Source organism: Engystomops pustulosus, chromosome 10 (assembly GCF_040894005.1).
Source record: "Engystomops pustulosus chromosome 10, aEngPut4.maternal, whole genome shotgun sequence".
In the NCBI taxonomy this organism is placed as follows: Eukaryota; Metazoa; Chordata; class Amphibia; order Anura; family Leptodactylidae; genus Engystomops; species Engystomops pustulosus.
In genome coordinates, this window is record NC_092420.1 from 73,103,261 (window position 1) to 73,175,349 (window position 72,089).

At 43.4% G+C, this 72,089-nt stretch overlaps 2 protein-coding genes across 6 annotated transcripts; one reads left to right on the plus strand and one right to left on the minus strand.

The window, feature by feature from the left end:
* Positions 1–708: 708 nt before the first annotated feature.
* LOC140103885 (uncharacterized) lies at positions 709–59,376 on the minus strand. Of its 5 annotated transcripts, none has more exons than XM_072127182.1 (14): positions 59,284–59,376; positions 59,095–59,156; positions 57,021–57,077; positions 56,856–56,912; positions 55,678–55,734; positions 52,203–52,265; positions 39,822–39,869; positions 39,150–39,194; positions 37,877–37,924; positions 35,566–35,610; positions 33,354–33,404; positions 24,905–24,973; positions 4,171–4,235; positions 709–832 (listed from the first exon to the last, which is right to left on the minus strand). In XM_072127182.1, the coding sequence occupies exons 1-13, from the start codon at positions 59,330–59,332 to the stop codon at positions 4,188–4,190; spliced, it is 699 nt and encodes a 232-aa protein (XP_071983283.1). In that variant the 5' UTR covers positions 59,333–59,376; the 3' UTR covers positions 709–832; positions 4,171–4,187. The 5 variants fall into 5 exon arrangements, with proteins under 5 accessions (XP_071983283.1, XP_071983282.1, XP_071983285.1 ...); XM_072127181.1 differs by having other exon boundaries at positions 52,203–52,268; XM_072127184.1 differs by lacking the exon at positions 52,203–52,265.
* LOC140104610 (uncharacterized) lies at positions 26,807–28,581 on the plus strand. Its single transcript, XM_072128229.1, has 3 exons — positions 26,807–26,965; positions 27,037–27,183; positions 27,562–28,581. The coding sequence occupies exons 2-3, from the start codon at positions 27,145–27,147 to the stop codon at positions 28,579–28,581; spliced, it is 1,059 nt and encodes a 352-aa protein (XP_071984330.1). The 5' UTR covers positions 26,807–26,965; positions 27,037–27,144.
* Positions 59,377–72,089: the final 12,713 nt, after the last annotated feature.

Consider the following 72,089-nt stretch of genomic DNA (forward strand, 5'->3'; position numbering starts at 1 on the left):
AATGGGGCCAGGTTTACATTTTTTTCCAGGGCCACTTTAAATTCCCAGTCCGCCCCTGCAGGAATCCCATGGACTCCTGACTCCTTTTGGGTCAGTTGTGACGTGGTCTCATTGTACACGTCTATTCCACATCAGGTCCCTATACAAGCCTTATATTTTCATTTAAATAAATATTGTTGCTTTAGTGGTAATCTCCAATTATTCATTAAGGATCTCACATGGTATCTGATTGCTCATAACTTTTTCTCTTTTGACCAAGTGCACTACTTGCAAATTGGAGAAAGGAAAATAGTTTCCCACACCAAGTGTGGATTAAAGCTTTTGCTAATTCATAACACTTCTGTATATTTTGCTACAAATTATGTTGTATTCTTATATTTAGAAACAACTACGGTATACTTCCAATGACATTATCTTGCAAGACTCCAGCAATGACCCTATTATTTATCATATTCCCTCCATAACCTCTTACCTAGTACTAGGGGTCTTATAAATGTTCTGTTTTTCAAGTGAAAACTCCTATAACATATCCACATGATAAATCCCACATATGCTCTGAACCATCCCTTTAGCTCGCTAGTTGTAAATACATAGTTGGGACTTATTAAAGATATATTGTGCATCAATTGCTAAAGAATAAACCACAGAATTATTCCTCTGGTGGCGCCAAGAAATCTAAGGACAACTTAATTAAACAACACAAGTGGATTGATTTAAAGAATCATTTATTGATCAGATGAATAAAAAGGATAAATCTTGTGTATTTTTCTCCTTTTTATTGCTCGCTCTCATTTCTTCTAAGTCCATTTCTTCTTTTCTAAGTCTAATGCCACTAGAAAAAAAAATGTGGAATTCAAATGTTACATAATATAATATACACATAATTAACCTTTTTTGGAGTATAATATAGTTGTCCCTGGACTAATCAACTCTGGGTGTATTGCTCCTTCCATAGTGAAACATTTCGGAGGAGAGATGATGGAAGAGAAGGGATTGTGTAAAACACGGATATAAAGGATTGTGTTCTGCTTTCTAAATCTCTTAAATCTCAGGTATAGGTTCCCTGAACACAAACATGTGCTGATCACAGGCTGCAAACAAGGGATCTGTTATATGTTTTTGTGGTCCATGTCATCAGTGTGTAATCCATTAAAAAAAGTTTTGTACCTTGTTAGTCAGAAGAAATGCCTGTTGCTTTTGATAAATGTCAAATAAAGTAACTTTGTTGAGATTGTGAAACCTTTTAACCCCTTAAGGACGCAGGGTTTTTTCGCTCATTTCTCGCTCTCCACCTTCAAAAATCCTTTTTCATTTTTACGTGTACAGACCTGTGTGAGGGCTTATTTTGTGCGTAACAAATTTTACTTTCCTGTAATGTTATTTATTTTAACATGCCATGTACTGCGAAGCTGAAAAAAAAATCCAAATGTGGAAAAATTGAAAAAAAACCGTCACGTTCTTGTGGGCTCAGTTTTTACGACTTTATTCTTTGGTTCGGTGCGATCGCGGTGATACCAAATTTATACAGGTTTTATTATGTATTAATACATTTTCAAAAATTAAACGAATGTGTACAAAAAAGGAAAAAATAATGTTGTCCTTTTCTGAAGCTAATAACTTTTTCATACTTTGGCGCACGGAGCTGTGTGAGGTGTCATTTTTTGCGAAATGAGCTGATGTTTGAGTCAATAAACTGCCCAAGTCATCTTATTAACCCCTTAGCTCTCAGCGGAGGAGTTCCTAAATTCAACAATAGGGGATACCAACCCCAAAATGGTAACACTGGAAAAAGCATCTCATACCACAAAAAAATTGCCATCACATGGCCCCAATAACGAAAAACCAGAAATTTTATAGTCTGCAAAAGGGGCCAATGAGAAAACTAAACTCCTGCCAGCTGCAGGTCCCTCCTTCCCTTCTGCGCCTCACTGTGTCCCCATAAAACAAGTAACGGCCACATGAGGGAGGTCTCTGTACTCGGGAGAAATTGCAGAACAAATTGTCTTTTGGAAATGTGTAAATTTTAGGGCTAAATAAACGTATAACCGACAAAATTTGACCATTCTAAATTTCACCTCCAGTTTGATTCAATTACTATGAAGTAAAAATCTTCCTAAAAGCTGTTTCTAATAGTTTGACGGGTGCAGATTTGAAAATGGGTTGATTATATAAGGGGTTTTGATGTTAAATATGCCAAATTTCATTGAAAACTGTAATTATCCGAAAAATAGCATGTTCTGAAAATACTAACCATATAAAGCGATGCAAGTCAGAATACAAATAATGGGGCTGAGCCTTAAGCTACAAAATGGCTCCGTCCTTAAGGGGTTAAGGACCTTTTGTCTCAACTTTGTTATTGCTAATGTCCTTTTGTTTACATTTTGTTTGCATGTCTTTTCTGTCCATGGTGCATAAGATCTGTGTCACTTCAGAAAAACGGTTATACCATGCCTGATGAAGGGACCATAGCTGTCCTGAAAGCTTGATTGTAACATCTTATATTTCAGTTAGCCATTAAAGGTATCACAATCTCAAACAGTTTATTTTATTTGACCTATCAAAAGCAACAAGCCAAGGCACATGTCAGTAACAACGATTCTTGTGTTATCCATATCTTATCCTCTTGTCCTGTCACATCATTGTTTTATCTAACCAGTAATCCACAAATATAGGCCACGTCAAATTCCCCCTGTGTGTCATCCATGTGGCATCAGTATTTTTCACGTTCCCATAGACTTCTGTGGAAGGCTTAAAGAGGACCTGTCACCCATAATTTCGGCACTAGGAGCTGCTTACTGAAGTAAGCAGCTCCTAGCGCTTGAACAAACACTGCAGTGTTAGAAGGATAGCATTACCGGAAACCTCTGGCGGGGTACAATGTAATCGTCGGACCACTCACAAAGCGGTCCGATGTATTCATGAGGGGGCTGGGTTGGGGCGTAGTTAGGGGTGGTGACTGCTGCATGAAGTGTGGCAGTCACTGACAGCCTATGAAGCGAGCGGGGCGGTCCGGGGAAGAGGCAACGCCTCGTACCGCCCCCTCATGAATACATTGAATTACATTGTACCCCGCCGCAGTGTTAGATAGTGTTACCGGAAGTTTCCGGTAACGCTATCCTTCTAACACTGCGGCGTTTGTTCAAGCACTAGGAGCTGCTTACTTTAGTAAGCAGCACCTAGTGCTGAAATTATGGGTGACAGCTCCTCTTTAAGCCGCAAACACAGACAGGAATAGGCCCTGTCCCGAGTCTTCTAAAGCCTCCACACAAATCTGTGACAAAAACTGTTGTGTGCATGAGCCTATTAAAATAATGTGTCATTGGATCATCCATAATAGAAAACATATAGTATGTGGACAAAATAAACATTCATGTAAATAAGAGTGGATACTTCCCTATCATATGTTAATGACTTTGTTCCAAATCCATTGGTGTAAATAGGGAGAATTATAGAAATTGTTTTACTAGCCAAGTGGTTCCATAAATTGTCGATTTATTTATTGAACGTATTATTTGCTATGTCCCATCTGCTAAAAACTGTATATCTACATAATTTATGCTACAGCTGTTATTTTGGACCTATGTTCAGGTTACTATTACCTATGAAACATCAGTGTTAATGTAACATTAAAGAGGACCTGTCAACCAGGAAAAACACCCAACATATTAGCTCCCCCTCATCCTGTCCCAAGCCCCTTTATATTTAATGAATTTTTATTAAAATTTGTGTTTTTATACTTATTTAGAGGGGCTTATTCACAGTGCTGGTTGAATGTTCGGCCTGTGCTGTGAATAAGCCCCTCTGTGGCCGCTGTCAGCACGCCGCATCGTATAGAGCCGGCAGCAATTGCACAATACATGCGCTGCTGCTGGCGCGTCTTATAGGGGACTGACAGGGGCGTGAAGGGGGTGTGTCGGCCGCCCCCCTCATGAATACGGCCGACTGCTAGGAGACTTGTACGGCGATCCGACCTCTTATTTTTATAAGAGGTTGGATCGTTTAAAACTAAGTATAAAAACACAAATTTTAATACAAATTCTATAAATATAAAGGGGCTGAGGACAGGATGAGGGGGAGCTAATTTGTTGGGGGTATTTTTCCCGGGTGACAGGTTCTCTTTAAGTTATAATAAAGAAATCATAATGTTAAATGAAGTTTTGCACAGTTTACCTGGATTAATTTTTCTATTAAACAGATCCACTACAAATTAAACCATCGACATCTTGAAATTTTATCTAAATAAAAAATAATAATATGGTAGTTATAGCTGAGCAAAATATATGCTAAAAAAACATATAAACAGAAAACTAGAGTCTTGTTAAAGCATTTGGCTTCAATACCAGTGACACAATCTTTAAAACTTTCATCTTCACAAAGCATACTGCAGCGACGTTTCCGATTCTCCACCTTCTTCTTCAGGCATTTGCAGTGCACACTTAAGTATGTTTGTGTATATATAAACATCATAAAATCATTGCAAAAAACATCTGTGAAATTCCAATGAAACATGTAATACATTAAAACTAGAGATGAAGAGCTTGATGCTCGTTCGAGTATTAAGGTACTCGAAACGGCTCGTTGCTTGGACAAGTATTTCCCCTGCTCGAGATCGAGCATTTAATTAAAAAAAACACAGTGAAGAACAATGAGTAGAATAAAAACATTGAACAAAGTGAACACAGGATCATTTAAGTGAAAAACACAGTGAAGAACAATGAAGAATAGAATAAAAACAGTGAACACAGGATCATTTAAGTGAAAAACACAGTGAAAAACACAGTGAAGAATAGATTACAGATGTTCGGCACATCTGCTTACTTGTCGGAAGAAACACGCGAAACGGTGCGAACAAAATAGTATGTGAAGAACAATATATATGTGTGAAGAACACATTGAAGAACACGGTGAGCAGGACAGAGACATCGGGGAACAGGACAGAGACATCGGGGAGCAGGACAGAGACATCGGAGAACAGGACAGAGACATCGGGGAGCAGGACAGAGACACCGGGGAGCAGGACAGAGACACCGGGGAGCAGGACAGAGACACTGGGGAGCAGGACAGAGACATCGGGGAGCAGGACAGAGACACCGGGGAGCAGAACAGAGACACCGGGGAGCAGGACAGAGACATCGGGGAGCAGCACAGAAACATCGGGGAGCAGCGCAGAGGCATCGGGGAGCAGCGCAAAGGCATCGGGGAGCAGCGCAAAGGCATCGGGGAGCAGCGCAGAGGCAATGGGGAGCAGCGCAGAGGCATCGGGGAGCAGCGCAGAGGCATCTGCAATCTATTCTTCACTATGTTTTTCACAGCGTTTTTCACTTAAATGATCCTGTGTTCACTGTTTTTATTCTATTCTTCATCTGCTAACTTGTCGGGAGATAATATACGCGCGGAACAGTGAAGAATAGATTGCAGATGTTTGCATACATCTGATCACTTATCAGAAGACATTCTTTTTCAATTAAATAATATTCCCGAACCATGATCCCTTTGAAAAATGCTCGGGTCTCCCATTGACTTCAATGGGGCTCGTTATTCGAGACGAGCACTCGAGCATCAGGAAAAGTTTGTCTCGAACAACGAGCACTCGAGCATTTTAGTGCTCGCTCATCTCTAATTAAAACCAATATGTGAACACAAAGCAAAGCACAACAAGACTTATATTAGAGAAACACACCAAAATTACACTGTTCATTTAACCCAAAACGATTGTTATCTGGAAATACAATAGACTTCTCTCTGTAACAACCTATTATGAGTCGAATCCTTATCAAAACATGTCACTTATTCAAAAATTAACCACCTTAACCCCTTAACGACCTGGCCCTTTTGTTTTTTCATTTCCATTTTTCACTGCCTACCTTCAAAAATCTATAACTTTTGTATTATTATTATTATTATTATTATTATTATTATTATTATTATATGTAAAGAGCTGTGTGATGGCTTGTTTTCTGTGTAACAAATTGCACTTTATATTGATGGTATTAAATATTCCATGCCATCTACTGGAAAGCGGGAAAAAAATCCAAATGCAGTGAAAATGGTGAAAAAAACACATTTGCACAGTTTTCTTTTGGGCTTGGATTTTACAGCTTTTACTGTGCACCCAAAATAACAGGTCCTCCTGTACCAAAAAAATGTTTTTGATTTTGCCATATTCTGGCGCTAATAAGTTTTTCATACTTCAGTGTACGGAGCTGTGGGTGGTGTAATTCTGTGCAACTTTTGATGACGGTTTCACTGCTACCATTTTTAGGACTGTACAAACTTGCACACCCCTAGGAAGAAGCAACAGCGAAATGTGCGTCGGGGTGCTGTGGTGGTGGTCAAGTCTCTCTCCTGCAGTTTTGCATGATGTCACGCCCGGGTGGGTAATATGAATTTGCAAAACTTGGTCTTGCATATTAGGTCAGTACATTGGAGATGTATATATACTGATTTACCTTGGACCACCACCGCATCCCTTTGTGTTTTGTGGAATTTTTAATGTAGTTTTTTAATACTATTTGTCTTGATTGCTGTATCTTGTATTTAATAAAAATTGATGATATTTTATTCCCAATAGTAGTTTTGGTCTGTGACTATGGGTTGACTTTTGTTCTATATACCTTTATTGGTACTATTGTACAAACTTTTGATCAGTTTTTATAAAATTTTTTATATTTTTCAAAATGGCAAAAAAGTGCCATTTTCGACTTTGGGCGTTATTTTACGTTACAATGGCTAAACGCGGTGAAAAACTGTTATTAAATTTTGATAGATCTGGCGTTTTCAGATACAGCGATACTTAATGGGGCACATTTACTTACCCAGTCCAGTCGCGATCCAGCGGCGCGTTCTCTGCTCTGGATTCGGGTCCGGCCGGGATTTATGAATGTAGTTCTTCCGCCGTCCACCAGGTGGCGCTGCTGCGCTGAAAGTCATCTCATCGCGCCGGAATGCACCACCTCGGACCAGGTGAAGGTAAGCGCTCCCCAAGCGACACTTTTTCGGTTTTTAAATGCGGCGGTTTTTCCGAATACGTCGGGTTTTCGTTCGGCCACGCCCCCCGATTTCCGTCGCGCGCATGCCGGCGCCGATGCGCCACAATCCGATCGCGTGCGCCACAATCCCTGGGCAATTCAGGTACAATCGGCGCAAATCGGAAATATTCGGGTAACACGTCAGGAAAACGCGAATCGGGCCCTTAGTAAATGACCCCCAATGTGTTTATGATTTTTACTGTTTATTTATATTTATATCAGTTCTAGGGAAAGGGGGGTGATTTGAATTTTTAGTTTTTTTTATTATAATTTTTTTAATACTTTTTTTATTTTTACTATTTTTCAGACTCCCTAGGGTACTTAAACCCTAGGTTGTCTGATCGATCCTGCCATAAACTGCCATACTTCAGCATGGGGATTTTCCTCCTCATTCATTACAATGTGTTGATTGCACATTGTAATGAAAGGGTTAAAATGAAACAGCCTCGGGTCTTCGGAAGATCTTAGTGTGTCATGGCGAAGAATCGCCGCTCCCCCATGATGTCAGGGGAGCGATGATTCCCCTGACAGAGACAGTCCGTGACAGAGACAGTCAGTTACAGAGACAGTCAGTTACAGAGACAGTCGGTGACAGAGACAGTCGGTGACAGACTGACACAGATTGTCTGTGATAGAGACTAACAAAGACAGTCTGATACAGAGAATGACAAAGATTCAATGACAGAGACTGACAAAGACAGTCTGTGACAGAGACTGAGAGTCAGTGACAGTGAAAAAGACTGACAGAGACAGTTAGTGACAGAAACTGACAGACAGATGATCTGTTACAGAGGCTGACAGAGACTCTCTTTGTGACAATGCCTGACAGACAGTCAGTGACAGACACTGACAGAGATAGTCCGTGATAGAGAAAGTCAGTGACAGTCGGGACAGTCAGCAACCGGGACAGTCAGTGAGAGTGTATGAGAGTATGACAACTATTAATATATGTAATAAATGCATCAGATGACATCATCCACATACCTAGTAAATAACACAATGCAGTCAACTAATTCAGAATTAAAAATATACATGTTCAACTTGACATATATATATATATGTAACTTGGAGCTACAGGGGCCCCATAGAAGACCCTGTAGCTGGAAGTAGTACTCTTTGCCAAACCTAAATTTATTTGGAGGAAGAATCAAATAATGTAATAAAAAAAATTAATGAGGTGATTATTGAAGCTATTATCTAAACAAAGAGCTTCTCGTACAGCTTGGTTGCCATCCACATATGGAATATTAGTAAATAGACTCTTAATGGGAACCTGTCATCAGAAGCCTTTTTTGCCCCCCCCATGACCCTATAGAAAATAGTGTACACATTACCAAAGAATTTTTATAGTAAAACTGTCTTTTTCCCAAAAAATAGTACTTAGATCAAAGTTTACATTTCTGTATGCAGAGTGGTGTCCCTTAGTCCCATGGGAGTGGCCAGTGAGGACTGGTTACCCCCCCCCCCCCCCCCCCACACACACACACCTCTGCATACAGAAAAGTAAACTTTTTATAACAGGGTTATACATGTAGACATAAAAGTTAGTGTTAATACCTTTATTCTTAGCATAGATGGTGTTGTCGCTAAGCTATTACTGTTACTTACGGGCTAAGTTATCATAGAGGTATAACATTTAAGAAAACATTAAAACAACATTAAAGAAAACTGAGGCTCATAGAGATAGGATTGTGTTACAAGCTTGTGTTTTGGCATAAAATAATGATACGTAGATTATCATAGTATCATAGTATATAAGGCTGGAAGGAGACGCAAGTCCATCAAGTCCAACCTTCAAGAATTAAATAAATGTTTTATCCCCATAACCCGTGATATTTTTTCTCTCCAGAAAGTCATCCAGGCCTCTCTTGAACATGTACATAGAGTCCGCCATAACAACCTCCTGCGGCAGAGAGTTCCATAGTCTCACTGCTCTTACAGTAAAGAACCTTTGTCTATGGTGATGGTAGAATCGCCTCTCCTCTAGGCGTAGAGGATGCCCCCTTGTCCTGGCCACAGGCCAAGGTATAAAAAGATCTTTGGAGAGATCCTTGTACTGTCCGTTCAGGTATTTGTACATTGTAATGAGGTCTCCCCTCAGTCGTCTTTTTTCTAAACTGAATAATCCCAAATTTTGTAATCTGTCATTGTATTCTAGTTCCCCCATTCCCCTAATAATCCTGGTTGCTCTCCTCTGCACCCGTTCCAGCTCTACTATATCCTTTTTATACACTGGTGCCCAAAACTGTACACAATATTCCATGTGTGGTCTGACCAGGGATTTTGGTCTTTATCATGAGAATCTATTCCTCTCTTGATACATCCCATTATTTTATTTGCTTTAGCAGCAGCCGCCTGGCTCTGGTCACTAAAATTAAGTTTACCATCCACCAATACTCCCAAGTCCTTTTCAGCTTCAGTTTTACTAAGTAATTGACCGTTTAGAACATAATTATACTTTTTGTTTCCATGGCCCAAGTGCATAACTTTACATTTATCTACATTAAACCTCATCAACCATTTCTCTGCCCATCCCTCAAGCTTCCACAAATCCCTCTGTAATGCTAAACTATCGACCTCAGTATTTATTACTTTACACAGCTTAGTATCATCTGCAAATATTGAAACTTGACTGTGTAAACCCACTACAAGGTCATTAATAAAAATATTAAAAAGAAGTGGCCCCAATACTGACCCCTGTGGGACTCCACTGGTAACATCAACCCAATCTGAGAATGTGCCATTAATGACCACCCTCTGTTTTCTATCACTAAGCCAATTACTTACCCAGATACACAGATTTTCTCCTATTCCCAGCAGTCTCATTTTATATACCAACCTTTTATGTGGCACGGTGTCAAATGCCTTTGAAAAGTCCAGATATACAACATCCACAGCGTCCCCCAGATCCAGTCTTGAACTTACCTCCTCGTAGAAACTAATCAGATTAGTCTGATGTTTCCCTTAGTTAGGATTCTACTCTACTCATGGTATAATTGACTCTCCCAAGGTTAAGTATCAGCATTGGGTTAATCTAAGTCTGTGTGGATCTAATTTTAAGCCACGGAGAGCATATATCCTCAAAAGGCTGATGACGGAGAAAACCAAATGCTGGGCATTTTTCATATTTGTAGGAGGTGTTCACACTTGCAATAAATTCTGTGAAGGGTGGGCATGTAGGGGACTTCCAGGGTTTTGCTACTGTTATTCTAGCTATAGGTAATATTTTGCAAATCAGCAATCTTTGTTTCCAGGGAAGGTTGTGAAGGCCTAGGCCTAACAGTGCCATAGCTGGATTATTATCAAGTGGGTATCCCAATTTTGTGCGAAGGATTTCGTATATTTTTGTCCAGTATGGTTTTACTATTGGGCATTCCCAGAAGGTATGTAGAAGAGTACCTTTGGTCCCGCAATCCCTCCAACACATTGGTGGCGTATTTGGGTATGCTTGATGGATTCGGTCTGGGGTGTAGTACCATCTCATCATGAGTTTTATAGCATTTTCTATATGCGTTGTGCATTTGAGAGCTTTGTGGAATGTAGTAATTGCTTTCTCCCATTCCTCTATGGATATATTGCGTCCTAAGTCTCTTTCCCATAATCTATATGTGTAGCCATTGTGAAATTTCAAGTGAGAGGATAAGTTAGCATATAGCACTTGTAAGCCCCTCGTGGGTTGGTACACTAGAGATAATAGACAGGGATCATGACTAAGGGGCGATTATCCGGCTTTGTTAAGGAAGTGTTTGACTCTAAGGTATGTGAACAATGCATTATTAGGGAGGGCATATTGTTTTTGTAATTCATGAAAGGATTTGATACCATCATTTCCTTGTAGGTGTTTGACTGTCTGAACTCCTGCTTTTTTCCAATCCTGCAGATGGAGGTCAGGTAGGGCGTATTCTATTATTTCAACTGACATGTTGGAAAGTTGTAACCTGCTACGTTGGGCTGATGTTTTCTTATGTGTTCGGAGCCATGTATCTAAGAGATTATGAGTTAGAGGGAGTAATGATTTGACTTGAGGCAGCTTCCATAAGGATGCATTTAGTAACATGTCTATTTTCTTACCTGCTGCCATTGTCTCCTCTATCTGCATCCAAGGGGATGGTGATTTAGCTCTGAGCCATTGTGTTGCCTGTTGGAGTATTGTCGTCATAATAGCTTCTAATATCAGGTACCCCTAATCCTCCTACTAGTTTATGTTTTGATAAAATTTTATGTGTAATGCATGGTTTGTTTCCTTTCCATATATATGCTGACATGATATAGTGGGCTCTGGTGAAAAACTTCCCCGGGAGGGCCATGGGCAGAGTACGAAAAAGATAAAGTAATCAAGGTAGAAATAGCATCTTATAAGCTGCAATTCTACCTAGCCAAGATATTTCTTTATTAAGCATCATCTTAGTTTATTTTTCAAGCAAGGTTAGTAGGTTTTCAAAATTTTCTGAGTAGAGTTTTAGAATAATGGAAGGGCTTGGGTTTTTGTGGTATTAAGTGTAAGGCTTGCAGGTGTGGATCCTCTGGACCACTGCAGACGATGACTCAAGCCACTACCTGGGACCGGAGTCTAAGTGGTACCCGGTTTTCACCAGAGCCCGCCGCAAGGCGGGTTAGACAAGCTGCCGCGTGGTACCACCAGGTCGTTCCTCAGGCGTGACTTGTCTGCAGTGGCGGCCAAGGTTGAGGTACAGAGACAGCAGTAAAGCTCGAGGTCACAGTCCAAGCACAGAGTCAGGGCAGGCGGCAGAGATGCAACGTAAGAGTCCAATCGGGGGTCAGCAACAGGAGGTCCAAGCATAAGGGTACGGGAACACAGCACACATGACAGCAACACGGAGGAACACTGGTACATGGGAACACGGAGGAGGTCAGGTAACACAGGAACACGGAGGAAGTCAGGCACGCAGGAGAAACTGGAACGCAGGAGACACTGGAACGCAGGCAAATCGCAATCGCAATCTCTAAGGCTGTGAGGCACAAAGATCCAGCAAGAGTGTAAGGAAGGTGCAGGGTTTTTAAAGGGGAAGTGATCAGCCAGTGCACCAATTAGCGGTGCACAGGCCCTTTAAATTTTCTGAAGATGCCGCGCGCGCGCCCTAGGAGGCGGAGACGTGCACGGCCGGAACCTGGCAGCGATTCCGGAGCGGGGAGAGGTGAGTCGCGCCGGCACCGCGCCTGCGAGCCCCGGGGAGCACGGGTGAGCCGTGACATTAAGTTTTTAATATGAGATATTTCCAAAGGTCTGTATCACGGTCATTAATGACTCTACCGATAGGATAATGTCGTCTGCGTAAAGTGAAATGACATGTTTTGTGTCACCCACGCATACTCCTTGTATTAAAGGGGAGTGTTGAATGGCTTGTGCTAAGGGCTCTAGGGATAAGTCAAATATTAATGGGGACAGGGGACATCCCTGATGGGTGCCATTCGTTATGTCAAAGGAGTCTGATAGAATGCCATTAGTATAGACTCTTGCTGATGGGGCTGAGTATAAATTTCCTATTGCTGTCATGAATGTTCCCCCAAATCCAATGTGTGAGAGGGTCGAGTCTAAGGCCAGCAACATGGAGGGTAACCTCTTGAACTCTAAGTAGTTAACCAGGTCAACTATTTTTCTGGTGTTGTCTGAGACTTGTCTGTTTTTTATAAAGGCGGTTAGATTGTCACTTACTAATTCTGGGAGGAGTTTCATAAGACGCGAAGCTAGGATTTTTGTGTCAATTTTTTTGTCTATGTTCAGTAAGGAAATTGGTCTAAAATTTTGGGGGCAATCGGGGGATTTCCCAGGTTTTGGAATCATGACTATTAAGGCTTCTTGGTTTTCTTTTGGGAAGGAACCAGAGGATATCATTTTGTTAAAGGCTGTGGTCATATGTTGGGCTACTATCTCGGCATGTATTTTATAATATTCCCCAATAATTCCATCTGGGCCTGGGGCTTTATGGGATGGGGTCTCTTTTATAGCTTGTTTAACTTCCTCTAAAGAAATTGTTTGGTTCAATTGTTCTAGTTGAGGTTCGAATATGGTTTTTAGTTGGAGTTTGCTCAAGAAATCATCTATCTCCTGCTGGGATGGCTGGTAAGTAGAGATGAGCGAGCACTAAATTGCTTGAGTGCTCGTTACTCGAGTCAAACTTTTTCCGTTGCTCGAGTGCTCGTTTCGAATAATGAACCCCATTGAAGTCAATGGGAGACTCGAGCATTTTTCAAGGGGACCAAGGGTCTGCACAGGAAAGCTTGGTCAAACACCTGGAAACCTCAGAAAATGATGGAAACACCACGGAAATGGACAGGAAACAGCAGGGGCAGCATGCATGGATGCCTCTGAGGCTGCTTAATTGCACCATTATGCCAAAATTATGGGCAACAGCATGGCGGTGACAGAGTGACCGAATGAGGCTAGATAGCATCTAAAACATCCAATAATTGACCCTGACACTATAGGGGACGGCATGCAGAGGCAGCGGCAGCAGCGGCAGGCTAAAGAGTGTCATGGCGACATACCCTAAATGGACTCAGGATTCAAACCAATTTAAAAAATTCCTTTTGGTAAGGATAACGTGTAGCACTGTATGTATCAGTATTTTGCCTGGTTAACGCAGCAGAGAGGAACCAAAGGAGGTGAGCAAGAAGCGCTGAAATGATTTCCTATGTGAACAAAAGGTTGACGGTATATTTAGTCGATAACACAGCATGGTGGCGACATAGTGACCAAGTTCCATAACGTATCTGGTGAAACACCCGAAAAATTAGCCTGACACAGCTCGTTTGATAAGGGGACGACATGTGGAGGCAGCCATGGAGACGACTTCCATGATTAAGAGTGACAGTATGGGGCATCCATATTGCGCTGCTATGATTGAAACTTCAGGTCTCCAGCATGGCGGCGACAGATGGGCCGAGTTCCATTATGTATCTGGTGAAACACCCGAAAATTCTGATCGTTTGATAAGGGGATGATGTGCTGTATTTCCTCTCGCACTCCAGCGTCTGAGGTATAGACAATTGAAAGTTGCGCATGGAGACATTGGTGGATGCTGTGGAGGATCGTGGAGGCGAAATGGACAGGAAACAGCAGGGGCAGCATGCATGGATGCCTCTGAGACTGCCTAATCTTGGGATGGAGCTGGCGGTCCGCTGCCAGGCGAGCTTTCGCCTGTCCAAGCCACTGTCTCTTGGCTCCTCCCCACCCAAAATGGGCCTGGGGGCCAGAAGCGTTTACTTTGAAAAAATTATAATTTTCAAAGCAGACGGGGTCTTTTGAATATTTCATCAATAATGGAATAGCATAGCGGTTCTATTTTTAATTGTTTTTTCGGAAACGGTTCACTGATTAAGAGCGACAGAATCGGGCATCCATATTGCGCTGCTATGATTGCAACTTCAGGTCTCCAGCATGGCAGCGACAGATGGGTCGAGTTCCATTATGTATCTGGTGAAACACCCGAAAATTCTGCCTGACACAGCTCGTTTGATAAGGGGACGATGTATGGAGGCAGTAAGGTAGTAGTAGATTAAAGGTGCTGCAGTTATAACTATGTTAGTTGGATCTTGGGATGGAGCTGGCGGTCCGCTGCCAGGCGAGCTTTCGCCAGTCCAAGCCCCTGCCTCTCAGCTCCTCCCCACCCAAAATGGGCCTGGCGGCCAGAAGCGTTTACTTTGAAAAAATTATAATTTTCAAAGCAGGCGGGGGCTGCAAACAGCACTTCTAAGAACCTTTTGTACAAGATCAGGTGTAGTACTGTTCTTATAAGTAATTGGCCTGGTTATGGCGGGGGAGGGGAGCGTAAACAGATGCGCAAGTAGCGTTGAAATAATATCGGTAAATGATAAAAGATAACACAGCAGGGTGGCGACAAAGTTAACAAGTTTGATGTGGAAGCCGTGAAAACAACCCAAAACTCTGCCTGACACAGCTCTTTTGCTAAGAAGACGATGTATGGAGGAAGCTATGTGGACGACTTTTGGAGGCAGCTATGGAGACGACGTGTGGAGGTAGCAATGGAGACAACATGTGGAGGCTGCTATGGAGACAATTAACCCCTTAAGGACGCAGCCATTTTGTAGCTTAAGGCTCAGCCCGATTTTTTGGATTCGGACTTGCTTCGCTTTATATGGTTATAACTTTTGAACACTGTTACTTATCAAAACGATTCTGAGATTCTTTTTTCCCCACATGTTGCACTTCATTTTAGTGGTAAATTTTGGCAGATAAGTTTTGCGTTTATTTACAAAAAAAAAGAAAATATGATAAATTTTTTGAAAAATTTGCCATTTTCGAAATTCTAAATCATTGCGTTTTCAGGCAGATAGATTTACCACCTAAAAAACTTGCAGAATAACATTTCCCATTTGTCTACTTTACATTTTCATAATTTCTGAAATGTCTGGATAATTTATTTTGATGTCACGCGGCTTACAAATAGAATATCGCTTTTCCGGATTTTCAGAATTGACTATTTTGGGGATAAATACAGTTTTGAATGAATTTTTACATATTTAGCATCAAAACCCCCTATATAACCAACCCATTTTCAAATCTGCACCCCTCAAGCTATCAGAAACAGCTTTTACGAAGATTGTTAACCCCTTGAGATCTTCATAGTAATTGAATCAAAATGGGGGTGAAATTTAGAATGGTCAAATTGTTCCCTTATACGTTCATTTAGCACTAAAATTTACACATTTCCAAAATATAAAAAGAGAAAACCCACCATCCAATTTGTTCTGCAATTTCTCCTGAGTACAAAGACCCCCCACATGTGGCCGTTACTTGTTTTATGGGGGCACAGCGAGGTGCAGAAGGGAAGGAGGGCGCTGCAGCTGCCAGGATTTTAGTTTCCTCATTGGCCCCTTTTGAAGGCTATAAAATTTTCACTTTTTCGTTATTGGGGTCATGTGACGGCATTTTTTTTGCGGGATGAGATGCTTTTTCCATTGTTACCATTTTGGGGTTGGTATCACCTATTGTTGAAAATTTAGGAACTTTTTTTGAGGGCAGGAGTAGAAAAGCATCAATTCTGTACTGGATTTTTTACTTTTTTTTTTTTTTGGTGTTCACCGTATAGACTAATAATCATGATATCTTTATTCTATGGGTTTATACGATTACGGAGATACCAGACATGAATATATTTTCTTACGTTTTACTAAATTTGTCAAACAAAACCCTAATGTGGGGAAAAATCTATCATTTATGAATTGCCGTCTTCCAAGTGGCATAACATTGTTACTTTTTTGGCTAAGGAGAAGGTTGATGGCTTGTTTTTTGCGGGACATATTGTACTTTGCACCAGTATCATGTCTGAGTACATATGGTTTTTTGATCGCATTTTATAGCATTTTTTGTGGGATTGAAAAGGTAAAAATCATAATTTTTGGAGGGTTTATAACAGTTTTTTTTTACGGCGTTTATCGTGGGGGTTCAATAATGATTTACTTTTATTCTACGGGTTGTTACGGACGCGGTGATACTATATATGCGGGGTTTGTGTTATGATTTAGACTTTTTTTGAGTTATATGTCTCTTTATATGTTTTGGGAGTTTGGGGCATTTTTAGTGATTTATGACTTTATTTTTTTATTGAATAACTTTTTTTTTTTTACTTTTTCACTTTTATACCATGGGACATGAACAAGCAATCTTCTGATTGCTTCTTCATGATAATATTCTGCAATACTGATGTATTGCAGAGTATTATCAGTGTCAGCCTATACACTTGCATAGGCTGGCACTGTGCCAGTAAGATGACGTCACAGACGCCATCTTACTGGCAATTCTTGCAAGTAACTCTGGGGTCCAGATCGGACCCCAGAGTTGCTATAGCAACGATCGGCGCCCCCCGAAAACGGTTCGGGGGGGCCGATCGTGGGGGAAAGACCCCCCAGATGCATGTTAGATGCCGCGGTCGCGCTGACCGCGGCATTTAACGGGTTAAGCACCCGCGATCGGAGACAAATCTGATCGCGGGTGTTACACTGGGGTGCCAGCTATTAGTTACAGCCGGCACCCCGTGTTTCCCGATGCCGGTTCGGCTCTGATCCAGAGCCGAGCCGGCATAAGCGCCAGGGCGGATATATCCGCCACTGAGCGCTAAGTCACTGCGCTCCGTGGCGGATATATCCGCCACGGAGCGTGAAGGGGTTAAATTTGGATAGTGCCTGTATGTGGCAGTCCAAAAAGGTTTTAAACCAAAGGAGCAGGTAGGTGGCCCTCCAGAAAAATTAAATAGATTGAGTGCCTGTATGTGGCAGTCCAAAATAGTTTTCAAACCAGAGGAGCGGGTAGGTGGCCCTACAGAAAAAATAAATACATAGAGTACCTATATGTGGCACTCCCAAAAATTGTTTAAAACAGAGGACCGGGTAGGTGGCCCTCCAGAAAAATTAAATACATAAAGTACTATAGCTAGAGCCAGTTGGCCCTGGCAAAAAATATCCAGTTTCTTCTGTTTTAGTGTACAAAGAGGTGGAGAAGGAGGAGAATGAGGAGGAGGAGTGCATACATTATTCAGGTTGAGCTGCTTTCACCTGGTGGAGAATGGAAATCCTGAGAAATCCAGGCTTTATTCATCTTGATAAGCGTCAGCCTGTCAGTGCTGTCAGGCGACAGGCATGTACGCTTATCGGTGATGATGCCACCAGCTGCACTGAAAACCTGCTCTGACAACACCCTAGCGGCAGGGCATGCAAGAACCTCCAAGGTGTACAGCGCCAGTTGGGGCCAGATGTCCAGCTTTGAAACCCAGTAGTTGTAGGGAGCTGTGTGATCATTTAGGACGATGGTATGGTCAGCTACGTACTCCCTCACCATCTTTCTGTAAAGATCAGCCCTACTCTGCCGAGACTGGGGACAGGTGAAAGTGTCTTGCTGGGGTGACAAAACTGGCAAAGGCCTTGTAAAGCGTACCCCTGCCAGTGCTGGACAAGCTGCCTGCTCGCCTATTCTCCCTCGCTACTTGTCCCGCAGAAGTACCCCCTCTGCCGCTAGTGGTGTCGGATGGGAAAGACTGTTTCAGCTAGTGCACCAGGGCCTGCTGGTATTCATGCACTCTCACAATCCTTTCCTCTACAGGGATGAGAGTGGAAAGATTTTGCTTGTACCGTGGGTCCAGGAGAGTGAATACCCAGTAATCGGTGCTGGAAAAAATTTGAACGCGAGGGTCATGGGATAGGCAGCCTAGCATGAAATCTGCCATATGCGCCAGAGTCCCAACGTGCAAGAATTCACTCCCCTCACTGGCCTGACTGTCCATTTCCTCCTCCTCTTCCAACTCCTCTTCTTCTGCCCATACACGCTGAACAGTTAAGAAGGACTGAGCAATGGTCCCTTCTTCTGTCTCGCCGACATTCTCCCCCTCATCCTCCTCCACCTCCTGATACGCTATCAACAAAGGAATGTTCTTCCCCCGTCTCTTGTGACGAGCGCAAAGCTTCCAACTTCATGCTGACCAGAGAGTTTTTCAACAGGCCAAGCAGCAGGATGGTAAGGCTGATGATGGCGGCATCGCCACTGACCATCTGTGTTGACTCCTCAAAGTTACTCAGCACCTGACAGATATCAGACATCCACGTCCACTCCTCATTTTTGACTTGAGGAAGCTGACTGACCTGACTACCAGTTCTGGTGGAAGTTGACATCTGGCAGTCTACAATCGCTCTGCGCTGCTGGTAAACTCTGGATAACATGGTTATTGAGGAATTCCATCTCGTGGGCACATTGCACAACAGTCATTGAGCGGGCAGTTGGAGGCGGCGCTGTGCTGCCCTGAGAGTGGCAGCATCTGTGGTCGACTTTCTGAAATGCGCACAGATGAGGCGCACCTTCGTGAGCAAATCAGACAGATTGGGGTATGTCTTGAGGAACCGCTGAACTATCAGATTGAACACATGGGCCAGGCATAGCACATGTGTCAGTATGCCGAGTTGCAGTGCCGCCACCGGGTTACGGCCATTGCCACACAAAACCATGCCTTGCTTATTGGTCTGCGCCGTGATGCCCTGTAATAGCTCTTGCACTGTGTGCCTTTTATTGTCTAGGCTCAGCAGTTTGAGCACCGCCTGCTGTCGCTTAGCTACCGTCTGATGGCGCCATGCCCACGGATGGTAATTCGGAGGAGGCGGTGGAGGAGGGGTGGGAGGAGGAAGAGGCATAGTAGGCCTGAGAAACCGTGACCGAGGTAGGCCCCGCAATCCTCGGCGTCGGCAGTATATGAGGGTCAGACTCGGTCCCAGCCTCCACCAAGTTAACCCAATGTGCCGTCAGTCGATCTATAGTCCCTGCCCGGCAGCACTTGTCCACGTGTCCGTGGTTAGGTGGACCTTGTCAGAAACGGCGTTGGTCAGGGCATGGATGATGTTGTCTGACACGTGGTGGTGCAGGGCTGGGATGGCACATTGGGAAATGTAGTGGCGGCTGGGGACCGAATACCGAGGGGCGTACACCACCATGAGGTTGCGAAAGGCCTCAGACTCTACCAGCCTATAGGGCAGCATTTCCAGGCCCAATAATTTGGAGATGTGGACGTTGAGGGCTTGGGAGTGTGGTTGGGTGGAACCGTATTTCCTCCTGCGCTCTTGCGCTGGGGTATAGACAGCTGAACGCTGCGCATGGAGACATTGTTGGACGCTGTGGAGGATCGTGGAGGTGAAGTTGTGGTTTTCGAACAGGAGGTGTGTGTGCCGGGGTCCTGGGCAGGGGGCTGACTAGAAGAGGCAGCAAATGGGAAAGAAGCAGAGGTGGGCCCGGCCTGGGGTGAACGGCCTTGGTTCCATTGAGTGGGGTGTTTAGCATTCATATGCCTGCGCATACTGGTGGTGGTTAAGCTATTAGTGGTGGAACTCCTGCTGGTCCTGGTGTGGCACAGGTTGCACACCACAGTACGTTGGTCATCCGCTGTTTCTTTAAAGAACCTCCAGACTTGAGAACATCTAGCTCTTGACAAGGGAGCTTCACTACGTGAAACATTTGGCGCTGATGCACCAGCTCTGGCCCTGCCTCTCCGTCTGGTCCCACCACTGCCTCTTCCAGCCTGTTCTGGTATAGAACTCGCCTCTGTCTCAGAAGCGCTGTCTTCACTCGGCCTATCAACCCAGTTTGGGTCTGTCACCTCATCATCCTCCGATCCCTCAGTCTGCTCCCCTCTCGGACTTCCTGGCCTGACAACAACTTCACCACTGTCTGACAACTGTGTCTCCTCATCGTCCGACACCTCTTTACACACTTCTTCCACCACGTCAAGATGGTCATCATCACCCACAGACTGCTACCGTTGGAAAACCTGGGCATCGGGAAGGAGCTCAGCAGCAACCGGACAAGTGGTTTGTGACTCTGGGAAGGGTCCAGAAAACAGGGTCCGGATCAAATTCCAAATTTTCCTGGGAGGGGGCAGACTGGGGGGTAGGAGGTTGAGGTGGAGGAGCTGGAGGAGTGCTGACTTGGGTAACATGGGTGGACTGCGTGGAAGACTGACTGGTGGACAAATGATTTGAAGCATTGTCCGCAATCCACAACATCACCTGTTCGCACTGTTGTGGCTTCAACAGTGCTTTACCACAAGTCCCAGTAAGTTGAGAAAAGAAGTTGGTGAGTGTAGCTCTGCTGCGTTCCCTTGCTCCCTCATCAGCAGGTAGTGTCTCACCCCGCCTAGGACCACGGCCTCTGACCCCTGCAGTAATTGGACGCCCACGCCCTCGTCCTTTACCCTTAACCCTCGGGTTCAACATTTTCCAAATGAAAGTCTATTTTATAGATAAAAGAGAAATATAAACTGTACATTTTTTTTTTGGTAATTTTTTTTTATGTTTGTTTTTTTTTTGGATTTATAGAAGATCAAAATGTGCAGAAGAAATCAGACAGCAACCTCAGTAGATGATTGCTATGGCTAGTTTCTAACCAACACAGACAATTTTTTTTAAATGTCCCGGTGTTGATGTGAACAAAAGACCGTATTTGATACGCCACACGTGACGTACAGTACGCTTCACCGGCAGAGAGAATGTGGATTGGGATTTCTGGAGACTAGCTTGCTAAACAGTAGCAGGCACAACCGTTCAACTACAGTAGACAAAATTTGATTGCTATAACGGAGATTTCCCACCCCCCCAAAAAATAAAAAGAGATAATTTTTTTTTTGTTTTTTTGTTTTTATAACTTTTTTTTAATTATTTCTTCATGAACGAAACACGCAGAAGAAATCAGAAAGCAGACTGAAATGCGGATTGCTTTTTATTTATAAATTCTCTTTTATTGAGTTTATAGTAGAAAAAAGTATAAAATCCAATTTGTTGTACATATACAGTAAAATAACATTTTCAACTGCAATTCACACTGTACGTGTCATACATATCACTCCCCAACCCCCCACCCCATTCCCAAATTTTTGCCGCGGGGAGAGGAGAGGCAGAGAAAAAAAAAAAAAGAAAAAAAAAAAAAAAGGAAAGGAAAAAAAAAAACCATCAGCGGACAGGGAGCCACTATATTGATTTTATTTGTTATAGCCAGGGCTTATCCCTATCTGAGTTCTTCTCCCTTCGGGCGTATTGTGTTTTCTCATACTGTTCCACTTTTCGCCATAGGGCCTCCCAGTGACTTATGTTAGGTGGAGTCATGTTTTTCCAGCTTTTAGCTATGACAACTTTTGCTATTAGGGAAAGTCTACAAATCGCTTCTATTTGGGGTTTCCTCAGAGCTGGATATAGTTTTCGGCTAATTACATTAAGCACTAATATCTCTACTGAGGCTTCTATAGAAATGTCAACTCGGTCTTCTATTTTTTGATGTACCGCTGCCCAAAAAGGGCCAATCTGCGGGCAACTCCATACCATATGATAGAACCCCGCATCAGCGGCGCCGCATCGCCAACAACGTGCGGTGCCTTGCTTCCCCATTTTAGCTATTTTCCGGGGTGTGTAATATAAACGATGGAGATAATTAAAATACACCATCCTGTGATTCATATTTATAGACGCGTGGTTAATATTATGAAAGGCACATTGCCATTGCTCATTAGTCATATCCCCCACTTCTGATTCCCAGTGCCCTTGTGCTTTGAATTTCATATTCCGTGTATTTTCACTATTTAACATGTTATATATTTTAGATATCGTATATTTACCCGTCCAATTAACCCAAATCTTATCTATCAACGTGTCTTCTTCAATTGTGAAAAAAACTTTACTCGTGGATCCCCTGTATGCATCCATGATTTGTATATAGTGTAAATAGTGTTTGTTATCAATCCCATAATCTCTTTGTAATTCTATATATGGTATCAACCTGCCATTTGTGAATATTTGTGCCACCTTAGTTATCCCCAAATTGCGCCAAAAATTCCCTGTGTCCTGTGTTTTCCAAAACTCTCTAATGTTTAAGTTATACCATAAGGGGGTAGATTCTATCGCTCCTTTTATTTGCCCTACTTTCCTTAGTGTTCTCCATGTTTCATTGAGCATATTACAAAAAGGATTTTTCCGAAATTCCCCGGTACCCCACTGGCCTGACTCTAATACTTCCATCCATTGTCCCAATCCACTGGCTTTACCTAATATTTCCTTCATCACGTCAGTGTCCTTCCATCTAGACAAGAAGCATATTTTGGATGCTAGGAAGTAAAGTCTGAAATTGGGGATAGACAGACCCCCTTCCTTATATTTTTTATATAAATAGTCCAACTTGATTCTTACATGCTTGCGTCCCCATATTAGTTCATTTATGAGTCTTTCTATTAGATGAAAAAACTTATCGTGGATCCATACCGGGGAGGCCGACAATACATACAACAGCTGTGGTAGCATAATCATTTTAAGAAGGCCCACCCTATCTGCTCTGGACAATGGCAGCTTGGTCCATATCGCTACTTTGCCCCTTAGTTTATTTATAACAGGCACGACGTTAAGCCTAGCATAATCCTCTATCTTGGTTGAGACCTTAAGGCCTAGGTATTCCATTTCTTGTTCAGGAGAAATGATAGTTATGGGTCCATGTCTTATTGGGGGGGTATGACCCAGGGGTAGGAGCATGGTCTTATCCCAGTTGATGGCCAGCCCAGATTTCCCACCGAATTCCTGGACCACTCGCATCACCTCAGGGATGGAGACTTCAAGATTCTTCAAACACAATAGTATGTCATCTGCATATAATATAATTTTGTCAGTGGGATCCCCACCCTCGAATCCTCGTATGTTCTTATCTTCCCTTATAAGTGACGCAAGTGGCTCCAAAAATAAATTAAACAGCATAGGAGAGAGGGGACACCCTTGTCTTGTGCCCCTCTCTAACCTAATCTGCTCGGACCATCTGCCATTGACATCAATTCTGGCGGTAGGTTTCCTATATAATAGCTTTGTCCAGGACAAGAAACTCTCACCAAAACCAAATCTACCCAACACCCCCCATAGAAACGACCACTCCACCCTGTCAAAGGCCTTTGAGGCGTCCAGTGACAGGATGGAGTGGTCGCCCCCGGGTTCGCATCGTTGAATATTTATAAACAACCTGTCAAAGTTGTTAACTGCCGACCTCCCCGGCATGAACCCACTCTGGTCTCGGTGTATCAAGCCACCAATCACTGAAATGCGGATTGCTGATTGTCCCGGTACTAATGTGAACAAAAAAATGGTATTAGATTGCGCCACACGTGACGTACAGTATGCTTCATCGGCAGAGAGAATGTAGATTGGGAATTATGGAGACTAGCTTGCTAAACAGTAGCAGGCACAACCGTTCAACTACAGTAGACACAATTTGATTGCTATAACAGAGATTTCCCAATCCCCCAAAAAATTAAAAGAGAAAATGTATTATTTTTTTTTTATTTTATTTTTTTTTTATAACTGAAATGCGGATTGCTGAATGTCCCGGTACTAATGTGAACAAAAAAAACTGTATTAGATTAGGCCACACGTGACGTACAGTACGCTTCACCGGCAGAGAGAATGTGGATTGGGATTTCTGGAGACTAGCTTGCTAAACAGTAGCAGGCAGACTAAGCTAGATGAAATTGCATTTGCACCACTGACAGCACACAAAAGGATTTTGTGCTGTGACTTTCACTTTAACTTTTGAAAAAAAAAAAAAATTGGCAGACTGTGCCTAATTCAATCAAACCCCCAATAAATTATCCCACTTAGTTGTTTGAAATGGATATGTGTGTCACTAAGAGCCAAAATGAACTTTTGCAAGTCTCCGTGCAAATTCGTCACAATATGGTAGTAGCTGCACTACTAGTGGCAGCAAGCCCAGCCACAAGCATATAAAAAAATAATAAAATAACTCTTTTGTAGCCCTAACAAGGGCTGTTGGGTTCTTGTAGAATCACTCCTGCCTAACACTAATCTAATAGAACACCCTAACGCTATCCCTGTCCAGCAGCAGCTCTATCCCTAACGGCATCCAGGCAGAGAATGATCCGAGCACCGCGGGCAGTGGCTAGTATATTCCAGGGTCACCTGATCAGGCCAGCCAACCAGTGCTATCGACATGTAAGTGTACGAAGTGAGGTTGGGTGTACTGCAGAGTCTCCTGGCTTGTGATTGGCTCTGTTTCTGGCCGCCAAAAATCAAAACGGCGGGAGATCCCATTTTCTCGAGCTGGCGAAATATTCGTCCGAGCAACTAGCAGTTGCGAGTACGCTAATGCTCGAACGAGCATCAAGCTCGGACGAGTATGTTCGCTCATCTCTAAAGCATAAATATAATCTACATCCTATTTACCTCACAGAGAAATGAATGAATAAATACATGTACTATAATACACTATAAATGTTGTAGATTTGTGACCAGTATTTGACAGATGAATGTTCTAATTTTGTCTTATTAGACTATAACAAAATGGTAATTACACAAATGTTTTTAAAATGTAAAAAGAAACTTACCTGAAGTAAATCAAGGACCTTCTGCAGTAAACCTTCTAGACCTTTTCCAAGATTTGTGGCTAATTCTTCCTGTAATAGATTTGTCATTCAACTGTTAGTTATACAAGTAATCTTACAATATTATTATTATGAGACTCTAGAAACCTTTCCAGTTGATCTAATTTAACCAAAGAAACTAGCACTTTGTGTAAATTTTGTTTCTGAAAATCCAATTTTGGGCGACCTTTATATCCCCTTTTGAGGATTCTGTTCTATTCTGCTTTAGTGTATAAAACTGACACACAGGGGGTCATTTACTAAGGGCCCGATTCGCGTTTTCCCGACGTGTTACCCGAATATTTCCGATTTGCGCCGATTGTACCTGAATTGCCCCGGGATTGTGGCGCACGCGATCGGATTGTGGCGCATCGGCGCCGGCATGCGCGCGACGGAAATCGGGGGGCGTGGCCGAACGAAAACCCGACGTATTCGGAAAAAACGCCGCATTTAAAAACCGAAAAAGTGTCGCTTGGGGAGCGCTTACCTTCACCTGGTCCGAGGTGGTGCATTCCGGCGCGATGAGATGACTTTCAGCGCAGCAGCGCCACCTGGTGGACGGCGGAAGAACTACATTCATAAATCCCGGCCGGACCCGAATCTAGAGCAGAGAACGCGCCGCTGGATCGCGACTGGACCGGGTAAGTAAATCTGCCCCACAGTATCACAAAGACTCAACTGAATGATTTGGACTGATGGAATGATTTTAAGATACTAATGAGGTGGCCTGACTGCCTAGCTGCATGGACGTGTAGAGGACCCGCTCTTACACCGATCTCCACAAAAACAACTTTTAACCGCAAAACACCCCTTATACCTGAGCAAAAAGCTACGCTATAGAAAACACACAGATTTTTACTTTGCGGCATCCCTGAGCCTCAGCCAAGCCTCAGCCCAGCCTCAGCCAAGATGGCGCTGAACAGTGGGAAATGGAACCTCAGATAGCAACTGAGAAAGGGGCAGTGAATCACCACGCTCCGGTAGGAGATCCACCTCGACTCCTGCTTTCCCCGCTTCGGAGCTATCCATGAAGGGGACTAGTGCAGCGCAAGACCTGGACCCAACTCGACTTACGCTAACATGTAATGTGGAAGGTAGGAGATGCAGCAATTCAGCCACTTTTTATCATCGGACATGAGCGACCCAGAAGGAGACCCAGGCACTGGAGAACAGACATCCAACACTCGAAAAAGAGGGTTAAGGAACAGATGGTCCCCGAGTTACAAACGAGGGCGGCAGAGATACAACACCAAGAAAAGCAACTAGATCCACAAGATAAACAGGGTGAGCAGGATTTACGGATTATTAATTTGTCTGATTATGTTTTGACGAATGTAGAACACGATGTTTTGAGTCGGGGTCTTAGCTTCTCCCCTATGTCAAGACTAGATAAATTCATTCTGGTCAAAGACATATACCTTTTTTGTCGACAGCTGTCCTTCAAATTGATGTACCACCAACCATCGCTTGCCGATTTCATGCCAGAGGCGGATCGACGAACCTTTACGGATCTACTTGATCTCCTACGAGAAAACGAACAAGAAGAACTACTAGGTAGGCCGAACTTTTCGTTGAGATCACCCTCACAAATCACACCTAACCTCCGTCTTTTTCCAGCCATACAGATCTTTTTTGAATGTATGATGACCGATGTCCATGAATTGAAGGCAGAACCATACAAACATGAAAATCTATCTAAAGCAGAACGACAAGCAATGTGTGAGTTACGATCTAACCCTAATTTTATCATCAAGGAAGCTGATAAGGGCGGGAACGTGGTCCTATGGCCCATGGATCAATATGTGGGTGAAGCTAAGAGGCAACTTAGCAATCAGAAATATTATTCTCCCCTGCCCTCAGACCCTACGGATGTCTTTAAATGCAAACTGGATCGCTTGATTAAAGGAGCAACAGATGCGGGGATCATTTCCCTGAAGGAGAAGAATTTTCTGTCAGTTAAGAAACCAGTCGTACCAACATTCTACATGTTGCCGAAAGTGCACAAGACGCTGGTTAATCCACCAGGTAGACCCATCGTGGCTGGCATAGGGGGACTGTGTGAGAGGGCGTGTACTTATATCGACTTCTTTTTACAGAATCGAGTGACCAAACTATCATCATATGTACGGGACTCCTCACATCTTATAGGACAGATTGAAAATCTGGATCCACATCTGATAGACGAAGAACTCTGGATAGTGGCAATGGACGTGGAATCATTATATACCAACATCATACACGAGGTGGGCATTAATGCTGTTGCCTATTTCCTTAGGAAGGACCTAGGGTGTGATTGCCGACACAACTCCTTTTTGGTCGAACTACTTGATTTTGTCCTTAGACACAATTATTTTGTTTTCGACCGGGTGTTTTACAGGCAGGTCTCGGGTACCGCGATGGGTGCACGCTGTGCTCCTTCCTATGCCAATCTCTTTTTGGGATGGTGGGAGGAGACCAGCGTGTACCCCTCGCGGGCCTTCCGTGAGCACGTCGTCGGGTGGCATCGCTACATCGACGATGTGCTGGTATTCTGGAGGGGGTCACTCGAGACCTGCCAAGAGTTTATCTCAGATCTTAATACCAACAATTTACAGATCCATCTTACACCTGTGTTTTCACAGACAGAGGTAGACTTCCTAGATCTTCGTATCACAACCCGGGACGGACATATTGAGACGACTCTCTACAGAAAGGAGACAGCGACCAACAACTTGCTACATTATTCGAGCTTTCACCCACAACATCTTAGGGATGGGATCCCAATTGGTCAGTTTCTACGCCTGAGGAGAAATTGCAGCAGCCAGGAGGAATTCCAACGACACTGCACGGATTTAACCAACAGATTCCGTAAACGTGCATACCCAAGGAAAGTAATATCTAGAGCCTATATGCGGGCCAAGCATACCAAGAGGGAAGATACATTCACACCCAGCACGAGAAAGAGTGATGGAAAACCTTGCCTGACAACACCTTACCACAATCAATGGTCAGATATTTACAAGTTACTGCAAAAAAACTGGGGTATTTTGAGGAGTGATCCACGGCTACATCCACACATTACAGCCAAACCCAGGATGATTGCAAAGAGAGCCAGGAATTTGCGAGACTCATTGGTTCAGAGCCACTTTCAGAGACCTAGCCAAGCACTAGGCAGAGGTATACAACTAACGGGTTCCTATCCTTGTGGAGATTGTACGGTTTGTCCCATGATCCTGAGAGGTGACTCCTTTCAGAATCCGACCAATCAAGAAAAGATCACACTACGTTCCTACATAAACTGTCGCTCCCGGGGTGTAATATATGGCTTGATCTGCTCGTGCCCGAAAATTTATGTCGGTCAAACGACTCAAGAACTTCGCAAAAGAGTTCAAAAACATGTCTCTACAATAAATAACGCTGCACAGGACTTGGCCAACGGCAGACAACTTTCTACAGTAGCCAAGCACTTCTATGCTGTTCATGGTAACAATCCGAGTAAACTCAAAGTGGTAGGCCTGGAAAAGATCCAGTCCAATATTCGGGGCGGTGATCCAGTACCAGCACTTTTACGGCAAGAGGCAAGATGGATATTCCGGTTGGGCTCACTGTCCCCAAAGGGGATAAATGAAGATATGTTGTTTTCAGGATTCTATAAGCAATAAGGTACAGTATATATTCTCCATATTCTTCACTTTCACCTCACAGCATTTTCCCCTTTTCTCCGCCACTTGTACACCTAACCATTGGTCCTGATTTCTTTCCACTCCCAGATTTTCCATCTCTCATCCTTTATTTTGGTTTTGTCACATTCTCGAGCCACGCTTTACACGACAGCCCTATGATACTTCTGCTCTCGTGGTGTGACTCCTTACATTGTACACGCTTCACCTTGCTCACCCTCGCGGTCGTGTCTCACTTTGCACTTTATTTGTAGTTTTTGTCACTCCTCATTGTGCGCACCCAATTATCTTTCCTCCTTTCCAATTCTTGGTCTCCCTCCCTCCACATCCTCACCCCCTCTACTCACCTCTCCGGTTTATATTCCTCACACTACACTTTACACCACTTACCTGGCGGTTTTTCTTTTCTTTTCTTTTCTTTCCACAACCTTGTTATTTATTCTTGTATGTGGAACTGTACAATTTACAGTACATTTGTTATATTTCTTCTCTCATCTGGTACCCAGCAGGTCTCTGTGCTTTGCCTCATATGCATTCCGTCTTCTTCACTTCCCTCACTCTGGCTCGTCCGACCTTTGGTCGCCCCATCCTCCGGCAGAAACAACTCTTCAAATATTTGGGTCTCCTTTCCAGCGGACCCGGGACTCGCCTGTCATCCTTATCCCCCTTTTTTTTTTTTTTGTCTGCAGTTCAATTTCCGTGACCAGCATAGATATTGGGAGATACTCGCATTTTTTGCTCTCCCGTTTTGATGTCTTTATTTAAGGTGGTTTTTCAGGTGTGTGTACTCTGTGTATGTGTGTGTGTGCGTGTGTACATGGGCCCATGTATGTGTCTGTTATTATATGTGTAGTAGTCCTCTTTGTTTTATGTTTCATCCATGATGCATGTTTATGTATATATATATATTGTTGCTGCTATATGTCCTGCATGTTTGATTTAATTATGCGCACTACACAAGAATCTTTATTCATTTTTATATAAAAAGAATGCATATACTATTGCACATTAACCAATTACCTATTTATGTACTCACTTATTCACTTGGGGATTCATCGATACTAACATTTGTGCACTTCTCGAGGTATTTTTATATTTTTATCTTTTTATAGTATTTCCCTTCTCTGCCTCTTGGAGTAACAACCATATAGGACACATACAATCATCTTGGGCGCTCTGCGCACAGAAGCATCGCTTTTGATCAATGCGGCGCTGGACGCCGTTATATTTGGTCACATGACACCTGATCATGTGACCAATGACATTTGAACATGTGTCGCATGAGCCAAAAAATAGGCGCATGCGCGCCATAAAATAGGCGCATGCGCACTAAAAAACAGGCGCATGCGCATCACATCAAGCAGCACGCCGAGCGCCCATCTTTCCATCATGGCGCTCCACACCTGCCACCACTAATTTTATCCATATAGGTATTTATACTGGGTCATCCATCACACCAGTTACCCCTGAGGAAGCCACTGGGTGTGGCGATACGCGTGGGGCCTCTTCCAGCCCCCATTTCCCCCCCTTTTTTCCCTGCCAGCTCAGCGCCTATTGGTAATTATCATTGTACATACTTTACCTTTTGTTATATTGGCTCCCCTGTTTTCGCAGGGCAGAACATTCCATTGGAACTTTTGACATATACTTATTTGGCTTGTCACTTGTTGTACTGATTTGCTGGACAGGTTTAAGGGTCGGGGGCTGTATAGGGAGGTTGGTCTTTTTGGGTATTTATCATATACCCTACCCTCCCTCTGGTTATGTATAGAGGACTGTGTTCCTTTTTAAATGTTTTTATTTTTCTTTCTTTGGTGTGTTTTTCTATGTATCAATAAAATTTGCATTTTGGTATAGCACATGGTTTTTTCTGATTTATTATATTAATGTTTCATGTGCCCATTTGGAGCTTTTGTTATATATATTGTTCCCCTTTGTGGTTTGCAATTCAGCCACTTGACCACAGTCATCATTGGCAACACAGAGCCCAACAGTGCGCCAGACTCTCCTCCAACCAGGAGGACAAAGATGAGGGTCTCGCAACTCCACGCACAGAAAAAGCACCAGTACAGGATACTTTTGAACTTTCCCTTCCACAACGTCCTAACTGAGAGCACTATGAAGAACACGATTGAGCAGACCATAAATTCCAATATGGACCCGCAAACACTTTTCATTGCAAGACTTTGGGATCTAATACGCGACAAGCCCATGCTCCCCTTAACACGAAATATGAATCACACATGGGAGCGAATGCATAGATTAAAACACAAAGGGGCTCATTTACTAAGGGGCCGAATCACCGGGTTTCCCGAATATTACCGTTTTGCACCGTTTGTCCCTGAATTGCCCCGGGTTTTTGGCGCACGCGGTCGGATTGTGTCGCATCGGCCCCGGCTTGCATGCGACTGAAATTTGGGGTGTGGCCGTCTGAAAACCCGATGGATTCGGAAAAGCTGCGTTTTAAGATCAGCACTTACATATACAGAGAAGAAGGTGAACTCCGGCGGATCTCGGCGCAGCAGCGATACCTGGTGGACATCGGGCGCACGACCTTAGTGAATCCCAGCATAACCTGAATCCTCGTCGGAGAACGCTCTGCTGGGTCGCGACTGGACCGGGTAAGTAAATTGTCACATGTGACCCCGCGATCCATGTCTCAGATCGCGGGGGAACCTGTGCTCTGCTGTCGCTGCCCCGCTCCCCCGGGTCAGTACTTACCTGTCTTGGCTCCTGATGGCTACATCACAGTCCCGTCTCCTGCTGTCAGGGCGCACGCGCCTACTCTCTGAGAATTTAAAGGGCCAGCGTCCTCCTTATTGGCGTGGCATTACTGGCTCTGCTATATAGCCTGGCTACTCCAAGCATCCCCTGCCGGATCTTCATGTCCTGAAGAGAAAGCCCTCCGTGTTCCCGAGCGTTTCCAGACGCCTCCGTGTATTCTGTGATTCCCGTGTTCCTGTGGTTGTCCTGGTGTCTTGTGGCTTTCCTGGTATCCTGTGGCGGTCCTGTTATCCTGTGGCAGTCATGGTATCCTGTGGCGGTCCGGTAATCCTGCCCGCCATCCGAGGTCCTGCTGACCATCCGAGGTCCTGCCGGCCATCCGAGGTCCTGCCGGCCATCCGAGGTCCTGCCGGCCATCCGATGTCCTGCCTTCCATCCGATGTCCTGTCTTCCCTTTTTCCTGCCTTCCCGTGGTCCCCGTGTCCCTACCTTGGCTGCCACCGCGGGCCTAGTCGCACCCACGGAGCGACCTGGTGACTCCCCGGCGAAGACCAGGATCCGCTCCCGGATTGCGGCTAGTATTGTTATCCCCTGCGGTGGTCCAGGGAGTCCACTGACTATTCCCCTGAGATTGTGACATAAATGAGCCCCAAAGAATCCATATCCCTCTCATTGTCTAACTTATCAATAGACACATTAGCATACTCCATCCAAGACATAGATCTTCAAAGTCGGGAAAAGGCGGGTATTAAGACGACAGACCAGCTAACCACAGAGCGAATAACTAAATTTTTTGGTGATCTCCAACAACAGTACCACCTCCTAAACACGGACCTCTTTTCCTTCCTTAGGGTAAAACAACTTTTAGACTCCACTACAAGGAAATCTCTGACATATGACAGCAAGCTACTTAGCATTGCCTCTCATAAGGGGAAAGGATTAAAGCCAATATACCAACATATAACGGATAACTCCCGGTTCTTCAACCACTATGCACCTTGACTGTGGGAAAAAGACCTAGTGCGTAATATATCCTCCGAACAGTGGAAAAAACATTCTCTATGATTTAAAGGGCTCTTAAATGCACAGCAGAAAATGCACTCAAAACCTTACTCGGGTGGTACTAAACAGCTGATCGCTTACACAAAGCATATCCCAGCTCATCCCCAATCTTTTGGAGAGGTTGTGGCATGCAAGGCACTTTACCGCAAACCCTGTGGGACTGCCCAATTATACAGCCTTATTGGACGGCGGTCTATGACCTCCTGGTACAATTAGCTGGCCCTTTCCCCAACAAACCCCTGCCTTGACACTGTTTGGGATAACCCTTCACACCTTCCCCCCAATATGCAGAACACTAATATATAAGATCCTGACACTAGCTAGAATTGTTGTGGCCAGCCACTGGAAATCCCCCCTTTGCCCACCAATAACCCCACTAATAGCTAAAATAGAAACAACATGGCTTTGAGAGGGCACTTACATATGGTTTCCTTAGAATCCAACCTATTGAATGCATATGGGTCCCATGGGTGAAACTCAGGGGCAAAACTTAACCCCATAGATACCTGGCAAATGACTTCTCCTGAAACAGGGAAAAGCATTGGTCTCCCTCCCCCTAAATATAGCCTTCAGTCCTTTTGAAATACTAGTACGAAAATGGCAATAGGCCCTATACAAGCACCTCTCTGGCAACAGACCTGAAAGTTGATGTTAAATGTTGTTAAAGTTCCTTTTAGAATATCATTCTAACATACAGCGGGATTAACCAGGAAAGCCCGCCAAGGCATCAGAAACACTCAGAATAGGTATGGAACAGTTGGTTACATATAATCTGAAAAACTGATATGAATATGTAAACTCATGTTCCATTGGTAATGTGTGAAATAACTGTAACCATTATGCTGTATGGAAATGTACTATGCTTTTATGTTTTAAAAAGCCCTGTCTATGGGAAAAATCTTAATAAAAACAATATTCCAAAAAAAAACAACAAAAAAAGATATACTAATGAGAGCGAGACACCTTACCACTGCTATATCAGTGCCAACTGCATCATCCACAAAGGAATCACCATTTTTCTAATGAGAAATAAAGAAAATAAAACTTGTGTTACCTTCTTGTATTACTAGAGATAGAAACAACTGAATATCACAGGTTATGGAGATAAAACATTTATTTAATTCTTAAAAGTTGGACTTGATGGACTTTTCCGTCTTTTTCCAGCCTTATATACTATGATGATAATATGTGAAGCAATAATCAGCCAGGGCACATCTAGAAATATAGGCCCAGGTTTACTAAAGGACATGCGCCAGTTTTCTGTCGGTTTTTGCACGTTCTTTTGTGTGCAAACTGCTTGCAGACGTAAATAAGAAGTGTCCGCACCACATATGTGTCACATGTGACCCTTTTGTGTTGTGGCTGCACCATTCTACACGTGAGAAAAATTTCTGCACTGAAAGGGGCTCAGTCCAACACATTTATCATGCTGATCTAGATATCCATGGCCCCTCCCCTATCCCAAAACTGGTAACAGCTACCTAGGTGAAGATTAAATAGAAGTGACATATAATACACTTATAGGAAAAGATGCTTCAGAATTGGTATATTATGGGGAATAACAGAAATGGCAGGAGAAGTGTCTGGTCCTCTGTGAAAGTTCACAGCATGTATAAGATATTGATAAGTGACTGTAGATGTGGAGATGCTGTACTTATATGGAATACATTTGCATTACATTTTTGATCTGGTGATTGCTATCCATAGCTTTCACTCTCTTATTGATTGGGGTAAATTCAAGATATCTAGATGGATTTTCATCCCAAAACAAAAAACAAAGTAGACTTCCACTGGAACTAAATCTATTGCAAAAATGTGAAATGAAATCCCATAGAATAACATTAGCTGAATTACCTGGATATTTCAAAATAGAAACCACAATTGGGCTCATACAGTCATCTGAAGATTTCATATTATAAAGGCTCATTTAGGGTAAAGCTTCTATAACGGCTTCCAAATATTGTATTAATGATTTAATTGACATTTATGTCAAAATGATCCATACAGCTGGTGAAACCTTCACTGTTGGAGGAGGAGTGTAATTGGTATCTAGTAATGTCTCTCACAATAACTGTGCATTATATAGCAGTTCTGTTCTATGATGTAAGTGTCATATCTGGAGAAATAAAGGATTGTTGTTGGCCGAGGTGCAGTAAGTAGAGATGAGCGAGCACTAAAATGCTTGGGTGCTCGTTATTCGGTCCGAACTTTTCCCGATGCTCGGGTGCTCGTACCGAATAACAAGCCCCATTAAAGTCAATGGCATTTTTTCACTGACAGAACACATTAAAACAACAGTGTTACAGAACACATTACACATGTTTCCGAATGTTTTACTTGCAAGAATACATTGAAAAAACACTATTCTTCACCTTGCAGGTGTGCGCGCGTGTCTCCCGCTAGGTTCGGAGATGTGCACGAACATCAGCAATGTGAAGAATAGAATAAAAACAGTGAATACAGGAGCATCTAAGTGCAGAACACATTGAAAGAACACTATTCTTCACATTCCAGATGTTCGTGCACATCTCCGAACTTAGCGGGAGACACGCGCAAACACCTGGAAAGTGAAGAATAGTGTTATTTCAATGTGTTCTTACAAGCAAAACATCTGTAAACATGTGTAATGTGTTATTCTTCACTGTAAACACTGTTCTTCACTGTCTTTTATTAATTTAATGCTCAAACTCGAGCCGGCGAGATACTCGTCCGAGTAACGAGCCGGTCCGAGTATGCTAATACTCGGACGAGTATACTCTCTCATCTCTAGCAGTAAGCATGAAGGCAGAACATGCAGCTGGCACGAGTGTGGTGAGAGAAGGCTGTCCAGGGAATAATATCATTCCCCATACCTCTCTACATCTTTTACATGTTTGAGTTCACCCAATGCTAGATATGAAGCACAGTGGTGGATGTAGCAGTCTGGTTTATCCTTCAGAGCTGCACACAGGAGATTTATTATTTCATTTTTTGCACCAAGTTTTTGGTGTACACTATGATGAGAACAATGAGATTTACTTTTATAAAGGCAGAGATGGTTCTTGTATGTGTAGAGATATGTGGCCAATGTATTTCCAATGAAATCAGTATCTAGATGAATTAGTGTCTGTATATAGACACATCCATTTTGTGTGACTAGGTCTCTACTCATTACAGTGAATTAGAAGTTTTAAAACTTACCAATAGCTGCACAACGTCTTTTGCAGTTACTGCATTTCGATCTCCCTAGAAAGAAAACGCAGCAAGTTACATGGGAATTTCCTATAATCTCTAATCAGTTAAAGGGATTTTCCTATCTTGTGTATTCATGACCTATCCTCAGGTGCCTTGACCCCCTTGTCATAGCGGGACCAAATGTAAAGTTTGCTGTGCATGAGCATTAAAAAAACAAGATTATTATTATTCCATTTTTTTGATGCTCCCATAGACCTGAATGGACAGTTTGCCATATATATGTGGCCATTCTCTATTAAAGTCTATGGGAGTAACAAAACAGCAGAGTTATTTCACTCCTCTCATGGGTGTAAATGGTGAGTGTCAGCAAATGTGCTGAAAACTTACCATTTAGCCCTGACACGGGAAGGGGGTCAGCAAACCCCTATCATGTGATTATGACATTTCCTGTGTATAAGGATGGAAAACTTGTAAAGCAGATAGTCTGGTGTCTGCGACAATTGGTTGTTCACGACAAACTGTTTATTTTGGCCTTAATATATATATAACCTTTTAACAAACCAATCCTGCCCTCATCACACATACTTTAAATTCATGTATAATATGATTTAATCCTTAACCCCTTAACGAACTGGTCCTTTTTAGTTTTTTCACTTCCATTTTTCACTCCCCATTTTTCAATCTATAACTTTTTTAAATTTTTCCATGTGCTCTGTGATGGCTTGTTTTCTGCGTAACAAATTGCACTTCATAGTGACGGTATTTAATTTTCAATGTTGTGTACTGGGAAGCGGGAAAAAAATTCCAAATGCATTGAAAATGGTGCATATATTTTTCAAAATGGCAAAACAGTGCCATTTTTGACTTTGGAACGCTATTTTCCGTTAAGGGCTTAACCGCAGTGAAAAACCATTATTATATTTTGATATTGGGAATTTTTGGATGCGGCGATACCTAATGTGTTTATGATTTTTACTGTTTATTGATATTTATATCAGTTCTAAGGAAAGGGGGGTGATTTTAATTTTTAGATTTTTTTATTATAATGTTTTTTTTTTTTACTTTTTTTTATTTTTACTATATTTCAGACTCCCTAGGATCAATCTTAACATATAGTGCCATACTACAGTATGGCAGTATATGGGGATTTTCCTCCTCACTCATTACAATGTGGTGATAGCACGTTGTAATGATAGATTTAAAGGGAACCTGTCACCAGGACCCACAGAGCATAGTACATACACTGCCAAAGTGTTTTTGTATAAAAAATAGGTTTTACAGAAAAAAAGATATGTTATATTGTACCTTTCATTAAAATCTGCTGTGTGACTAGGCACTCCCATCACTTGGGATTGGCTGTAGAGGAGCAGGGGGCGTCGCTAAGCCAAGTGATCGTTTTTTTCATATATTTGAAAAGGACACAGGGAGGAGCAGTATCCCAAGGGTGGGGGGGAAACTGCTCCTTTCCAGCCACTCCCAGGGGACAAGTGCCTATTCACGCAGAAGATTTCTGTAAAATCAATTTTTTATAAAAAACACTTTGGCAGTGTATGTACTATGCTCTGTGGGGACTGGGGGAGTGCTAAAAATGGGTCTCCTGGTGACAGGTTCCCGTTAGTACGAGACAGCCTCGGGGCTTCGTAAGACCCGAGGCTGTCATGGCGACGGATTCCTGCTCCCAGATGACGTCACAGGGAGCGACGGTCCCCGGCAAGATGGGGGAGCCCATGCTAGCACCGATCGCAGGTGTTACCAGTACCAGCGATGTGCAGCAAAGACTTACAGGCTATGGAGAGGGCTCAGCCCGTGGGCCCTCTTCATACACCGGGACCCGACGCACACCGTATGCACGCAGGTCGGGAAGTGGTTAAAACTGGGAAAAAACCTGTGAAGTCCACAAAGTAATAATTCTGATTGAATTGAGCTCTTAGCAGTACATTAAAATGACATGTTTTTTTTTTTTTACTACAATCCTACAAATATGTCAGATCTTTTATGGCATTAAATAGTAAACCAGTTCAGGGGGATCAGATCTGTCACTTCCTCAGAAAAGGGGAAGAACAGACCTTTCCATGTGTCACACTGATTCCATCCTCCCATTAGTGGCCTCATCCCCAAATGGCTGTGAATATCAGACTTCTATAACAACTTCCTACTCCTGAGTGTTCTATACCCACAAGTAACATATCTGTAGATATCCAGGCTGTGACTATAGGACTTTTATATCTAAATAAACTAAGTCTGACCCGAATATGAAACATTTAAATTATCTAAAACAGTTTTTGTCTGATTGTTAAAATTGGAGTCATATTTTTACCTCACAAATTAAGGCCTTTGTGTTGTGAGGCATTGGTGAGAGATTTTTCTAAAATAAAGAATGTAAGATTAAGTTATAGTTGTTAAAAAGGCATGTGGTTTAGGGATTAATTTTAGTACAATATCCAGTATATATACTTGCAAAAAGAAAGACAATTCTGTGTGATATGTGTAAGTTACTGTAATTATAACATTACTTATGCACTGCTCAAATAGTAAAGAATAAGAACAGATTAGCTGATATATACTCTAGTATAAGCCTAGTTTTTCAGCACAAAAAAATATGCTGAAAAACCCAAACTCGGCTAATACGTAAGTAAAAAAAAAAATCAAAACTCAACTTTCTGGCGACCCCGCAGGTCTCCTGCAGGTCTGTGTGAGGTCACAGGCTCTGATGTCAGAGCCGTGCACCGCAAGGACTTGCTGCTGACTGGCGGATTGCACAGATGACCTGTGGGGGCTCCGGAAAGGTGAGTTTTGAATTTTTTTTTAATCAACTGTTTGTATAACAAGGGCAGGAGCCGGCTGCATAACAGGGGGGGGGGGATGTATAAAGAGGCGGGGGGGGGGGCGCCTGCATAATGGGAAAGGGGCCGCCAGAATAACATGGTAGGGGGTTGGCTATATACTTGTGCACAAAGGCTGCTGGCTATATAATGGAGGAGGATCTGGCAGGCTATATACTTGGGCAGTGGCTGGCAGGCTATATAGTGGGGCAGGAGCTGGTTGGCTATATACTGGGGCAGGGGATAGCTGGATAAACTGGGGGGCAGGGGCTGGCTGTATACTACAGGGGGCTGGCTGGCTATATACTACAGAAGCTGGTGGCTATAAACTACAGGGGGCTGGCTGGCTATATACTACAGGGGGCTGACAGGCTATTTACTACAGGGGCTGGTGGCTATATACTACAGGGGGCTAGCTGGCTATATACTACAGGGGACTGGCAGGCTATATACTACAGGGGCTGGCTGGCTATATACTACAGGGGGCTAGCTGGCTGTTTACTACTGGGGGTCTGCTGGCCATATACTGGGGGGGGGGGGATGTGTGACCAATACATTTCCTACCCTTGACTTATATTCGAGTCAATCGCTTTTCCCAGTTTTTTGTGGTAAAATTAGGGGCCCCAGCATATACTTGGGTCGGCCTATACTCGAGTATATTCGGTATGTTAATTTCTATTAAACTTCCCCATTAAAATGTCAATTTAATAAACCTTTCAGAAATGAATTAATTCATCTATTTACAAATATGTAAGTATAAATTGATACCGTGAGGGCCTTTGCCGAAAATGTTGAAAGCAAAGCATCATCGTTCTGTAATTATAAATATAAACAATTTTATCAGAAATTATTAATTCTACAGATATTTTCATTTTGATCATTAACACATGTCCATATGTAAAAAGGATCCGGCACTCACGATTTAGGTGAAGAAATCCTTTTCTTTATTGGTTAAAATCTGATATAGCTATCACAAATTCAGGTACATCGTAATGTTAGCGTTTTGGCATATAGCCTTAGTCATGATCTAAAATTGCGCTAAATGCTATATGCCGAAACGCACCCATTGGAAAAGGATTTCTTCACCTAAATCATGAGTGCCGGATCCTTTTTCCATTTGAAGTTGCTGTAGCAGCCCGTAGTAGCCTTGGGCTTTTCCTGTGCACCAGGTGAGGATACTCCTTACCCTCTGTGAGCTGGATCAACCACGAATGTTAAAGTTTGAACATGTCCATATGTGGTATATTACCAGAAAGATAACTAAAATATATTTTATCTTAATATTATACACCACTGTCTTATTTAAAAGAGATAATTAAACAACCAATTAAATGCCTAAAAACTCTCTTGAACTTCAGCGATTTTCACTTTGAAGCTGCAAAAAAAAGAATGGTCTAAATGAATGTCTTTTAAAGCTATAACATATAATTGTATACTTACCAGCGCACATAATAATTTTTTTGAACCTTCACTCAGTTTAAGTCCATCCTGGAAAAATACAATGATGATGGTGATAATTACCTTTATTTACATTTTTAGATTTAGAAAAGTTGAAAACAAGTAAGGATGTCATTGCACCTGGTCTTCGAGGGAATAAATTACATAGAAATAATAGTAGGCAGTATCAATATTTTTTCTAGCTAGATTTTTAGGGACTATAATAAGATTTATGGGAACCTTAAAAAGTTTTGGACACAGGTCTTCCTTGTCTTGTGCTTGAATTAAAGATGGTCAGACCTGGTGTAGATAGCTATAGCCTCTGTTAGCATTACGGTGCAGGCGATCATAAATATAACCTCCAGAATACTAGTGTACCAGGCATGATAAATCTGCCCTAACATGTCTCACATTGTGAAACAGAATAGAAAAATTGAAGCAGATAATCTGAATGAATACCACTTTACTGCTACTTTCGCTACTTTTCACTTGACATTATTGTGCTAACCCAGCCATTAAGATTGTGGCTCATAAAACTCCACCAACGCAATACACAGGACGGTGCCCAGATCATATTGATGTCATTTTATATTTTGGAAAAGGTGGTGTGAAGGAAAACGTGATGTTTGGGACCCCTGAGGGGTACGCAAGGTCAATTATCCTTTTATAGACACTCCCAGAATACACAGGTTCTGAAAGGCGTGGGAAGTGATTGAGAGTTGTCCACACAGCTACCAGATATGGCAAAACACTAAATCACAACCCTGAATGGCTGAAAGATCCCTTTTATAAGTCTCAGAGAAACAGAACTTTATCAACCCAAATAAGCTGCCACCAGCTCTCATTTAATATAAGCCTGGTCCATAATGGGATTGTATTGGGTGAGGAACCAAACCGGTAGCATTTATGTAACCGAGACATGGATGTGGGGATTCGTGGATTGAGATAAAAGAGCAAAACAGGTTAAATTTTATATTTCATTGCCTTAAGGGCACACTAGACAAACAGTACACGCACCAGATATAGATACAGTTAAGCAGAGTACAAAGTACATGGGTAAGACTACAAGTTCCAGTTTGCAGTATGCTAGTTAATTTGTGTGGGCCTATTGGAACTGATAGGCCAGACTTAAAGATTAGAGATGAGCGAACACTAAAATGCTTGGGTACTCGTTATTCGAGACGAACTTTTCCCGATGCTCGAGTGCTCGTCTCGAATAACGAACCCCATTGAAGTCAATGGGAGACTCGAGCATTTTTCAAGGGGACCAAGGCTCTGCACAGGGAAGCTTGGCCAAACACCTGGGAACCTCAGAAAAGGATGGAAACACCACGGAAATGGACAGGAAACAGCAGGGGCAGCATGCATGGATGCCTCTGAGGCTGCCTAATCGCACCATTATGCCAAAATTATGGGCAACAGCATGGCCATGACAGAGTGACAGAATGAAGCTAGATAGCATCTAAAACATCCAATAATTGACCCTGACACTATAGGGGACGGCATGCAGAGGCAGCAGCAGCAGGCTAGAGAGTGTCATGGCGACATACCCTAAATGGACTCAGGCTTCAAACCAATGGGTGGCAGAGAGGAACCAAAGGAGGTGAGCAAGAAGCGCTCAAATAATATCGGTACATGATAAAAGTTTGCCAGTATATTTTGTGGATTACACAGCAGGGTGGCGACAAAGTTAACATGGAAGCCATGAAAACAACCCAAAATTCTGCCTGACACAGCTCGTTTGATAAGGGGACCATGTATGGAGGCAGTGAACTAGTAGTAGATTAAAGGTGCTGCAGTTAAAACTATGTTAGTTGGATCTTGGCATGGAGCTGGCGCTCCGCTGCCAGGCGAGCTTTCGCCAATCCAAGCCCCTGTCTATAGGCTACTCCCCAAACAGCACTTCTAAGAACCTTTTGTATAAGATCAAGTGTAGTAGCGTTCTTATAAGTTTAGGATATGGCGGGTGAGGGGAATGTAAACAGATGCGCAAGAAGCGCTGAAATAATATCCCTAAATGGTAAAAGTTTGCAAGTATATTTTGTGGATTACACAGCAGGGTGGCGACAAAGTTAACAACTTTGATGTGGAATGCCCTGTAATAGCTCTTGGGCGGTGTGCCTTTTATCGCCTAGGCTCAGCAGTTTCAGCACCGCCTGCTGTCGCTTAGCGACGGCACTGCTGCTGTGCCTAGAGCTACCGACTGATGGCGCCATGCCCACGGATGGTAATTCGGAGGAGGAGGAGGTGGAGGAGGGGTGGGAGGAGGTATAGTAGGCCTTTGAGACCTGGACCGAGGTAGGCCCCGCAATTCTCTGCGTCGGCAGTATATGACCAGCCCCAGGGTCAGACTCGGTCCCAGCCTGCACCAAGTTAAGTGTAGTAGCGTTCTTATAAGTTTGGGATATGGCGGGTGAGGGGAATGTAAACAGATGCGCAAGAAGCGCATGATGCGCATGGAGCTGGCGTTCCGCTGCCAGGCGAGCTTTCGCCAATCCAAGCCCCTGTCTCTAGGCTACTCCCCAAACAGCACTTCTAAGAACCTTTTGTATAAGATCAAGTGTAGTAGCGTTCTTATAAGTTTAGGATATGCCGGGTGAGGGGAATGTAAACAGATGCGCAAGAAGCGCTGAAATAATATCCCTAAATGGTAAAAGTTTGCCAGTATATTTTGTGGATAACACAGCAGGGTGGCGACAAAGTTAACAACTTTGATGTGGAATCCATGAAAACAACCCAAATTTCTGCCTGACACACCTCGTTTGATAAAGGGACGATGTATGGAGGCAGCTATATGGACGACTTTTGGAGGTAGCAATGGAGACAACGTGTGGAGGCTGCTATGGAGACAATTTAATTTGGATAGTGCCTGTATGTGGCAGTCCCAAACATTTTTCAAACCAGAGGAGCAGGTAGGTGGCCCTCCAGTAAAATGGGATAGATTGAGTGCCTGTATGTGGCAGTCCCAAAAATGTTTCAAACCAGAGGAGCAGGTAGGTGGCCCTCCAGTAAAATGGAATAGATTGAGTGCCTGTATGTGGCAGTCCCAAAAATTCTTCAAACCAGAGGAGCAGGTAGGTGGCCCTGCAGTAAAATGGAATAGATTGAGTGCCTGTATGTGGCAGTCCCAAAAATTGTTCAAACCAGAGGAGCAGGTAGGTGGCCCTGCAGTAAAATGGAATAGATTGAGTGCCTGTATGTGGCAGTCCCAAAAATGTTTCAAACCAGAGGAGCAGGTAGGTGGCCCTCCAGTAAAATGGAATAGATTGAGTGCCTGTATGTGGCAGTCCCAAAAATTGTTCAAACCAGAGGAGCAGGTAGGTGGCCCTGCAGTAAAATGGAATAGATTGAGTGCCTGTATGTGGCAGTCCCAAAAATGTTTCAAACCAGAGGAGCAGGTAGGTGGCCCTCCAGTAAAATGGAATAGATTGAGTGCCTGTATGTGGCAGTCCCAAAAATTGTTCAAACCAGAGGAGCAGGTAGGTGGCCCTGCAGTAAAATGGAATAGATTGAGTGCCTGTATGTGGCAGTCCCAAAAATGTTTCAAACCAGAGGAGCAGGTAGGTGGCCCTCCAGTAAAATGGAATAGATTGAGTGCCTGTATGTGGCAGTCCCAAAAATTGTTCAAACCAGAGGAGCAGGTAGGTGGCCCTGCAGTAAAATGGAATAGATTGAGTGCCTGTATGTGGCAGTCCCAAAAATGTTTCAAACCAGAGGAGCAGGTAGGTGGCCCTCCAGTAAAATGGAATAGATTGAGTGCCTGTATGTGGCAGTCCCAAAAATTGTTCAAACCAGAGGAGCAGGTAGGTGGCCCTGCAGTAAAATGGAATAGATTGAGTGCCTGTATGTGGCAGTCCCAAAAATGTTTCAAACCAGAGGAGCAGGTAGGTGGCCCTCCAGTAAAATGGAATAGATTGAGTGCCTGTATGTGGCAGTCCCAAAAATTGTTCAAACCAGAGGAGCAGGTAGGTGGCCCTGCAGTAAAATGGAATAGATTGAGTGCCTGTATGTGGCAGTCCCAAAAATGTTTCAAACCAGAGGAGCAGGTAGGTGGCCCTCCAGTAAAATGGAATAGATTGAGTGCCTGTATGTGGCAGTCCCAAAAATTTTTTAAAACAGAGGACCGGGTAGGTGGCCCTCCAGAAAAATGGAATAGATTGAGTGCCTGTATGTGGCACTCACAAAAATTGTTTCAAACAGAGGACCGGGTAGGTGGCCCTCCAGAAAAATTAAATGCATGAAGTACTATAGCAAGAGCCAGTGGGCCCTGTCAAAAAATAGCCATTTTCCTCTGCTTTACTGTACAAAGAGGAGGAGAAGGAGGAAAATGAGGAGGAGGAGGAGGAGTGGATCAATTATTCAGGTTGAGCTTCCTTCACCTGGTGGAGATTGGAAATTCTGAGAAATCCAGCCTTTATTCATTTTAATAAGCGTCAGCCTGTCAGCGCTGTCAGTCGACAGGCGTGTACGCTTATCGGTGATGATGCCACCAGCTGCACTGAAAACCCGCTCGGACAAGACGCTAGCGGCAGGGCAGGCAAGAACCTCCAAGGCGTACAGCGCCAGTTCGTGCCACATGTCCAGCTTTGAAACCCAGTAGTTGTAGGGAGCTGTGTGATCATTTAGGACGATGGTATGGTCAGCTACGTACTCCCTCACCATCTTTCTGTAAAGATCAGCCCTACTCTGCCGAGACTGGGGACAGGTGACAGTGTCTTGCTGGGGTGACATAAAGCTGGCAAAAGCCTTGTAAAGCGTACCCTTGCCAGTGCTGGACAAGCTGCCTGCTCGCCTACTCTCCCTCGCTACTTGTCCCGCAGAACTACGCACTCTGCCGCTAGCGCTGTCAGAAGGGAAATACTGTTTCAGCTTGTGCACCAGGGCCTGCTGGTATTCATGCATTCTCACACTCCTTTCCTCTCCAGGGATGAGAGTGGGAAGATTTTGCTTGTACCGTGGGTCCAGGAGAGTGAACACCCAGTAATCGGTGCTGGAATAAATTCTTTGAACGCGAGGGTCACGGGATAGGCAGCCTAGCATGAAATCTGCCATATGCGCCAGAGTACCAACGCGTAAGAATTCACTCCCCTCACTGGCCTGACTGTCCATTTCCTCCTCCTCCAACTCCTCCAACTCCTCTTCTTCTGCCCATACACGCTGAACAGTGAAGGACTCAACAATGGTCCCCTCTTGTGTCTCGCCAACATTCTCCTCCTCTTCCTCCTCATCCTCCTCCACCTCCACCTCCTCCGATATGCGCTGAGAAACAGACCTCAGGGTGCTTTGGCTATCAACAAGGGAATATTCTTCCCCCGTCTCTTGTGACGAGCGCAAAGCTTCCGACTTCATGCTGACCAGAGAGTTTTTCAACAGGCCAAGCAGCGGGATGGTGAGGCTGATGATGGCGGCATCGCCACTGACCATCTGTGTTGACTCCTCAAAGTTACTCAGCACCTGACAGATATCAGACATCCACGTCCACTCCTCATTGTAGACTTGAGGAAGCTGACTGACCTGACTACCAGTTCTGGTGGAAGTTGACATCTGGCAGTCTACAATCGCTCTGCGCTGCTGGTAAACTCTGGATAACATGGTCAGTGTTGAATTCCACCTCGTGGGCACGTCGCACAACAGTCGGTGAGCGGGCAGTTGGAGGCGGCGCTGCGCTGCCCTGAGAGTGGCAGCATCTGGGCTGGACTTCCTGAAATGCGCACAGATGCGGCGCACCTTCGTGAGCAAATCAGACAGATTGGGGTATGTCTTGAGGAAACGCTGCACTATCAGATTTAACACATGGGCCAGGCATGGCACATGTGTCAGTCTGCCGAGTTGCAGAGCCGCCACCAGGTTACGGCCGTTGTCACACACAACCATTCCCGGCTTGAGGTTCAGCGGTGCCAGCCACAGATCAGTCTGCGCCGTGATGCCCTGTAATAGCTCTTGGGCGGTGTGCCTTTTGTCGCCTAGGCTCAGCAGTTTGAGCACCGCCTGCTGTCGCTTAGCGACGGCACTGCTGCTGTGCCTAGAGCTACCGACTGATGGCGCCGTGCCCACGGATGGTAGTTCGGAGGAGGAGGTGGAGGAGGGGTGGGAGGAGGAGGAGGCATAGTAGGCCTGAAACACCTGGACCGAGGTAGGCCCCGCAATCCTCGGCGTCGGCAGTATATGAGCAGCCCCAGGGTCAGACTCGGTCCCAGCCTCCACCAAGTTAACCCAATGTGCCGTCAGCGATATATAGTGGCCCTGCCCGGCAGCACTCGTCCACGTGTCCGTGGTCAGGTGGACCTTGTCAGAAACGGCGTTGGTCAGGGCACGGATGATGTTGTCTGACACGTGCTGGTGCAGGGCTGGGACGGCACATCGGGAAAAGTAGTGGCGGCTGGGGACCGAATACCGAGGGGCGGCCGCCGCCATGAGGTTGCGAAAGGCCTCGGTCTCTACTAGCCTATAGGGCAGCATCTCCAGGCTAAGCAATCTGGAGATGTGCACATTAAGGGCTTGGGCGTGCGGGTGGGTTGCACTATATTTGCGTTTCCGCTCCAGCGTCTGGGGTATGGAGAGCTGAACGCTGGTGGATGCTGTGGAGGATCGTGGAGGCGACGATGGGGTTTTTGTGCCAGGGTCCTGGGCAGGGGGCTGACTAGCAGCTGACACAGGGGAAGGAGCAGTGGTGTGCACGGCCGGAGGTGAACGGGCTTGTTGCCACTGAGTGGGGTGCTTAGCATTCATATGCCTGCGCATACTGGTGGTAGTTAAGCTAGTAGTGGTGGAACCCCTGCTGAGCCTGGTTTGGCAAATGTTGCACACCACAGTCCGTCGGTCATCCGGTGTTTCCTTAAAGAACCTCCACACTTCTGAAGATCTAGCCCTCGCCGCAAGAGCCCTCACCACGGGAGCTTCACTAGTTGACAGTGGCGCTGATGCACCAGCTCTGGCCCTGCCTCTCCGTCTGGCCCCACCACTGCCTCTTCCAACCTGTTCAGGTCGAGGACTCTCCTCCGTCTCAGAAGCACTGTGTTCACCCGGCCTCTCAACCCAGCTTGGGTCTGTCACCTCATCATCCTCCGATCCCTCAGTCTGCTCCCCCCTCGGACTTCCTGCCCTGACAACAACTTCCCCACTGTCTGACAACCGTGTCTCCTCATCGTCGGACACCTCTTTACACACTTCCACTACGTCAAGAAGGTCATCATCACCCACAGACTGTGACTGGTGGAAAACCTGGGCATCGGAAAATTGCTCAGCAGCAACCGGACAAGTGGTTTGTGACTGTGGGAAGGGTCCAGAAAACAGTTCCTCAGAGTATGCCGGTTCAAATGCCAAATTTTCCTGGGAGGGGGCAGACTGGGGGGGAGGAGGCTGAGGTGCAGGAGCTGGAGGAGTGGGGATTTCGGTGACATGGGTGGACTGCGTGGAAGACTGACTGGTGGTGGACAAATTGCTCGAAGCATTGTCAGCAATCCACGACATCAGCTGTTCGCACTGTTCTGGCCTCAACAGTGCTCTACCACGAGTCCCAGTAACTTCAGACATGAACCTAGGGAGTGTAGCTCTGCGGCGTTCCCCTGCTCCCTCATCAGCAGGTGGTGTCTCACCCCGCCCAGGACCACGGCCTCTGACCCCTGCAGTAGTTGGACGCCCACGTCCCCGCCCTCGTCCTCTACCCCTAGCCCTCGGGTTAAACATTTTTAAAATGAGAGTTATAACTTTTTTTTTTTTTTTACTTCTTTTTGGTTTTTTTTGTGTTTTTTTGTGTTTTTTTTTTTTTTTTGTGTTTTTTGTTTTTTTTTGAGTTTTTAAAACCAAACAATCCTATCCTATTGCTATGGCTATTTTCTAGCCAAGTATCAAAGGAAGCACACTACTATGCCAGATGAGATGACACTGAGTTATTGCCTAATAGAAATCCAACCCCTACTGAATTTTCCCACTTCGGCCTTTGCTATGGATATGTGCGCCACTAAGCGCAGAACACAGCGGTCGCAAGTCTCACTACAAATTGCTCAGAATTGGCAAGTACATGCACTGCAGAAACTACAGCCACCAGCAGATCAACCAGAAATCAAATATATAGAACGCTACTGTAGGCTTCAAGAAGCTGTTTGTATTCTCCTATGGCTATTTTCTAGCCAAGTATCAAAGGAAGCACACTACTATGCCAGATGAGATGACACTGAGTTATTGCCTAATAGAAATCCAACCCCTACTGAATTTTGCCACTTCGGCCTTTGCTATGGATATGTGCGCCACTAAGCGCAGAACACAGCGGTCGCAAGTCTCACTACAAATTGCTCAGAATTGGCAAGTACATGCACTGCAGAAACTACAGCCACCAGCAGATCAACCAGAAATCAAATATATAGAACGCTACTGTAGGCTTCAAGAAGCTGTTTGTATTCTCCTATGGCTATTTTCTAGCCAAGTATCAAAGGAAGCACACTACTATGCCAGATGAGATGACACTGAGTTATTGCCTAATAGAAATCCAACCCCTACTGAATTTTCCCACTTCGGCCTTTGCTATGGATATGTGCGCCACTAAGCGCAGAACACAGCGGTCGCAAGTCTCACTACAAATTGCTCAGAATTGGCAAGTACATGCACTGCAGAAACTACAGCCACCAGCAGATCAACCAGAAATCAAATATATAGAACGCTACTGTAGGCTTCAAGAAGCTGTTTGTATTCTCCTATGGCTATTTTCTAGCCAAGTATCAAAGGAAGCACACTACTATGCCAGATGAGATGACACTGAGTTATTGCCTAATAGAAATCCAACCCCTACTGAATTTTGCCACTTCGGCCTTTGCTATGGATATGTGCGCCACTAAGCGCAGAACACAGCGGTCGCAAGTCTCACTACAAATTGCTCAGAATTGGCAAGTACATGCACTGCAGAAACTACAGCCACCAGCAGATCAACCAGAAATCAAATATATAGAACGCTACTGTAGGCTTCAAGAAGCTGTTTGTATTCTCCTATGGCTATTTTCTAGCCAAGTATCAAAGGAAGCACACTACTATGCCAGATGAGATGACACTGAGTTATTGCCTAATAGAAATCCAACCCCTACTGAATTTTGCCACTTCGGCCTTTGCTATGGATATGTGCGCCACTAAGCGCAGAACACAGCGGTCGCAAGTCTCACTACAAATTGCTCAGAATTGGCAAGTACATGCACTGCAGAAACTACAGCCACCAGCAGATCAACCAGAAATCAAATATATAGAACGCTACTGTAGGCTTCAAGAAGCTGTTTGTATTCTCCTATGGCTATTTTCTAGCCAAGTATCAAAGGAAGCACACTACTATGCCAGATGAGATGACACTGAGTTATTGCCTAATAGAAATCCAACCCCTACTGAATTTTGCCACTTCGGCCTTTGCTATGGATATGTGCGCCACTAAGCGCAGAACACAGCGGTCGCAAGTCTCACTACAAATTGCTCAGAATTGGCAAGTACATGCACTGCAGAAACTACAGCCACCAGCAGATCAACCAGAAATCAAATATATAGAACGCTACTGTAGGCTTCAAGAAGCTGTTTGTATTCTCCTATGGCTATTTTCTAGCCAAGTATCAAAGGAAGCACACTACTATGCCAGATGAGATGACACTGAGTTATTGCCTAATAGAAATCCAACCCCTACTGAATTTTGCCACTTCGGCCTTTGCTATGGATATGTGCGCCACTAAGCGCAGAACACAGCGGTCGCAAGTCTCACTACAAATTGCTCAGAATTGGCAAGTACATGCACTGCAGAAACTACAGCCACCAGCAGATCAACCAGAAATCAAATATATAGAACGCTACTGTAGGCTTCAAGAAGCTGTTTGTATTCTCCTATGGCTATTTTCTAGCCAAGTATCAAAGGAAGCACACTACTATGCCAGATGAGATGACACTGAGTTATTGCCTAATAGAAATCCAACCCCTACTGAATTTTCCCACTTCGGTCTTTGCTATGGATATGTGTGCCACTAAGAGCTAAACACAACGGTAGCAAGTCCCCCTGCTAATTCCTCACAAAATGGTAAAAGATGCAAATTAAAATAAAAAAAGTAGAACGTTATTGTAGCCCTAAGAAGGGCTGTTGGGTTCTTTGAGAATCACTCCTGCCTAACAGTAAGCTAATAGAACACCCTAACGCTTTCCCTGACCAGCAGCAGCTCTCTCCCTAGCGGCATCCAGAGACAGAATGATCCGAGCAGCGCGGCCAGCGGCTAGTCTATCCCAGGGTCACCTGATCTGGCCAGCCAACCACTGCTATCGACGTGTAAGGGTACCACGTCATGCTGGGTGGAGTGCAGAGTCTCCTGGCTTGTGATTGGCTCTGTTTCTGGCTGCCAAAAAGCAAAACGGCGGGAGCTGCCATTTTCTCGAGCGGGCGAAGTATTCGTCCGAGTAACGAGCAGTTTCGAGTACCCTAATGCTCGACCGAGCATCAAGCTCGGACGAGCATGTTCGCTCATCTCTATTAAAGATCCTTCCTGCACTTGTGATAGTAAAATGTTTCCCCAGGGAAAAGACACTGGGCCTCAGGGGTGCTCTGATTATATTAGGTGCACCCACAGGAGGGCTTTAAGGAGCCTCCTACCTGGTATCATATACAGAACCTTGGAAAAGTTCTAGTTTTTCAAGGGGAAGTCATAGCGTCAGGGTTATGGTCTCAATGGATCCGGGGGACACCAAGCATGACCCATTTGTTATGGTTCCATTCAGAGATATTTGTATCTCGGTGTACAAGAATTCTAGAATCTAGTGAATCATAGCTATACAATCCCCCGGCTATACTGAATCCAAAAATGTATTTGCCCTTGGGCCGAGATGGACCATAACTGCATAACTGCCCATAACCACCATATTGGTCTGGGATTTTATAATACTTTGTCTGTTACCAAACAAAATGGAGGTACGCCTCTGAAACAGTCAGTGCCAGGACAGCAGCAAAACTCCATTGATGCTAAACCTCCTGTGGGATTTATGATACTTCTAGCTTTAACTCAATTAGGCTATTTGGGATGAGGCTGGAGAAAATGAGGGATTTTTACCTTCACTGAAGACCTGGCCATATTTATCACATGTGGGAGTGGAATAAAGCTATGCTGGGATCTTCTCCTGGCTTGTTTGTGAAGGCAGAAGGAGGCATCCTAGCAGGACTCTTCTCTTCCTCTGTGACTGTACAGTAATTTGAATATATTGCCCAGAGATCTGTATAACATTGAATCTTTCCAAATATAGATAGACATCCTTGTAGTCCTGACACTGTTCTGGATAAATGGCTGGTAGTATTTTTTGGATCTTGTGTATTTTCTTATGACAATTTTCCTATAAGCTTCCAATACCTATTACATAATGCCAGCAAGTTACAGCAATATCTGAGGAATCTAAATGCAATGTAATGATCAGGGAAAAAGTTGTGTGCAGGTTGGGTTTTAGCATAATTCTCTATTCTAACAGGAAGCTGCTTTCAGTTTTTACCACTGACTTTAAAGAAAAACTTCCATTTGTTTTAATGCATTGTGAACTAAACATACCTTGAGAGTGCTATAGCTGCACTGATGCAGAAACATATCTTGTTTACTCCCTAAACCAAGTGGTTCTACTCAAAAAACAGTTATAAATTGCGGACCTTGGGAAAGCTGGGTGCACACATAAACACAGTACACACAGAGCTTCCTGAGCTGTCCAGACAGGACTAATCAACCTGAGCTGGATGACTTATACACAGCAGCTAGCGGATGGTGCAGCAATTGATTTCTTCTGCCTGTCAGGGACAACACAGCGATGACGTATTCTCGGCTTGTGCTGGGCAGGACAAGGCTGGAGCAGTGCAAAATTAGGGCAAGGAGAAGTGCTTGATCTGCCACAGGAGCAACAGAGCACTCATTATCATAATGTTATCATTGTTTTTTCAGCAAAATCACTCAGTTCAGGGATTAAACAAAATATGTTTCTGCATCAGTGTAGTTACAGCATTCTCAAGGTATGTTTGGTTCATAATGCATTAAATCAAATGGTAGGTTTCCTTTAAGGATATGAAAGATGCATCTGTCAAAAAAAAGAGAGCAGTCAAAAACATTAGAAATGTGAACACAGTCTTGTATGTAGTGGCAGCACTACATATGTTTTATAATTAAGTAACTGTAACCTTGATTGAGGCATTTACCTATAAATCTCTTCCAATCTATGAATTTATCTGGATCTTCACTGTCAAGTGTAAAACTCTGAAAATCTATTTTATTTTTTTGAAAGTTATAGCAGCTATTAGAAATATGTTCTAATTCCTCACTGAACAACATTGTTGAAAAATATGCAATGTATCCAGCTTCATAATTTACATTTCATAGAAATAAAATTTCTATTTAAAAAAAAACTTACAAGAAATTCTAACAATTCACGAGCCACATCCTCTAGAGTCTTTCCAGCTGTTGTTAATGCGTTCTCCTGTAGGGAATGTAAATTTCTGAATATTTTACACAGTAGAAACATGGCTTCTATTCATTATTAATAAATTTGACAGCAGTATATCCTCAAAAGCTTAAAATTAAAAGGTAAAATAGATTTAGCATTTTGAATAATTTGTGTGACTGTATATAAACATATAACATATTTAAGAAGCCACTCTCATTACCTAGATAGGTAATCCAGAAATAATCTTTTATCCCAACCGTCACATCCCAGAAGAATAATTGTATCAATTTACAGTGATAGAGCAGGAAGCACAAGGAAGAACTTTTCTCCTGTGTCTTCAGGCTCCCTCCTCCTCCCACCCAAATCTGACTACAATGGGGTCATTTACTTAGGGCCCAATTTGCGTTTTTGCGACGGGGTTACCCGAATTTTTCTGTTTAGCGCCGTTTTTCCCTGTATTGCCCTGGGATTTCGGCGCACGTGATCAAATTTTGGGGGCGTGGCCGTAAAAAATCCAGACGGATTCGGAAAAACCTCCGCATTTAAAAATAAAAAAGTGTCGCTCGACACGCGCTTACCTTCATCCAGGATGGCTCGGTGAACTCCAGAGCGTTCCGATGCTCTTCAGCGCAGCAGCGTGGTGGACATCGGGGGAACTACCTTAGTGAATCGCTTGAAGACCCGAATCCACCGCAGAGAACGCGCCGCTGGATCGCAAATGGACCGGGTAAGTAAATCTGCCCCAATGTGTGTCAGCCTGTACTAGTGAAGAAAGCACAAATGCTTCTCTTCTGCTGCTCCTGAGGGGTCAACAATGGGTATAGGGGAATAAATGATAGCCAGGTATGGCAGAAGCAGACCTTGCACTCCCCTTCATCCAGCTCATTTTCCAAAAGGCCAGGAAGTGGATGATGGGAGGGGCGATGGTCTGAATTCTTGGCCCTCAGCCAGAGCACAGCAGAGGAGCAAAAGTGGCTCAGGCCTGCTCCTCCCGCACCTTCCCTTTCCTTTGAGTACAAGAGAGTTGTGACTCCCAAGTCCTTCCTATCTTCTAGCACCTCTGCCTGCTATCATGCTTGGGCTGCAGGGGGTGCAGGTACAAGCCGCTTCATGGAAAATTTAAGCTGTAGAATTGGTAGGTGGTTTGGGTGCTGTTGCGCCCAAAATACCCTAATGGATGCATTTATTATGGCCCCTGCTATATAGTCTGTGTTCTAATAATGCAGTTAGTGACATCTCTACAATCCCTATGCATGTAACTGGAGCAGATGTCAGTCCTGTACACCAATGCTTAATTCTTAATGTTTTGATGGCAGTTGACCTCATTTGAATTCTGTTCTTCTGGGTTTCCAACTTTTTTTCTATGAATTAAAGGGGTATTCCAATTCCAGCAAATTAATGTCAATGTTTTATGATAAAAAGTTATACAATATTCCAATATACTTTCTGTAACAATAACTCACTATTTTATAGATCTCAGCTTGCTGTCATTCTATAGAAAGCTTCTTTATTTACTTCCATGGTCAGAAACCTGACCATGGTCACACAGGTGCATGGCTTGTTATATCACAGAGAGTAATGAGAGCTGTGTGGTATAATGATCCGTGCACCTGTGTGACCATGGTCAGATTTCTGTCCTCTGGAAGTAACATAGAAGCTTTCTAAAGAAGAAAAGGAAACAGAGACCTAGAAACCAATGATGAATTAATACAGAAAGTATATTGGAAAATTGTATAACTTTTTATAATAGGAATAATAACATTGAAGGGGTATTCCCACGAAGACAAGTTTCATATATGTACCCAGGATAACAAAATAACACATTCTCTAATTCACTGTTATTCACAGAAATGACACTTTTCACAGATATTTAGTCCAACCTGTCTCTATCAGTCCTGCTGTACACAATTTCAGTTGCCCCTAGACACAACCCAGTAACTTCTGACTTAGTGTTGGATGGTCGCCATCTTGGATTTTTGTGTGAGATTGTGCAGATGAGATTTCTGTCTCTCTATGCTGTGTGCCTGTAGCCACGCACCCTGCACGAAGCTCAGAGACTCTCACTGAACACATCCTGGCAGGACATTGTGAGAAGAAAAAGAGGCTGCAAACTACAAGCGACAAGCAGATAAGTGACCCGGGGGAAGGGGGAGTCAGGCACATATCTGTGAGATGTAGCAGCATGCCCGGGGGCAGTACCTGGCTTTTCCGGCCAAGTGCCGGGGCCCGGGGTGTTGGAAAGGCCCACTGGGGCGCCAAAAAATTAAATTCATCCCCCAGATCAATTTTACCAGTGTTGCTTTAAGACACTGGTACAAATGATCACCATTTGGCTTGTGTACATTTCTTCCTCTATGCTGCGCTTGTTGGGAGGGCAGCATAGAGGCAGAATCCATAACTCAACTTTCCTCATTCCCCCAAAGCGGCGCTCTGCACTGTACACAACAGCTCTGAAGCCGGCACACATCATGATGTCATCACATCACATGTGCCGGCTTCAGAGCCGGCGCATACAGCAGGCACATAAGAAGAAAGATGGAGGCTGCAGGCACTGCTTAAGGGAATGAGAAAAGGTGAGGGTTTTTTTGTTATGGGGAAGGGGGGGGATGTGCCTAATGGGGACAGTGTGGCTACAGGGGGGGAGAGTGCGACTACAGGTGGGAAGGGACAGTGTGGATACAGGTGGGGCAGGACAGTGTGGCTACTGCGTGGTGGAGGATGCGACAGTGTGGCTACTGCGTGGTGGAGGATGCGACAGTGTGGCTACTGCTTGGCGGAAGGAGGAACAGTGTAGCTACTGCGTGGCGGGGGGAGGAACAGTGTGGCTACTGCGTGGTGGGGGAGGGACAGTGTGGCTACTGGAGGGAGTTTTCTAAGGCTCTGTCGCCCCGGGGGCCTACTTAAACCTGGAGCCGACTCTGTGCAGCAGAGCTCCCAGTATAATAATGTAATGGTCTATCAGCCTCAGTGTGATCATCTCATGCATCTCTGATCTGTCCCATCTCTCCTTATGTGTGTCACTGTGTTAGTCAGAAGCCAGGTACCTGTACCCTAATAATGTAACCACATTGACACCCCACAAAACTAGATGGGTCATAATGTGTCTGCTTAGAGAGGCCCCACCCATACCCTTGGATTTTGGATTGAGCGGCCAAGTTAGAGATAGGAGCTAAAACAGCAATAAAACTGAGTAAAATTGTAAAGTTAGGGGTTAAATGATCTTTATTGTATTAACATCACTAGGGGATGTGAGAATTTTCTTTTGTGGGAAAACCCCTTTAATTTGCTGTAATGGGAACACCCCTTTGAATATATTATATATATATATTTTAATTTATCATTTACAAATAGATGCTCCTCCATTCATATCCATACTTTCCATTTTATTAAAACTGAGATGTTAATGCAGATGTGCACATAGTCTTAGCAGTTGTTTACTTACTAATGTCTGATCTTCACGAATATTAGGAATTACATCCAAAGCACAACCGGCACATTTCTAGTAAGAGATTGGAAGAAAAGAGAACCTTTTATTTAGATCATCAGCTACAAACAATTGGGCAAATTTACTTACCCGGCCCATTCGCGATCCAGCGGCGCGTTCTCTGCTCTGGATTCGGGTCCGGCCGGGATTTAACAAGGTAGTTCCTCCGCCGTCCACCAGGTGGCGCTGCTGCGCTGAAAGTCATCTCATCGCGCCGGAATGCACCACCTCGGACCATGTGAAGGTAAGCGCTCCCCAAGCGACACTTTTTCGGTTTTTAAATGCGGCGGTTTTTCCGAATACGTCGGGTTTTCGTTCGCCCACGCCCCCCGATTTCCGTTGCGCGCAAGCCGGCACCGATGCGCTACAATCCGATCGCGTGCGCCACAATCCCGGGGCAATTCAGGTTCAATCGGCGCAAATCGGAAATATTCGGGTAACACGTCGGGAAAACGCGAATCGGGCCCTTAGTAAATGACCCCCAATATGTTCTATGTCATATAACATCATTTATCATGTTCTAAAAGTAAACTATGTAGAAAAAGATTCAGAATAGTTTTTAGGGCACTTTTTTATTCCAGTGTCAGGTATTGTATAATGTCATCGCCATCCTTATCTTGTATCACTATGACCCTGCACTGTGATAAATACAACAATAAAAATTCAAATCAATGAAATATGGTTCAGTCAGGGATTACTGGAACTGTTACACTTGGATCTATAGTAAGTTTCTAACTAATACTCATACATTCTTTTTTAATAAGCAAATTATACCCTAATAAATTATAACTGGGAGATATTACATTCACTAAACAACATCTATAATGGGAAATAGGAAACCATCCTAATCCTATAGCATCCCATGGTCTGTCCTGTCCTGTCAGTAGCTGATAAATATCATGACACTACTGATGGAGGGAACGAAAAATTAAGACGGCACTTCCAGACACTTCTCTACATAAGCCACCAAAACATTAGAAACATAAAGCTCTACTGCAGAAATGTCTATCAGTGTCCATTGGAACTTGACAAATGTTTCCCCTCTCTCGCTATGTAAGTAATCTAGTGTAATTGTATGACTATATATGTACAATTTACGGCACATGTTCTTATGCAATGGCAACGTCATATCTTACCAGTGTGAGTAGAAGTTTTTCAATAAGTGAATTATGCTTTTCTGCATTTCGTGTGATCTGTGGGATAACAATTACGAAAAAATAAATAAATGTAAATTATATAATTGACACTTTCTTAATTGATATTGAATATGGTTTTGATATTGGCAGGGATGATTTACTTACCCTTCCATTGGTGTGACACATAAAACTTGCCAGATTTACACTGAAATCTGGATCATTCTAGATAAGAAGAGACAATAGAAATATATTAGTCACTGTAGATCAGAACTACATAACCAGTTCTAATAAATATATTAATGTTGCTATTTAAAACAATATGAGGTTTCCATCATTGTGGTTACTAAACCAAAGTTCTAATTAAATCTTATAACAGTGAACAAAGAGTTGTTATAGAGCACAAATAAATCTCTTGCCAACTGGACTATATGTGGCAGATAGCAGCGCGCCAGTCTCTGGAGCTGATGCCCGGTTATGCTCCTGCTTTCCTCAGCAACAGGGGCAGATTAAGACTGTCATGGGCCTTGTACTATGTGAATATTTTAGCCCCTACAAGTACTGAATTCACTTTATACATATAGTAGTAGAATCAAGCTTCTTGTAGATTGGAGAATGAGCCCCTTCTCAATTCTTTGAATTTGCAGTTTCAGGACCTTTGGGGGACATTAAAAAGTCTTAAAATGTCTCTTGTGTACATGTGTATTAAGAGCAGGAACAGATGTATAAGTATTTCATGGGTGAAGGTTATTATCAGTATAACATTGGGTGGGAAGTTTGATTGGGTAGGGGGACCCTAGAAGGCTTGGGCCCCAGGCTACCGACCAAATCACTTATATTATCATCCACTACTGCTCTGCAATCACCGAGTATATGTTTCAGGGGGCTCTTTCTGCCTTTTTTACCAACAGTCTGTGGTCTGGGTGCTTTCTTTTGGACCTGATTGATGTATAAGCACCTGGATCACAGGTAAGTACCTTAACCCCTTCTCAATAAGTGCTGTACTATGATGGCCCAGCATCAGGCCAGGTGTATGGTGAGGTCCCACGGGTTGAGCTCTCTCCATACAGGGCAGGTGTTTGCTGTATTCAGCAAACCCCCAAGGGCAACACTGTGATGCCAGGGGGATTTCAATCCCAGCTCCCCCCAACCTCGCCTTGCTGTGAAGTCATCGGGGGGTGGCCATCAGTTACTATGGCAGCTGGATGTCTATGCTCGACTCCCAGGCTGACCTCAACTTGCCATAGTCAGTCACTTAGAGCTCAGTCATATAACTACTATATACTGCATATACTGGAACAGAAAATAGTGGCCAAATCTGTGAACCGCCACTTTTTTGTAAAGTAGATAGTTGTAAAGTAAAATCAAAGCAATAAAAACATCATCTTGTCCTGCAAGAAATGAGACCATACACTTATATATATGATCCAGTATGAAAAAGTAATTGGCATCAGAAATTAGCAAAATGAAGAAATTAATTTTCGAACAAAAAGGTTACATTTTTTTAAGAATCTATTTAAAACATATCAATTGTTATATAAACTTGGTTTCCTGTGATTGCACCAACCCAAGGAATGAAAAGAAAGTGTCATTTGGAATGAAAAGTAAAAGACATAAATATAAAGAGCACACAAGAAAACGGTGAAAATGTCCTTTTTTTTGCCAATTTCAACATTTGGAATTTATATTATGACATGTAATATTAAATACCACCACTGGAAAGTGCAACTATAATTTAAAAAAAACAAGCCCTCACAGCTCTGTACATGGAAATATAATAAATATGGATTTTTGAAGGTGGAGAGCAAAAAACAGAAACACAAAAACGAAAAAGGGCCAAGTCATTAAGGGGTTAATATCAAACTTGCACAGGCTGAGTTGCTGAAACCCAATGTTTAGACCCCAGTAGCTTTGTAATGTGCACATTTATCTGTGATTTCCTTTCCTAGTAATGTTTTCCCTGCTTTACCTTGACCCCATCTGTATTTTCCTTGTCACATAAATATTTCTGTACCTTGGTGATTATTATTACTTTCCTGCTGTAGAGACAGATAACATTTCTGAAAAATTGCACAATAAAAGGTAAAAGGTCAAAATTTTGTCTACATAATAGAACAAATAGCTTTAATGGTCTGGATGTAAAAAACCTTTAGCAATATTAAGATTTTATTGCGGTCATTGAGGCCTAAATATACATTTTGTTCTGAAAAGTTGGAATTCATTAGTATTTATTTAAACTTACATTTACAGCAAATTCCAAGCACTGAGCATTTGTTTGTCTTCCTGGAGCATAACATGATTTTCCTATGTAAACAGAAGAAAAACACAAAAGTCATTCACGAGTCAGCTGAATATACATTTACTGTATGTATGATCTATAGATTATAACAATACATTAACAACTAAATTACAATGTATTATATCTACATACCCACAGCCAGGCTGAGACCGGCCAGAGCAAAGAGTATGATGATCTTCATTCTGGAGATTGTGGAGCTCAAGGAGTGAATGGTACAAGACACTGCTCTTCTTATAGGATGAAATGAGGTGACATCCCTAAGATTACATGATGGCACTGCCCACATTGGAAATGATCCTAAATATGTACAGCTTCAATGTCTGAATTATTTTAATCACATTTATTAGTACAGTTAAGATAACATTTCACATCCTGCTTTTAATGTAAACATTATAGGAGTTGTACACATGGAGCACATTCCAGCAAGTTATGAAATTTTCCAATATACTTTCTGTATCAATTCTTAAGGATTTTTCTAGATCCCTTCTTGCTGTCATGCAACAGGAAACCTAATTCTTTACCTACTGCAGATAAACACTGGTCCATAGTCACACAGGTGCACGGCTCATTATATCACACAGTATAATCAGAGCTCCCCCCTGTGTGACATCACATGACCATGGACCGGTGTTTATCTACAGGAAGTAGTAAAAAATAAAATTTCCTTTTGTGTAAACATCATTAGGGAATTACATTTTGAGAACTTTCTTTTATGGGCAAACCCCTTTAATTTACCAATATTCATCTATTAAAAGTTCTAGACCATTTTAAGATCGCATTCATGAATACTATCATAAGGTCCTGGAAGGTTGATTAGTCATGGACACTTAGGAGCACATGACCCTCCTATTTGCTGCCGATTTATGGACAGAAATGGCTGTTGAGATAAACGACATTTCTGAGCAAGGGGCTTTACATTTTGAGAAATCAGCGCAGAACTATTACTATACGTATATTGGTAAGGTACCTATTGTCCTAACTCCCACACATTGGGGCAGATTTACTTACCCAGTCCATTCGTGATCCAGCGGCGCGTTTTCTGCAGTGGATTCGGGTCTTCCGGCGATTCACTAAGGTAGTTCCTCCGACGTCCACCAGGTGCCGCTGCTGCGCTGTTCCCCGAGGTCCGCCGGAGTTCACGTTCCTATACCTGGTGAAGGTAAGCGCGTGTCCCGCGACATTTTTTTTTTTAAATGCGGCGGTTTCTCCAAATCCATCGGGTTATAGTTCGGCCACGGCCCCCGATTTCCGCCGCGTGCATCCCGGGTTACGTACACAATAGGTTCTGCAGGTTTGTTCTTAAGTTGAATTTGTATGTAAGTCAGAACTGTATACTTTATAATTGTAACCCCAAGCAAAAAATGTTTTGGTCTCTGTGACTATTGGATTTTAAAAATGTTGGATTGTCATAAGAACCAGTATTAACAATAAATCTCAATTGCAGACACCTGTGATAACTACTATAGCTGTTTATTGTAGGCTGGGTTCAGTAAATTACCAAATCCAGAGGTTCCTTTGTAACTAGGGTTCATCTGTAAGTCAGGTTTTCTTAAGTAGGGGACCGCCTGTATATGGAATAAAAAAGACCCACAGTCTCTTGTATGTCACTTAAATCTTAAGAAATGCATTGACTTGTAATGTGTAATGTACATATTACCTGTGCTATTCAATGCCCATATCCACACCGAATGCTGAACACCCCAACTCATGTTTCGGCACGCTGCCTTCATCAAGGGGTCATAGAAACCTGGATTAACAATAAATCTTCATTGCAGCCTGTAGCCTGGGACTAAAGTACAGTAATTTACCAACATCCAGAGGTCCATTTGTAACTAGGAGTTGTCTTTAAGTCGAGTGTTTTTAAGTCGGGAACTGTCTGTACAGTATATAACCCAAATAACAAGTACATTAATATAAATATATATATATATATATATATATATATATATATATATATATATATATATATACTAATATATATAAAAATATGAAATATATGTTAGTTACGTTAATTACAAAACATATACATTATGGAATTTGTGCCCTTAAAATTCATATACAGGCGGTCCTCTACTTAAGAACACCCGACTTACAGCCGACCCCTAGTTACAAACGGACCTCTGGATATTGGTAACTTACTGCACTTTAGTCCCAGGATATAATAAACCAAGATTTATTGTTAATCCTGGTTCTTATGACAATACAACATTTTTGAAATCCAATTGTCACAGAGACCAAAAAGAATTTGGTTGGGATTACAATTATGAAATATACAGTTCCGACTTGCATACAAATTCAACTTCAGAACAAACCTACAGACCCTATTTTATACGTAACCCAGGGACTGCCTGTATATATACGAGATAACGAACTTGTTATTTGGGTTATGTATATGTATTTATTGTAGTAGTATTATACATCTGAACCTTGATAGACAGGTTGCATCTCTGATTATGTCCAGGCCCCTCTATCGCATCAAGTGACTGGATGGTCCCACTATTGATAACAGAAGTTCGAGGTCTGTAACTCAATCAATTTTTACCTGGTATTGTATCTCATTAGTCGGAAAGTGATGAATCAGGTGTAAGCAGGAAATTAGTTTTAAGTGTGTGCTGACCTGTGATGGGCGATTATACCATGAGTAAGAGCTGTAGGGACACTGTCCATCGCTATTGAGTAGGTCCCTGTGCATTAAGCTGTCTGACTCACTACTCTGTGTCTCTGGATACAAGGTATCCCTCATGTTGCAGGTTTTTCTGGTACCAGGACTTAAATTTTGCATTAGGATCAGGCGCTATGTGCGGCCATGGTATAGGCACTCTAGTGCACTGTTTCGGGAGTGCGCCAGAGGTAGTTATGGGCAGTTGGTATAGGGGTGGTGTGGGCCTCTCCATGCGCTTTCTATCCAACCGTGGGGCAAGCTGTGAATGCGGGTTGTGAAGGTTGGGGCCTGGCTCCAGTGAACTTTCTTCAGAGGTTTCTAAATTATAACAACAATTATAGGTTGCAAGATATGGACCTAAAGTAAATTCTATGTAATTTTTGTGAGTAACCCTCCATGTACACGAGGCACAGATTTTAAATAACTGGTTGAGAACCTACTGAATCATTGTGCCAAGTACAGGAGAATTTAGTCAACTAGTTAAGGCAAGCTCATGTATATATCTGCATATGTCTTAAAAGCCTAACTTGTGGATTCTAATAAAATAATAATAGTATAATAATATAATAATTCCATGTAATAATAGTATGATTCTTTAGATAAAAATAAGTAAAATGTATGAAGTAAGGTGACATCCAGTAGGTTGCATCATCCCATCTACGCTTATAGTTGTGTTATAGAACATCATAGGCAGATACATTGGCAGATGAAACTTTGTTTGCCAATGTAATTATATGTATTAATGTTCTTCTTCCTTCTACGAAGTCTGCTTCATGAAACAGCCCCAAGGTATATGGACTTATTCCTACAAAGGTTACTTAGGGCAATGAGACGACATGAAAACATATTTGTTATTCTGCCTGAACACAGACCTGATACTCTGGTGTCTCTTCAGAATGCAAACATTTTCTTTTTTGCAGCGTACCTCTGAAGTTTTAATGACTTTACCAAATTGTCATATGTGATTGCCCCTTTAAAAAGAAAAACAGAACAATGCCTACATTGTGTTACCCGACCTTTTCTTTCCAAAGATTTATTGAATATTTGTGGTATAGAAAAAAAAAAAAGTTGGAAAGTGCAAATATAGTGTAGCAATGTTAGCAATATTATGTGATACCAATCCAGTAGATTTTATTGTTTATGAATAAAAAACAAGAAGTAAAAATAAACTATAAATAAAATCACATTAAAATTCTATTGTTGTTTGGGAGATGCGTTTCGTACCTGCACCGGGTACATCATCATTCCATGTGTGTTCTCCCATTCAGTAATTTAGCAGCAAATCCAGTAAATTCAGTGAACATTTTTAAACTCGAAGGAAAAAAGAGGGATGTCCACTACAACTTTCAAAAGTATATGAAATAAATCTTTATTCAGTCACAAAAATTGTTTAAAAACATTTAAAAATCACAACTGAGTGCTGAACAGACCCCACTATCCGGATGATGAATTAATCTACTAGAGGTACATCAAAGAGATATAAGTGGCATAATAGCATAAATTACTTAGACTGCATCAGAGATAATCAAACGTAAAAACATAAAAGTGCTTAGAAGTGTAATTAGTGTATCGTCTCCAATGGAGTCATAGTTACCTTAATATCTCAAGTATCCAGTTTGGGGATAGAGGGGGTAGAGAGCAATCCCCACGCGTTCCGCCTGTCTATGAAGGCTTCCTCAGTTGTAATGTGCAAATGGGGGGGAAGACGATTATAAAGGGTGCTTACCCTCAGAGCCCGGCCTCCAGCAGCTGCGTACAATAGAGAGATTAAATCGGCGTGCGTATCACGTAGCCGGATGTGACGCTATGCGTTCCACCCGGTCTTAGGTCAATATCCAAAGAACGGAAGTGACAAATCGTCACTTCCGGGAGTGCGATCAAAAAGTACACTATGCACATGCGCAGGCTGTTATGCGCTGCCAAGCTTCGGATAAACACGAATAAATTCACTGAACATTCACTGCATAGTAAACATACAGGGCATATATGGTGACTGGCCTGGCAGCTTTCATTACATGGCGGAGCATAGAACATACACAAAGAGATAGTAGCCCAAATGTAGCGTAACACAATTCAGTAGATAGGATAGGATGGTTGAACTCCGGTGGACTTCAGCGCAGCAGCGACACCTGGTGGACATCGGGCGCACTACCTTAGTGAATCGCCGGAAGACCTGAATCCTCGATGGAGAACGCGCCACTGGACTGCGTAAGTAAATGTGCCCCAATATGTTGTATTACTTGCTTATTCTTAGACATGCAAGTCCTCTTTTTTAGAATATCTTGCACCAATGTAATATTATAGGAAATATTCCTTATGATGTCTTATGTGTTTATACCTTCCGTGACTATGTCCATTTTCCGGGTTGTTTTCGGTCATGTGATAATGTTTGATGCTATTCAAGCTTAGGACCATTGTAGATGAGGTTAGCCATGAATAAGGATAGAGCATCTACCTGAAACACGTAGGCAATTATCTTGATTTTCATGATGACTCCGTGTGAACTTACCTATACTTAAGAAGTTTGAAAATAAAGTTTAAGAATTAAAAAAAAAAAACGCAAGTGGATGCTTATATCTTGAAGCCAGATTGTGTGTTTTTGTATGTTCATTCCAAAGGAAGCGGGAGAAACCATGCTCGATTGATCCACGTGGGTTCAAGTCTACACTCCAGGTGAGGTGAGTTTGCTGTGGACATTATAGGCAATTGGTATAAGACTACTTATGTGTGATATGTGAAATAATATGTGAGGAAATATGATAGATAATGAGAGAGAGAGGGGGAGAGAGAGAGAAATCTTCTTTGGATTGATTTAATAGATATGCAGAGAGATAGATATATAGATAGAGTTAGATATAAAATATTTTTTGTTATAGCTAAGAGTATATACTTACTATCCTGGAACAACGTCAGGGGCTACAGCTGTATAAAGTGGTGATAAAAAGGATCTTAACCCCCCCCCCCACCTCAATACTGCATATAATGATGTTTACTTTACCCTCATAGTAAGGGAAGATAGGGCATTTGACTCATTTGCAGGAACATTTTGGTTCAGCTATTAGAGATGGGCGAATCTATTCTAACAAATTCATTTAGAAATTCAGGAAAACTTCGGTTTTGCATGAATCCGAAGTTTATCAGCAAAATGGCCACTAGAAAAATGTGTTACATGGGGTAGATAACTCTGGGAAGAAGAAAGGAACACCCTCGATCACATGTGCAGACATGAAAGCCAATCAGCGACCGGCAGGCTTATGTGATGTCACAGCCCCATAAAAACAGACAGCCATTTGCAATCCCGTCATTTCACACTGCATGTGCGGTCTCTAGCGTCTAGCTGCTTGTACTCAGTAGCTGATGGAGTGATTTTTTCTCAAACTCCAGGGTGTCAGTGTTTTGGGGTTCTCTATTCCCCAAATTTCAATTCTATTTTGTTGCTAAAGTTGATATCAAGAAATCCACGTCAAATCAACATAGTTGATGGAGTGATTTTTGCACAAAGTCCAGGGTGTCAGTTTTTAGGGTTCTGCCTATGTGCGCCATTGTCCATCCTCTGTCAGGTCTGACCAGGGGATTCCTGGCAGTCGTCGCTCATGTACTACTGCCACGGCTGCTGTTGGGAGATAGGGGGGGGGGCAGTAGCAGCAGCAGGACATGGAACAGGACCTGCACCAGCAGGTGGTGGCCTACTTGGACAGCACTCTACCACCCCAGGTAGAGGATCCCTTGGACTACTGGGCAGTCAAACTTGATGTGTGGCCGCAACTTGCAGAGTTTGCAGTAGAGAAGCTGTCATGCCCGGCCAGGAGTGTGGCATGAGAATGGGTGTTCAGTGCGGCGAAGGCCATCGTTACCACAAAGAAAACCTGCTTGTCCACCCGTAATGTGGAGAGACTGAACTTTGTCAAGATGAATCAGGCTGGATCAGCCAGGATTTCAACACACTAATGCCTTATGCATCAGATTAGATCAGTCATGATGCCTCCCCCAAAAGTTGAGAAATGAGTCTGGATTCTAACTACCTGCCTCAGCCGCTATTCTGATGCTGTCGTCTGCCTGCTACCACACATCTGCTGCCAGTTGCCCCATCTGCCTCCTACCATCTTTACCAGGGACTGGAATTGTCACCCACCTCCACACTCATTGTGCCACTTCCTGACCTCCTTCTGCTGCTGCTGCCGACGTTGTGCCACACTGTGGCCTTCCATGTTGCTGCCACCGCCAGAATTTGTCATTGTGCCTCTCTCTAGCCTCATGCTGCTGCTACTGCTGCTGCCCCGCTCCACACACTGTGATTGTGCCACTCTCTGACCTCATGCTGCTGCTGCCGCCACCTCCACACTTTATCATTGTGCTACTCTGTGGCCTACCATGTTGCTGCCACCTCCAGAATTTGTCATTGTGCCACTCTGACCTCATGCTGCTTTTGCCACCTCCACATTCTGTCATTCTGCCACATTGTGGCCTACCATATTGTTGCCACCACCAGAATTTGTCATTGTGCCACTCTCTGGCCTCATGCTGATGCTACTGCTGCCGACCACCTACACACACTGTGATTGTGCCACTCTCAGACCCAGTTGCTTCTGCCGCCACCTCCACACTTTGTCATTGTACCATGTTGCTGCCACCTCCAGAATTTGTCAATCTGCCACTCTTTTGGGGGGTTTCTATATTTATCCGCGTTTAATGGAACAGGTTCTCTTGTAATTTATGGAATCATCTGATGTCAGTGTAAAAAGAGTGCACTTTTTGATGTTATATTGGGATATTGTCCCTCCCTCCAGTCCTTTCAAGCTGGCACAGACGTTACCTTGTCAGGTTTCGTTCTCGCTTCACTTTTTTGGTCAAGCTGGCCCCTGTAAGGGCCACTGTAAGAGTGAAGCGATTCTAAGAGTGGCGGCTGTCACGTGCATGTCATACTAAAACACAGCATTGTTTGAAGACCAAACCACGCTCCCTATCCATATTTAAGCATGACACAACATTCTACAACACCCTACAGGCTCTCTGCAGCCAGGAAATACCTGTTTTTTTAATGTGATTCACCATGATTTGATTTTGGTCAAAATCAGCCATACATGGAAAACATCATTAGAGATCAGAGCTGTAGTCCTGTTCTCCACCAACTATTATTGGTGGAGTCCTGCTCAGTCACCACATGGTCTTTATTTTTTATACACAAAAAATTTGTTTATTAAAGGAAACCTACCACCACAAATCTACCTATAAAGGTAGATTGGGTGGTAGGTGCATCAATGGGACGTGAGGATAGCCCTTTTAAGGGCTAATCCTCACGTCCCCTCACTTTTTTGGTAACTTTTATTCCACATTTATTTAAATTTACTTATGCGGCTACCGGGGCGTGGAGTAGCCGCATATGAGATTACATGAGGCGGCTACTCCACGCCCCGGTACCCACTTTACCCCTCCTACTCACCCATCTTCGGCGCGCAGCTCCGCATAGCTGCGCGCCCTCGTCCGGCGACCCTGCCGTCTGCGCATGCGCAGAAGAGCAGGCCCGCGCCTGTTTCGGAGTTGTGACCGCGCAGGCGCGGGCCTGCTCTTCTGCGCATGCGCAGACGGCAGGGTCGCCGGACGAGGGCGCGCAGCTATGCGGAGCTGCGCGCCGAAGATGGGTGAGTAGGAGGGGTAAAGTGGGTACCGGGGCGTGGAGTAGCCGCCTCATGTAATCTCATATGCGGCTACTCCACGCCCCGGTAGCCGCATAAGTAAATTTTAATAAATGTGGAATAAAAGTTACCAAAAAAGTGAGGGGACGTGAGGATTAGCCCTTAAAAGGGCTATCCTCACGTCCCATTGATGCACCTACCACCCAATCTACCTTTATAGGTAGATTTGTGGTGGTAGGTGCCCTTTAAAGACTACAAAAACAGAATAGTAAATGAGACATAAATGACACATCCCATTTATTCTGTGAGACAATACAATCAGGGAGAGGGAGATTACTTTTATGTTAATGTACAAAATGTATTATAGTTTTCTTAGGTGTTATTTGCCTTTATTGCAAATTCTGACACTAATAACTTTCTTATACGTCATGTATAGAGTTGTGTAATGGCTCATATTTGCTGTCATTTTCATACCATTTGTGGAAATGTACCAACTTTTGATAACTTCTTATTAAAATAGGATAAGTAATATCATTTTTTTATTTATTTGTACTTTTTTCATTTGATATATATAAAATGAGGGGCTCAACTTTATATGTGGCGTGCACAACACAATAAACATAGGGAAAAAAAGTGCACACTACCACAATTAAAAGGTCAAAATAAATGATATAGAATTTGTAACTAGTACATAAATTTATTTAATGTTAAAGGAGTTGGCCAATTTTACTTTTTAAGATTATTTTAAAGGAAATCTACCATGGGGAATCTGCTTTCTGAAAGATTCCGCATGGTAGATTCCCTGTCCCTGCAGAAATAAACTTTATTCCTTACATATGCAGATAAAATTCAGAGCCTACTGGGGGCATGGAGTAGCCACAGGGAGCTCCAGGATCAAATGCTGCTCCAGGCCCCCAGTAGCCCCTGCAGACCCACCTACCTACTCAGCCACAAAGCTCCCAGTGCCGTTGCATTGCTGGCAGACGAATAGGAGTTACTGCGCATGCGCAGAGCTTCCACACCTCCGAAACGTTGCCGGCAAATTAATTTGAGGTACAGCGCAGAGCTCCCCAGCAGCAGGCACGTCGTGAGCAGAGGCACAGGAGCTACTATGATTGCCCAGGGCTCAGTTGCTGCCGAAGATGCGCCAGAAGAATGTGGACTAGTGGGTAGGCTGGTCTGCCGTGGCTACTAGGGGCATGGAGTAGCAACTACTCCATGCCCACAGTAGCCTTGGAAATTAATTTGCATTTGTAATTATTCCTGCTTAGTAAACTTGTAGGTAAATCTGCATTTCTTGTGTATGTTGAGTTATAATTGGCATCTATTATATTCTTCATTCCACTATCTCCATTTTTCAATGGTTTATGCTCCAATATAAAATACTTTTTGGACCATATGGCATGTAACCTGTATGTTTATAAATGCTAAATATTCTTCAGAGAATTTTGTATCTCGTTCAGTAGCTTTTTAAATATAGGATATCCCTAATTATTTATTTCCTATTGACCTCTAGTCCCTATTGTGCATTGGGATGAAATTATTAAAATTTCAATAGCATTCATATTTGTATTTAACTGTCTGAGGCAGGGGCAGACTGGCCGGTCGGTCCTGGGCCGGTCTGGGGCCGGTCCGGAGCTGGTCCGGGCCGGCCCGCACTCCCTCCCTACAAATTTTCATTTACTGTATAGTACCTGCATCGTACGATCGTACAATGCAGGTACTAGTAATTTGCACACAGACGCAGCGCAGCACCGCTGCTCCTGCGTCTGTGTGTACACGCAGCTGCACAGGTCACGCAAATGACGTCATTGCGCGACCTGTGTAGCGTGGAGGAGGCTGACACTTACCAGCTGTCAGGTCTCCTCAATCCGTGTAGCTCCGCGGCTTGGTGTAAGAGGCGTGGAGCAGTGACGTCACTATCCCGCGCCTCTACACCAAGCCACCGAAGACCAAGGGAAGACGGGAAGAAACCTGCTCCAAAGAGGTGAGTATTATGTTTTGTTTTTTTTAAGTTATAGAATGGGGACATTAATTACATGTCTGGGGCAGGGGAGAGGGGACATTATTGTATATCAAGGGCTGGCAGGGGGGGGGGGGCATTATTGTATATCAAGGGCTGGCAGGGGGGGCATTATTGAATATCAAGGGCTGGCGGGGGGGGGGATTATTGAATATCAAGGGCTGGCGGGGGGGCATTATTTCATATCTAGGGCTGGCAGGGGCATTATTGTATATCTAAGGCTGGCAGGGGGCATTAATTATATGTCTGGGGCGGGGGGGCATTATTCTATATCTGGGGCTGGCAAGGGGGATTAACTATATGTCTGGGGCTGGCAGGGGGGATTAACTATATGTATGGGGCAGGGGGGGGCATTATTGTATATCAAGGGCTGGCAGGGGGGGCATTATTGAATATCAAGGGCTGGCGGGGGGGGGGATTATTGAATATCAAGGGCTGGCGGGGGGGGGGCATTATTGTATATCAAGGGCTGGCAGGGGGGGGCATTATTGTATATCAAGGGCTGGCAGGGGGGGGGCATTATTGTATATCAAGGGCTGGCAGGGGGGGCATTATTGAATATCAAGGGCTGGCGGGGGGGGATTATTGAATATCAAGGGCTGGCGGGGGGGGGGCATTATTTCATATCTAGGGCTGGCAGGGGGGGCATTATTGTATATCTAAGGCTGGCAGGGGGCATTAATTATATGTCTGGGGCGGGGGGGCGTTATTCCATATCTGGGGCTGGCAGGGGGGATTAACTATATGTCTGGGGCGGGGGGGCATTATTCTATATCTGGGGCTGGCAAGGGGGATTAACTATATGTCTGGGGCTGGCAAGGGGGATTAACTATATGTCTGGGGCAGGGGGGGGGGGCATTATTGTATATCTAGGGCTGGCAGGGTGGGCATTAATTATATGTCTGGGGCGGGGGGGGGGCATTATTCCATATCTGGGGCTGGCAGGGGGGCATTAATTATATGTCTGGGGCGGGCAGGGGGGCATTATTCTATATCTGAGGCGGGCATTAATTATATGTCTTGGGCGGGCATTATTCTATATCTGGGGCTAGCAGGGAGAATTAATTATATGTCTGAGGCGGCGGTCATTATTCTATATCTGGGGTGGGCAGTGGGAATTACTTATATGTCTGGGGCAGGGGGCATTTATTATATGTCTGGGGCAGGGGGGGATATTGTATATCCGGGGCTGGCAGGGGGCATTAATTCTATGTCTGGGACAGGGGGCATTAGTTCTATGTCTAGGGCAGGGGGCATTATTCTATGTCTGGGGGACATTATTCTATGTCTGGGGCGGGGGGCCATTGTTCTATGTATGGGGCAGGCAGAGGGCATTAATTATATGTCTGGGCTGGGGGGGCATTAATTATATGTCTGGGGCGGGCAGGGGGCATTAATTATATGTCTGGGTGTAGAACATAAGACGTCTGTGTGGTAAACTCTGCAGGAATGCTGTGAACTAAAGGAGACGATGAGGAATGATTCCAATCCGAGGAAACGTCACCTGATGTCACTGGATGCAATAGGTGAGGATCTCATGTGTTTTCTGTAGCTGTATATGATAAATACTGATTTTTTTGATGTTCGCTTCTGTGTATATATGTAGTATTATAGTAGTTATATTCTTGTACATAGGGGGCAGTATTATAGTAGTTATATTCCTGTACATAGGGGGCAGTATTATAGTAGTTATATTCTTGTACATAGGGGGCAGTATTATAGTAGTTATATTCCTGTACATAGGGGGCAGTATTATAGTAGTTATATTCTTGTACATAGGGGGCAGTATTATAGTAGTTATATTCTTGTACACAGGAGGCAGTATTATAGTAGTTATATTCTTGTACATAGGGGGCAGTATTATAGTAGTTATATTCTTGTACATAGGGGACAGTATTATAGTAGTTATATTCTTGTACATAGAGGGCAGTATTATAGTAGTTATAGTTTTGTACATAGGGGGCAGTATTATAGTAGTTATATTCTTGTACATAGGGGGCAGTATTATAGTAGTTATATTCTTGTACATAGAGGGCAGTATTATAGTAGTTATATTCTTGTACATAGAGGGCAGTATTATAGTAGTTATAGTTTTGTACATAGGGGGCAGTATTATAGTAGTTATATTCTTGTACTTAGGGGGCAGTATTATAGTAGTTATATTCTTGTACATAGAGGGCAGTATTATAGTAGTTATATTCTTGTACATAGGGGGCAGTATTATAGTAGTTATATTCTTGTACATAAGGGGCAGTATTATAGTAGTTATATTCCTGTACATAGGGGGCAGTATTATAGTAGTTATATTCTTGTACATAGGGGGCAGTACTATAGTAGTTATATTCTTGTACATAGGGGGCAGTATTATAGTAGTTATATTCCTGTACATAGGGGGCAGTATTATAGTAGTTATATTCCTGTACATAGGGGGCAGTATTATAGTAGTTATATTCTTGTACATAGGGGGCAGTACTATAGTAGTTATATTCTTGTACATAGGGGGCAGTATTATAGCAGTTATATTCCTGTACATAGGGGGCAGTATTATAGTAGTTATATTCCTGTACATACGGGGTAGTATTATAGTAGTTATATTCTTGTACATCAGGGGCAGTACTAT

Bases quoted from the DNA above. Each gene is read 5' to 3' on its own strand.
- LOC140104610 (XM_072128229.1), top strand. From the start codon at position 27,145: ATGGACGTGGAATCATTATATACCAACATCATACACGAG. The intron at 27,184-27,561 runs GTGGGCATTAAT...GTGTTTTCACAG, and splicing joins ATACCAACATCATACACGAG to ACAGAGGTAGACTTCCTAGA.
- LOC140103885 (XM_072127181.1), bottom strand. From the start codon at position 59,332: ATGAAGATCATCATACTCTTTGCTCTGGCCGGTCTCAGCCTGGCTGTG. The intron at 55,735-56,855 runs GTAAGATATGAC...ATCTCTTACTAG, and splicing joins AAAAACTTCTACTCACACTG to AAATGTGCCGGTTGTGCTTT. The intron at 37,925-39,149 runs GTATCAATTTAT...TCTTTATTTTAG, and splicing joins TTTCGGCAAAGGCCCTCACG to AAAAATCTCTCACCAATGCC.